The 69,071-nt window shown below is 47.1% G+C and overlaps 3 protein-coding genes across 6 annotated transcripts in view; 2 read left to right on the top strand and 1 right to left on the bottom strand.

Annotated features, from left to right (window-relative positions):
* The window catches only part of SKIL (SKI like proto-oncogene), a 15,641-nt gene extending 6,884 nt beyond the window's left edge, over positions 1–8,757 (top strand). For all 3 annotated transcript variants that reach the window (XM_027891321.1, XM_027891323.1, XM_027891322.1), the window contains 5 exons: positions 545–642; positions 1,981–2,219; positions 2,455–2,699; positions 3,713–3,937; positions 6,179–8,757. In XM_027891321.1, the coding sequence (XP_027747122.1) occupies positions 545–642; positions 1,981–2,219; positions 2,455–2,699; positions 3,713–3,937; positions 6,179–6,340 (969 nt within the window). In that variant the 3' untranslated portion in view covers positions 6,341–8,757. The remainder of the gene's footprint in view (positions 1–544; positions 643–1,980; positions 2,220–2,454; positions 2,700–3,712; positions 3,938–6,178) is intronic.
* Positions 8,758–14,640: 5,883 nt separating this feature from the next.
* CLDN11 (claudin 11) lies at positions 14,641–24,809 on the top strand. 2 transcript variants are annotated; one of them, XM_027891310.1, is made up of 4 exons: positions 14,641–15,100; positions 17,877–18,041; positions 23,606–23,770; positions 24,295–24,809. In XM_027891310.1, the coding sequence occupies exons 1-4, from the start codon at positions 14,875–14,877 to the stop codon at positions 24,327–24,329; spliced, it is 591 nt and encodes a 196-aa protein (XP_027747111.1). In that variant the 5' UTR covers positions 14,641–14,874; the 3' UTR covers positions 24,330–24,809. The 2 variants fall into 2 exon arrangements, with proteins under 2 accessions (XP_027747111.1, XP_027747110.1); XM_027891309.1 differs by having other exon boundaries at positions 14,643–15,100; positions 23,606–23,882.
* Positions 24,810–29,958: 5,149 nt separating this feature from the next.
* SLC7A14 (solute carrier family 7 member 14) lies at positions 29,959–57,537 on the bottom strand. Its single transcript, XM_027891308.1, has 8 exons — positions 57,521–57,537; positions 43,933–44,332; positions 38,693–38,929; positions 37,722–37,939; positions 35,698–35,844; positions 34,388–34,596; positions 32,962–33,839; positions 29,959–31,732 (listed from the first exon to the last, which is right to left on the bottom strand). The coding sequence occupies exons 2-8, from the start codon at positions 44,234–44,236 to the stop codon at positions 31,410–31,412; spliced, it is 2,316 nt and encodes a 771-aa protein (XP_027747109.1). The 5' UTR covers positions 44,237–44,332; positions 57,521–57,537; the 3' UTR covers positions 29,959–31,409.
* Positions 57,538–69,071: the final 11,534 nt, after the last annotated feature.

Genomic DNA, 69,071 nt, shown 5'->3' with positions numbered 1-69,071 from the left:
CCTGAGTTAATTTTGTTTGTTACTGCAAAGGGAATGGAGTTGTCACGTTACTGTGAGCAGCTCTGCCTGCTTCTCCAATAAAAATTCATGATGATTGAATAAAATTCTGTCCCTGGAACACCATCAAATTGTCCCTTTTTATTTTGTAATAAAGTATCTCACAGGTTCTTACTCTACGTAGAGATACTTTATTGCAAAAGGCTCCCACAACCTTTTGGGAATCCCAGTTTCTGCTTTCTGTTTCTCCCAAACTTGTTTAGCCTGCCTCTGGCAGAGTTCTGGGAACTCAGCAGAGCTTTTGGATAGGTTGGTAAAGAGATTTTCTTTTAATTTCGTCGCTATTTTGCCCATAATGGGAAATTTGAGATGGAAGAAACTTCTGTGGCTTGACCTCACCCTGAGGCTCTGCCAAAGACACCCCACTTCCCATACTCCAGTTTCTCTGGCGTGTCTGTATTCATGCTGTAAATGCCATTCCTCTGAGGAGTGTTTATGAAAATGTAAAGAACATGTTCCAGTTACCAATTTCTTTTCTTTTCTTTAGGCAGAGCCACAGCAGAACCTGGAATTATCGCAGTGGTATCCAGTTATAAAGCAAGAAGCAGAAACTGATCCTCAGCCACCCTCCTTTTTCCATCCCAGGTAGCTGAATTTCCTGGTTTAAAAGTATAAGCAGTGTCAAATATTTAAATATTTTTGGCTATTTAAGTGTAATTCAAACTGAAAAAAAAAAGGTATTTGCAACCTGGACTGTTAGAAAAACTCTAAAGGATCACACAGGGATAATTGAACCCTAACTTTTTATGCATTCCTTAATGTCAATACTAATGAACTGCTTGTGGTGCAGGACTCAAGCTGTGATCTGTGAGTGTTCTTTAGTAGGCAGTTCTATTGACACGTAATTAAAAATTTTGCTTTTCCGAGCGGAAATGACAGAAGATAATTTTTGACCTTCCTCACTGCAGTTACAATGCCCATTTACCATGAAGGCAACTTCATTTTCTTCCAGAAAAGACTTGCAAAAGGTGTTTGAAGTCTTTTCTTCCACAGTGGAGCAATGGCTGCAGCTGAGTTGTCTGCTGACTGGTTTCCTGGTTTGAGAAACCGAGTGCGTTTCCTCAACTTCTCACGCAGTTTGTCATCTGCTTCAGTGAGGGAAACAGTTTTTTTTGACCTCCCGTGTGCCCTCACCCCCTGTGGTTACTCAGAGGGGGGTTTGGGTCAGAGCAGAGCCTTTGGGTTAACAGCAGGCAGCAAAGCAGCAGAAAACCATCACGCTGGTTCCCACACAAGCACAGGAGTGGGGTCACTGCTGTGATGGTCCCTCACATTCCTGTTTCCATCAGTGCCTTCCTTCGCTCCAGCCTCAGGACTCTGATGGTCTTGGCACTGACCTGAACACATCTGGACTCTCTTCCCCTCTGTACTACACAAAAGCTGAGTGGTGAGGTCTGGGGGGTACACGGGGATGCTCCTGGGAGCCCAGGAAAATCCGAACAGGCTGCTCAGGGAAGAGAAGGTCCAGCACAGGCCTGGGACATCCCCCAGCACTGTCAGGATGCAGCTTTGCTGTTCAAGATGCTCATTCCCACTTCACTGATCACTTCCCCATCCTCCACTGCTAATATAAATATAAGGATTATGAAAATGCTAGAGAGTCTGGGTTCAGTGGCATTCTAATTTCACTCTTTGCATTTAAATGGAGACTTCATATGATTTTCTGTATGTTTTTTTTTCTTTTTTAATCAGCCATGTTTGGAAAATCCTTTCGTTTGATAGCCTCAAAACCTTATCTAGATTATCTACTCAGTGAAGATTAAGTGGATCGTTTGGATTTCCTTTTGCATAGGAAAAATTTAAAAAGGACGTGCTTATTTTTTACAGTTTGAACTCGTGGTAAATTAAATTTATTGCTCTGTACCAGCCATCATTTATTGTGTCTTACCTTTCACTATGGATTTTACTCTTCTTCTGTTTCAGTTACTACCTTTACATGTGTGATAAAGTGGTTGCCCCGAATGTCTCTCTTGCATCACAATACAAGGATGTTGCAAAAACAGCAGTCAAAGCTTCAGAAGTAATTAAATCCTCACCTGGGCAGTCGGAGAAGAAGCTCAGCAGTGGAAAGCACAAAAAACCTGCCTCCTATCCAGAGGTTTCTCTGGAAGAACAGGAAAAAATTGACTTGAGAAGCGGTGTGGAGCAGCACAAACCTTTAGGTGAGTGAGTGGTCACAATCACGTCGAAACCTTTGATTTTTGTCGCGTGGAATTTTGGAAAGCGCGACACCACCGAGCCAGAATTTCGCGACGTCACTTCGGGTTTCCAGAAATTCCTGGTGAATCTTGCTTTTCTTTGCCTTTTGGTTTGTTTGGGTTTTTTTTTTTTTCCCCCCCATTTTGAAGTTGAATTTCCTGTGGTTCTTAACGCCGTGTTCCCTTTTTCTCTGTGCAGATCCCCCCGCGGTGCCCACTCGTCCCGCCAGGGCTGGGAGAGCCGAGCGCGCTTTTTCCAAGCTCAGCAGGGACTGCGGCCGCGCCGAAGCCGGGGGTGACACACGGACCTTGTCCCCCACTCTCATGAAGGACATCAGCTGTGAGGACGACAAGGGCAAGATCATGGAAGAAGTCATGAAGACCTACGTCAAACAGCAGGAGAAGCTGAACACCATTCTGCGGAGGAAGCAGCAGCTTCAAATGGTACCGTGGCCGGTCTGAGAGCGTTTCACCTCTGCCACCAGAGAGCTGCTGGGAGCTGGCTGGGCCCAGAGGCAGCAGCACAGATCACAGTCATTTAGCAACAGCAAAACACACGGATCAGCTTTCCCCTCAGCTTGAATCCAGACACCGAATCTTTGGTATCCCTTACGCTCGGGAGGTTTGAGCCTGCTAATCATCGGTGTCTCTTTGGTTTGCAGCCGCTGGGTCCAAGCAGCTCCTGCTGCTGCTGTATCCTCTAAAATTGCTCGGTTTTCTGGATTTTAAAGAGGTGACATCAGTCCTCTGGGAATGGGCTTATCACTGCCCTGTAGAAAAAAAGAACACCACCCTCCTATTTCGGTTCGCTGAGGATTGTTTTTAGGGATTTTAGTTTTAGCCTTTTTGTAATAATGGCTGATTTTAGAGGCTGGTGTTCACTTGTGACATTTCTGCTTTCTGAATTAAGTTAAACACTATCTTTGCTTCTTACATTCATGGAACAGACCTAATATTTAATTTAATTTATTTTAGTTAAAGTGCTAGTCTCAGAATCTATGAGTTCGGGTAGGGCCTTAGAGTTACTCCTTTTAATTTGTTCTGCTCTTGGAGGTAAAGCTTGTAGCTAAGTTAAAAAAATTTAAGTCTTTAAGAATATAAAAATGCTAGTGGAAGAAGAAGCCAAACATGTTTATCCTTTTTTCTGATGATGCTCTTCTTACAACTTCAGAGTATACTTTAGTAAATCAGTGCTGGTGCTTTCTGAGGGTCACGGCTGGAAGTTGTGAATTTGTTTCTGGAAGCTTGGCTGCTTGGAAGTATAAAGAGTTTCTTGAAACTGAAATGCTTGCTACAGAATTCCAGGCTGTCATTGATAAGTAGATAAATACCATTATCAGTAGATAAATATGATCTTTTTTTGGTCTCATTGGTTCCAGACACACGTTTAAATTCAGGTTTTTTTACTTTTCTGGTCTTAGAGAAAAAGGTATATGTGATCTTGATTTTCTTTACAGGAAGTGGAAATGTTGAGTAACTCTAAAGCTATGAAGGAACTGACTGAAGAGCAGCAGAATTTACAGAAAGAACTCGAGTGTTTGCAAGCAGATCATGCTCAAAGAATGGAAGAGTTTTATTTTGAGCAGAGAGACTTGGAGAAGAAACTGGACCAAGTGATGAAGCAAAAGTGTAGCTGTGACTCCAATTTGGAAAAAGACAAAGAAGCTGAATATGCAGCCCAGGTGAGAAGGGAAGGTTTGTTTCCAACCAAACTGTGTTTAGTTATCAGGAAATGGTGAAGCTCTTGCTCAGGCACTTAAAGGTTTCATTTTCTCGCTGTGTTTTGACACCACAGACAAATACCAAAATAGGTCACAGTGACAGCAATATTTGTTTCCCTGTCCCTTGATTGAAACGGGGGTAGAACTTACAGAAACACATGATATTATTGGTGAAATATTAATCTTAAATGTGAGGTCTGTTATATCCTCATATAAAGCAAATTCTGTTCTGATTGTATACGGGCTTGCCAGTGGTAGAGAATTAACCAATCTCATTTTATTTCTAGAGATAAGCTATTCACCTTCTTCCTTTTATGTGAAAAAGAAAATCCAAACCTCTGAACCACGTTTTTGTCAGATCAGCAGCACAACTTGCTGCTCTTCCTGTTCCTGGGTGGTAGAATCTTCTGCACTGTCTGCTGAGCCCCCTCTGTGCTGCAGCAGAGCATCTGGCCAAGAGTTCTCTTGGAAATGGAAATTATATTTGTGTCTCTCATTCCTGCCCCTTGGATTCACATGTCAAAACCTGGGACATTGTTTTTTCTTTTCACTTTCCTTTCAGCTTTTAGTGTCGTTCCTTTATGTTGGAGGGTATTCATGTCACTGCAGTGGGACAGATTTACCCAGTGCCAAAGGGAATCTTGGAATACCCTTTTAAAGATCAGCTGCAGTTCTGATCAAATGTGTAGTGATGTGTTTTGTACCATGTCACAGAAAACTAATCTTAACAGACTCATTTTAAAAGTAAACAAAATCTAAAACTTAAGCTCAGCAAAGCTTTGTGGTCATGTATTTGTTCCTGACTGTAAATATATTTCCTGTTCTTACTGACTCAAAGTGAGAAACAGGCAGTACTTGAGAGACAGGTTTGGGTATTTTTGGTGAGCAGGGCAGAGAGACCCGCATCGTAAATCCTTCTCATGAATTTAATTTCATGACATCCCACTCCACTGATTCCTGGCCTTTGCTGCCAGAAATAATCCTCTCTGACTAAGGCCTGATTTACTAAACATCTGGTACAAGCCCTATTAGTGCAAGTAACAACGTGTTCTAATTCACGAAGATAATCATGCATAGCACGTTTTATGTGGCTCATGCAGCTTGGGTAAAAACCAGGGATTGTTCCCCAAGTGTTTCTTTTGAAGTTAGACTTTGAAAACTAAATACCTTCCTTGTGTAAAAGTTGAGTCTGTTATTACCTGTTGTGGTGCAGCTTTTCACAGCATGTAATTTGGGCTTTTTTCTCCACTTATCACATCCTGTAGTAGTTTTTGGTTCCAAGAAGTATCAGAGTTAAACAGAGGTCCTGGGAACAGGGAACTTGCCCAAGCCTTAATCCAGTGTCTTCCTGAAGCAGTTGCCCAGGCTGCCTTTTCTGTCAGAGGACTGTGGACTGGAAGGAACCCTCTGTGTGCATTAAACAGAATTAATAATTTGGGATTTGCTACTTGCTTAAAAGTCTCTTTTTAGGCCTGTCTGGGCACTGCCTTCTCCCCCTTTTTGGCTTCTTTATTGAACTGGCTTCCTTATTGTCTACTTTAGTTGTTGCTTCACCCTGTCAGTCATGGTAGGGCAGAATAACCAGTACTGGAACCTTTCCTTAGAGCTGGAAATCAAAACTCAGCCAGGGAAATGTGTGTGTGGGACGTGCTGCAACATGCAGGCAGTGGGCACTGTTGTGCTTCACTGAATGCAAGCCATTGAGTCAGAGGACTTGCATTAACAGCCTGTTACCGTATTCCAAAGATGGAGAAGGGACTTTATTTCTGTGTTTAAATGTAAAATATTTCACAGAAACGTTTGTGTGGACTCAGGTTTATGTTTAAACACTCACACGTGGTTATGGTCGAGATTTTCTAAATGCCATTTCTTGTAACTCTGTTTCCTTTATACTAAAGGGTATCAGAAAGCAGTGTTGGTGGGTTTGTTTGCTCTGGAAATGCTTTCAGGTATTGAAATAAAGAAGTAACATTTTGTCAGGTCGGAGAAATGAACCTGGGAAGTGAAAAGGTGCAGCTTATCCTGGGATTTGTGAAACATCTCATGCAGACACCATCCTAATCTTCCCAGCAGATTATGTGTGTCATCAACACGATCTGGTGTGACGGGTCCTATAACTACAATTTATATGTATCTAAAAACTGGATTTTCTCGTTTTTTTGCTAAAATGTGCTCTGCCTCTCTGTCTCTCCTGTTTCACAGCTGGCAGAACTGAGGCAGAGGTTGGATCATGCAGAGGCAGACAGACAAGAGCTTCAGGATGAACTGAGACAGGAACGAGAGGCACGGGAGAAGTTAGAGATGATGATAAAGGAGTTGAAGCTGCAGATCCTGAAATCTTCAAAAAGCGGGAAAGGAAAATAGGAATCGGAAGAGGAAGCACGACTGCCTCCTTCAGACAGGGTGTGTTGGTTTTTAATGAGTTGTGAACAATTTCTGTGTGCTGAGAAAAAGTGTTCTCTGCAGGTTTCTGCTTCCCAGGCGGGTCCAGATGAAGATATACATCGATATAAATAACTAGGGGTAGAGAGACATTTTTGGATTTTCCTAACCAATGAAAACCTGCATTGATTTGTACTGCTGTTTTTCTCAAACGATGACAAATATGAACCCCTTGGTTTAGAGTGACCATTTTTGTGTCTGTTTCTAACACAGTCTTAAGGACTCGACACCTTTTAACCCTGTCTGTTCAAACATGTGTGGGTATCTTTATTTTGCTATCAGTTGCACATCCACTTATACAAGTACATTAAGAACATTCTGAATTCTTCAGAGTCAAAAATAGTTCGGGTTTCAGTGAGAATTAAGTGTTCTTGAACTGAGGAAAGTCTTAAAGGCAGCTTTTCATCCTTTGGGTAATGCTCAAAATTGCCACAATGACTGATGATTGAGCCTCAAAAGTCATTTACCAGCATGAGTTTTCCCCATAATTTCATTGTGTGAAGTCAAGCTGATCTTTTCAGTATTGTCTATTTAACAGCTCGTTATCAATCTGAAGAGTGTTAGAGCCAGCACTCACCTGCTGTGCTGGAAGAAGAAAACATTGGGATTTTTTTAATTGACTAAAAAAATTACAATTACAGTGGATTCTTTGGAAGTTCAAAATTCACAAGTTTTCTTCTGTTTTCTTCCGTGTGGCAGGTGTGAAAGAAACATTAATAAAAGGCTTAAAGGTGGGGCTTTTCCTTCTGGAAACGGAGAAAGCTTGACTTGACTGCTTTTCAGATATTAATGCTTTCAAGAAAAATATTTATTAAGGAGTATGTGTTAATTTTTTTAGCACCCTAAGCCTCCACACTTTAAGCTTCGTGCCAACTTGTGGGTTTTTCTTCCATGACATAGAACAGGCCTTAACTGACATTGTGATCATAGCTTAAAAAAATTAAAATTCTGAGGTATGGCACTTTGAAAAATCCTTTTGATAGTCTCTGTATTTGACTGGCATGGTGAGGTTACCATGAGTTAAGAAATACAGCATGTTTGTGAAGCTATAACATTGGGAAATGTGTAATTGTACAGAATTACTGTTTTATGTGTATATATAATGTTTGAGTGCTTCTGAAGTCTGGTTCCTAGTGGATTAACTGCATGGCTACGGAGTTGGATGAAGAAATCCTTTATTTGCACTTCTCTCCAAAAAGTTGGGTGCAGCTGGCAGAGGTGTCAGCTGATCATGTCAGCGATAGGACTCTTTCAGTAATCCTAGTGTTTCACTACATAATTTTAACTCGTGCTTTAGCTCCTGGTTTTGAGGTACTTAGGTTTAATATCCTCATTAATTCAGTTAATTTTGGATGAAGCCACTAGTAAAAGCCTACACTGATTAATTTTTTTTTCCTCTGAACTTGTAAAACTGAAAACTTTTGAGCTCCTTTTTTGTTTCTGTGTTAGTGGCATAACAAGACTGAATATCACAGAGAAGGGTAAAATTGCACATATCTTTAAATGGAATGAGAAATGAGGTGGTAAATTAAATGTCATGGAGCCATAGGATGATTTTTTTATAGCTATGTACAATTTTGTTTATGAACTCTGTTTCATAGTTACACTGACAATTAAAGCAGGATGGATGAAAAATCATCAGTTATCTTTGTCAGTGTCGGTCAGAGTCACAGAATGGTTTGGGTTGGAAGGGACCTTAAAGATGAACTTGAACCACCCCCCTACCAGAAAAGGAAACCCAGATTATATTTTCCCCTTCTTCAGCTCCATCTCCAAATTTTTGCATTAAAAAAAAAAAAAAAAAAAAAGAAAAAGGCAAAGGAAAAGGAAAAGGCCTGTCTTTGCAGCGTGGTTTGGAGGGAAAGGTGCTGACTGAATAGCTCTGGCTGTGTGTGCAGCACTGGCTTTAAAAACACCGTGAATGTTTCATTGCAGCCACCACCAAACCCAGGGATGGCAGGAGAGGGGGCAGGAATATTGATAGGAGTGTGATGGGTGGGGAATGGAGCAAGATGTCCAACTTGCTTGGCAGATCCTGTGTTGGATTAGCTGGCTGGGCAAGGGAAAAAGGTGTCACTGAAGGATGGAGAGAGGCATTTCCAGTTGCTTTTCAGTGTCAGTGTTTGGACCCGGACTCGTCGGGCTGTCAGTGTAGATAACTAAGACCACCAGCTCGTTTCATACAGCTGCAGTGACTAATTCACCCAGTGTTAATAGCTTAGCTGTTGAATGTGTGGAATCCTCCTGGGATTCTGATATTGGAACACTGTATATTCCCTTTCCATGCAGGTCTTGTCTCTGTTCTGCTCACATCTCCCCTTCTGCCAGTGGTCGATGCCCAGCAGTGGCAGTGGAGGACTGGTAGAACCCAGGTTCCTGTGCCTCAGCCAGCACTTGGTAGACTGCTGGAGGCTCTTAAAATGCTGGTGGCTGTCCTTTGTACTAATATTTTCACCGCTGCAAGAATTCCAGCAGCTCTGGGGTGTTTTACCAATTCCAGCTGCAGACGAGGCCTCCGGATCGTTTCCAAACATCTGGCTGATAAAGCTAATGGGACATGTATTAAAATGACTTTAAAAGTAGCTTTGTAAATATTCCATTTAGTTGATCTAAAGATAGAATGCATTTTAAATTATTGTAATCCTCTTAAAATTCTTAAATACTACTTTCAGGCCCTTGGCGTAACACAATTTTCATACGTGTAGACTTAATTTTATACTGATTTTAAGTAATAATGTAAACATACATGTGCCATAGACTTTTGTGTGCTCACAGTCTTTGAAAGATAGTTTTTTAGGAAATTGTAAATAGCACTGTATAAGTTCTAGAACAAATATATGTTGACTATTTTTTGTTGTTTTTGCCCCTACCTTATGCTAGTTCTGTTGAAAGTTTTATTTTACAGCCTGATTTAGGAACTTGGAGTGCACATTGAGGGCCCTCACTTAAGTGCACACTTAATGGTAGAAGCTAATTCTGTCACCAGCTCCTTGCTTTTACTCACAGCATGCCCGTTTAGTGTATTGTTATTTGTTTGTCCTCCAGCTATTGCTTGCTGGTCTTTCAGGCAGGAAATCGTGTTCCCAGTTACTTGGGACATGAAACCTTTAGGAAAAAAAAAAATAATCCTAAAATTGCCCCTAATTTGAAAGCTGGATTATTGAACACCCAGGGCAAGATTGGAGCTGCTTAGTGCACCTTTTGGAACAAAGTCAGTAGGACTCAAGGTGAATACCTTGTTTGCTCCTACACATTTTGAAAAGAGAACTTTCACGTGCTTTGTGTCCTTTAATCCACAGAATAGAAGAGCTTAGAGAGTAAAACTCTTGTCATTTTGGCAGTCTAGAAACACCCTCAGTCTCAGCATAACCAGGAATCCCTCAACGAAAGAGATTTTTATCTGAATCTCCAGATTTAGGTTTTTATGAAAAGCATATCCTTCAGTTGGAGTATTTAGATGAATGTAGTTATGTTTCACCTTCTTAAACTAATTTTATTCTATATTTAATATATTGATAGCTTAGGTGTCAAACCATTTGTACATAGTAAAGGCAAAATGCAATTAGTGAAGTAGGAAAAGTGGGGTGGGAGCATAAAGCTACTGGTGGCCTGGGGGAAAAAAAAAAAAAAAAAAGTCTTGGCCCGTATTTTAGAAGTCACAATGTTTTATTCATACATCTTGTTTTATATTGGGGAGGGGATAGCTAGAATGTGTTATGAAATTTTTGGAAACCTTTCCTAGCGTTAGTCAGGGGGTTGGCCTTGCAGTGCTGTCACGGTCAGCTCCCTGGAATTCACTTGTTTGTAGAGTATATATTTTGATTGTCGGTAAAGATGACGACTTTGTATTTTTTCTGCACTTAATTTGTGTAATTAATCCACACAACAGAGTTTTCTATAACGTGGTGAAGTCGACAAAGGACGCAATTTCTCCTACCTGTTAATCTGTGCTTGCAATATTTTAGTAATTTTATTTAAGCCATCAATAGGAGGCAGCAGAAAGCTGCAAATTTCGATTTTTTCTTTTTTTTTTTTTTTTTGCTCATTACATTTGTAGTGGGAGTGTTCATCAGTTTTCTTTACAGAAAGCTTGTAGAATTTTCTGTTTGCTGCATATATCTATTTAAAAAAGTGCAGTCATTTTTTTAAGCTTTTGTGAAAGCAGTTATTGCTTACAAGTTGCACGAGATGGTTTTCTAGTGTGTCTCCACGACTTAGCAAATTGTTCTTTTCAGGGTTAGTGGTTCAGTTGGAAAACTCTTGAAAAACGAGTTTTAAGCACTTCACCAAGCACAGCAAACACGGTATAAAACTTTGCTCTTTGAAAATGGATTAAATGTAACAATATCGAAATTTTTTTTTTTAATTTTCTTCTAAGAGATACCTCACTTAAAGGAAAGCACAGCTGTACTGTATTTAAACTAATTCTAGGAAATAATAAAAAACAAGTTGGTCTGAAATATTTTTGTTGCCCTCGACGTTGCTTTCTGTGACAGACAAAACGTTTGGGGTTGTTTTTTTTTTTGTGTGTGTGTGTGTGTTTTCATCCTCGCTCTCCAAAGTATTTATTGCTGTTGACATGCCAGTAGAATTCTCTCAAATGACAGAAAGTAGCTGCAAAAACAACCGTGGGAGCTCGAGGCAACAGGTTGAATGACCGTCCTGGAACCGCAGGGAAAAACGATCCGTGAATTCCACCGTTTTTAATCCTTTGCCAATGATGTACAGTCTGCCTGTCAGCGTCGCTGTGGTTGCATTTACATGACACACAGAAACTGTCCTCTACCTCACGTGAGAATTTAACAAGAGATTTTATATGGTTTGAGTAAACGAGATGCATCTATCCTGGTCACTTAGTTTACAAAATTTTGAATTCTATTTATTGAAACATGACATAACTGTGCTCTTAGCTTATACCTCAATTGTATTTTGTGCTGTTATCCATTTCCATGCCTTGTAAATACCTGTATAGATCGTGGATTCGAAAGCAAATAAAGAACTGTAATGTCAGAACGCTTTGTCTCTGTCGTTATTTTTTGACTCCTAAACTTGACTCTTTGAAGGTGTTTGACACGAGGGCAGAGCCTTCCTTGCTCTGACTGCAGCAAATTAAAACCTGGTTACACTGAAATTTGTTAGCAGGACTTCCATGGCCTGCAGCAGGTCCCTGGTTCCCTGGAGGGTATTTTTAGCAAAATCTACAAGATCAAAGCTCTCCCTCCCCATGGCTCCACTTCCTAAAGCTCCTATGACTCTGTCCAGGCACTGACACTTAAGATTTCTGTGGGGAAATACATCCTAGAGTGACTCTCAGGAGTTCTTAGGTTTTGTAAACCACGTGATTGTGTTCCTTAACAGAAGTTTTGTGTGCTATCAGGGAGCTTAAATAGCAGAAAAATCAGAATAGGAGAGGGAAGGAGCAGTTGAGATGACGAGGGAGCTGTATATGAATGAGTCTTCCATTTACCTTGAGCTTCCACCACTTATAACAATAAACTGTATTCTGTTGCTCACTCAAAAATGCCCTGTATTGTAGTAAAAGAAAACTTCTTGGCACAAGTGATATTTTGGAGGTTTTCTGGGTGATTTTATTCATCCTGAGAGTTTTGCCTCTGGGCAGATAAGAAAGCACATTCATATACACACACTTTGGTATTTTTTCCTCTCCTGAAACCAGTGCAAAAATTGCTTTGTCCTTGTTTTAAGGAACTGTTTTTGCACATAGGAAATCCTGATGATGGTTCAGGTTATTGCAAACCCTTCATGCTTCCATGTGTTTTACAACTGAGGAGAGAAAGAGGTGGTATGAGCCAGGATACAGATTAAATTGATATTTTGATGAGCTCAGCCTTCAGTATAGCAGAAAATGAAAAACAAGCTGTACCACTTAAACCTGGTTTTTTTTTTTTTTTCTGCATCCCATCTTGCATTTTCAAACTGCTGTGTGTCTAAACGGGGAGAAGCTGCAGGGCTGAAGATGGAAAGAAAAAGTTCAAGGTGAGTCATCTGGATGAGAAAAGAGCCATGGGGTGTTGATAGCTTGGCTATGACTAATTGCAACTCCTGCCTTTTGTCACAGAGAACAATGAGGATCAAACAGCAACTGAGTGAGTGAAGGGAGAAAAGATTGATTTTTGAGGAGTTCACGCTGTTGCTGAAATAAATGCGCGTGCAGCAGCGGCTTTTGAAAGAGTAACTTTTCAAACTGTGGCCCGAAGTGATTCAGTTTATTTGGCATATTGCTGGGAAGCCTTTTCTTATTCTGTTGATCTTGTAAATCATTGTTCACTTGTCTCATTGTAAGTTATATTCACTTAACTACTGATGGGGTGATTTATAAGACAGATAAAATTCTGTCTCTATCGACATTAGCAAAATAATTCACACTGTGCCCTGTGGGCTCCAGCTCCACTACTGTTGATTAGCGTTAGTTAGCAAAGTGTAAAATTAACTCCTTGCCTGTTTAGCTGCTGCAGAGTCCCTGATAAATACATTTGTGAGGGAAAACGTGGAGTTCAAAAAGTTTTTGTGGTTAAGGAAGCCGTGACTGTAGGAGACTGAATTAAAGAAGGACGTGTTTGCAACCTGCAAATTAATACCTTGCAGCATGTCAAAAATACTTTTATTGTGCATTGGGATGCACCTGCACTATCAATGTGTAAAAAGCTTCTCACCCCAGCCTTGGGATGACATTTGTAATCTCATCTCCTTCCAAATTCAGTGATCCCTCCAAAGCAAATGTGCAGTCCAAGTGCAACAACACCGGTTTCACTACAGAGAAGGCAAGTTAATCTCCTGAATAACGGATAAGCAGGGATATTGTTTGGGGAAAGACTAAATCCATCTAGAATTGAACCCTAGGCAACATAAAAGTGGTGGCTGGATGTAAGAACAGCATGCTCCACCTGCAGTGGGTGCAGTGGAAGAATAAGTTACGTAGGCAGATGGAATAGCATCAGGAAAGTCAATTTTTCACACAAATACCCTAAACCAGGTATCACAAAAAAACAAGGATTAACCAACAATATAAACCAAATGTGAAAACAACTATTAAATTTGTATTTGTTGTAAAAATTTCGCTTTAAAGATAATTTCCAGCTATTTTTGTAGTAACTCCAGTGCTCAGATGAAGCTTTGTGACAAAACTGTGCCCTCGATGTCCTTGAATCTTGGATCTAAGGAACAGGTGACAGATGAAGCTTAGGATGCTCTAGTTCATGTTTTTCACTTCATTTGCTAAAAAAAATGGGAGAAAAAATACCTTTGGATGAAAGAAGATGAAGAGCGGGATATATACCTCATTCCCGACACCTTAATCTCAGAGTGGAGCTTCCAGTATTTCTCACCAACAGCTCTGGGAGCGAATCAAATCCATCGCAGCGTCATTTTCTTGCCTCTTTTCCCTCGCCGTGCACCACAGACAGCTCTCCACTAGTGGTCTCTCCAGGCACGCGGCATCTGCAGCGATCCAAACCTTCCCCTGGCAGACCCCGCAGCGCTGGAGGAGGATGCACAGCGAGGAGACGTCCTTAGGGGCTCGTTGGCACCCGATAACTCACTGGTGTGTTGTGAAAATACAAAGCAGCGTTAGGAAAATATCCTGCCTGCCTGTTTTGCCTGTGATGCAGAACGAGCTACAAAGTTTCCTTTTTTTTTTTTTTTTTTGTCATTTTGAAGTGGGCTGTTCCTGTTCTGTCAAAATACACTAAAATTCATGTAATAAGTTGACTCAGACTAAAAGTCTGAGTTAAAAGCTCCTCATTCTGTTTTGAGCATTCAAAAGGGGAAATAATATGCTGTTAAACACACATATTCAAGGCTGGGTGTTAATTAACACTTCTGAAAAGCCAGGCTCAGCAGAGAATGCAGTGATGGGTCTTTTACATTTTTACAATTACAGAAAACATCAGGAAAGACCGGAGAGTGATTTTGTCCCTTCACTGCAGCCTTTGGTGAGATGATAGTTCCACCTCTCCAGTAACTCTCTCCACCACGTTTCTTCCCTCATCATTCCTCGAGGAGGTACCAGTGTGACCATTTGTCTTCCCCTCGCAAACACTGCCTTAATTTTTCTCCCTCGATGCTGAATGTTGAACAGTCGGGCTGTTCGCATTTGAATAAACCCCTCTGGTTCGTTTCTCAAGCGCGGCTGGGTGTGATTGTGCATCTCCTCCTCCCCACACCCCCCTTCCCCCTCGGACGCTCGGGATGAACTGGCAGAAGTTGGGGCTCCCCGCTCGCTCCTCCCATGTGTTGTGGGGCTGGAGGCAGCTCTGACCCCTCCCAGGGAGGGAGCTGGGCAGAGGCAGCCGAGTCCTTTCAGCAGAGCCTGACCAGGGACCTCATCCTGCCCAACCCCATCCCTCCCGCTCCCACAGCAGCCGGGATCTCTCCGGGCGGCTTCGCTGACCCCCGCGGGCTCTGTCCTGTCCAGCTCGCCCCGCCAAGGGACAGAGATGGTGGCCACCTGCCTGCACCTGGCTGGATTTGTCTGCAGCTTCATAGGGTGGATCGGGGTGGTTGTGGCGACGGCCACCAACGACTGGGTGGTGACCTGCGGCTACACCATCACCACCTGCAGGAAGATGGACGAGCTGGGATCCAAGGGGCTGTGGGCAGACTGTGTCATGGCAACAGGTCTCTATCACTGCAAGCCCCTCGTGGACATCCTCATACTGCCAGGTACGTGTGTCCCGTCCTCCCCCTTCCCACCCGGAGTGAGGGGTGAAGCCTTGCCCGGAGAAGGGCAGGTCCTCCTGCCAGAGGAGTTGCTGGGGAAGCTCCTCCAGCTTCATCAGCACAGCAGATGGCCCATTAAATACCCTAAAGGATGTGAATGATAGCTCTTACCGGGATTCTGATTGTTTTACACCTGGTTTTAATCATACCCAGGTATTGCGTTATCCGTGGCTACTGAAATCCCGTTAATGTTTAATCACTGCTCTGAGTAAAAGCTCGCTGTTCCTCTCATATCTTGTCCCTACATTGCACTGCAAAACACACAGGGCACATAATAGAGTATTTCAAGAGGATGGTGAGCTATTACAAATGTTAAGGCTCGATTCCTTAAAGTGATTTGGAGCATAATGAATCTTTCAGCATCTATTATTAATGCTCCTATGGCTTTTAATCTTTCGAAAAAGTCATCATTAGTCTTGATGGTCTTGAGCTTCCCACAGGTTCTAAGGCAAGAAAGAACTTTTACACAGCAAACAGATGTAACTGTATTTAACTTGTCTCCATGGTTTTTAATGGTATAGCAATTTTCAACTAGTTTATTACAAAGCAAAAATTAAGCAAGGTGTTCAATTAGTATTAATGCACCTTTTGAGCTAATTAAAGCTGCCAAACTCTAGTGGGGTCTGGTCCCTGTAAGTTTAGTTTGTGATCTTGCCCGTTTCAATCACTGTTAACTCTGAAGTGCTTCGTTCTGCCGTGTTTTAGATTGCAATTCCTCTGCCGTGTCAGAGGTGCCTCTCCCAAAGCTTACAGAGTAGAAATTACTATTCCTTGTCTTTTTTTTTTTCATGTTTCTTGTTCTTGATTCATTTGTTTAAACTGATGTGAAAATTACTTTGCCAGAGGTAAAAGGGATTATTCCTGACTTTCTCTCTGTTACAGTTTGGTCTGTGTCACCCCCTGCTCAGCAATGTTGAGTCTCTCAGATTCACTCCTGTTCTCCCTTTCTCTGTGTGTGTGTATATTTTTATTTTAGAGGGTTTGCCTTCCTTGTTACTCCTGTTGTTAAATCTGATCCAGCAGAGAAGTCGGAGGAAGGGTTTGTCCCAAAGTAACACTGTTGAATGCAACTTAATAAATAGGTAAATGGATCTTGCAGCAGCAGAGGGCAAGGCTTCCCTCCAGCAGAAACAAATCACAAACCAAGGTGTTTCTGCTTGTAGCCTGTTTGATAGCCACAGCTTGCCATGAGAGGGAAATTTATCCTGGTGTGCCCAAGAGTCTTTCATGGTCTGAGTCAAGTCTTTAACATAAATTGTTTGTATTCTCGTTTAATTGGAATTGATTGCACAGCAACCACACTGGGCACTGCTCTCGCCTTTGTTTAGGGTCTTGTTTTATGTCCTGAATTCCTCAGGTAACTTCTTTTGTTAAGTTTCCTCTTGAAAAAAAAAGAAAACAAAAACAAAAAAAACCCAAACAAATATTCAATATATAGAGAGCCTGCACTTCCAGGAACAGTAAATCCTCATTCCTGGTGTCATAGCTGTGTGTCAGTGGGACAGGCTGGAGGCTCCAGTTTGCTGGTGTTGTTTGAGGCATCATGAAACCCTGTGGCTGTATCTGGCAGCTTTGTTTTGTTACTGAGAGGGTACAAGGAGCCAGCACACCCACTGAGACTGTCCCAGGAGCTCAGGGAGGTCACCAGAGACCGGGGCAAATCTGACACTGCTGCTTTTTCTTTTGCATGCAAGTGATGACCTGGTTTAATGTATTTATAAATACTTTTTATATAGTATATAAATTACATATAAAATACATAAAACGGATATATGCATTCTATGTATAAATATTTTTAAAATCATATGATACATAGACTCCCCCCCAAGAGTAGCAGAAATGCCACAGTCTTGCCCAGCACACCCACAAGCCCTGGTTCCCTGCTGTTTCTTGCTGCCCTGTGTGCAGGGACAGGCAGGAGAGGGGTGGGAGCTGATGAAATGCCAGGAGATCCTGTGATGTCTGTAGGGACCCCAAGGAGTAACGTGGCCCTCAGTTATGGCAACCCAGGCAGCTCTGCAAAGTGCAATGACTTCTCCCTAAGGAAGGGCTGTGCCAGTGGTCAGCTCGAGCCAGGGATCTCCTCTGGAACCCCACAGCCAGGCTGAGCTCCTGGGGTGCAGCGCTGGGATGTGGTTGAGGAATGTCCCTCCTCCTCCTCCTCCTCCTCCTCCTCCTCCTCCTCCCAGGCAAACAGTGCTCAGCACCTCGGGGCAGCTCCTCATAGAATTCCACAGACCTGAGAGTTTCAGTGGTGGGTCTTCCACTGTTCATCCCTCCGAATGATGGGGGAGTCTTTAAAACTGTAGATTCCTGTATTTAATCTTGAAGATTTCACATTCTTGTTACGTAATCGAAGCTCTCGCTACAAAAAGCCACAGGGAAACTCCTTCCTAGCCTTTTCTCCTACTTCCCCTTCCCATATTTTCCAGCTCCATGATTTCTCGGTGTCTCGCCGGGAAAGAGCTTGTGTTTTCCAGGCAGTGCTGTTCCTTTGTTGGAAAATTCTGAGCCAGCACATCCTGTACTCGTGCACTGCCCCCTGCCCCTCACCCTCCCTGCCTCACTCCTGGGGCAGGTTCAGTGTTTACACGAGGGGTGATCCCACCTCCCATACTCCATCCAGGTCTTGGGATCTAATCAAACAGGAGCCTTGGTCCAAAGTCCTCCTTCTCTTGTGCCAAATAACCAAAATCCCCTTTCCTTGCCTTGCCCACAGGGTATGTCCAAGCGTGTCGAGCGCTGATGATCGCCGCCTCCGTGCTGGGCCTTCCCGCCATCTTCCTGCTGATAACGGTCCTGCCCTGCATCCGGATGGGCCACGAGCCCGGAGCAGCCAAGTACCGGCGCTCCCAGCTGGGAGGGATCCTCATCATCCTCCTGGGTAAGGCGCCTGCTGCGTGTGGAGAGCCGGAGCTCTTCCCCTGCTCCAGGAGGGAATGGTGTGGGCTGGCTGAGCGTGTTCACCTGGAGGGATGTTTGTCCAGGCTGCGCGGACTCTGGAGCTCTCCGACATTCCTGCAGTCTGTGGGTTGGATAAAATGCATGGACGGGAGTGGAGGGGACAAAGACAGGAGGCAGGGAGTGAAGCAGGGTGAGGGAGGAGGGATGGGAATCCCACTGTCCTTGTCCTGTGAGTCCTCAGGCACAGCCTGCAGGCACTGGTTTTGCCGGTTCACTGTGGAAGCCACGTTATTTTTGGAAAAAGGTCTAAACTTCCAAGCTGCTTCCAGGGAACGGACAACCTCCACGTTTTCACAGGGCACTGCAAATGCAATGGGGTGAAATAAATGGAGGTGTGTGGGAAGGGAAAGCCCCTACTGAGCAGGGCCTGGTCCTATGGAAACAGCAGGGGAAGGAGCACGGAGCGGGCATGGACATGGGAAGAGGTCTGGTGTGTCCCCCCGTGTCTCCCAACCCCCTCTGACCTGCCCAGCCCTTGGCCTCCAAGTTCCCCTGGGAATTTCTTCCCGTCCTCAGCGCTTGTGGAGGAGATTGTTTTGAGCAGCACAGACTGTGGAGCTCATTGTCCCCCATGCAACACCTGCATGTTCTTGAAGCCTCGTCATCGCAGCAACAGCCTGCGGGGCCTTGTTTTCACCCGTCTGTGTGGCAGAGGAGGAGGGGGGAGGGAAAGTGGCCTCTTTGTGTGGCTCTGCTGGTCGCTGGCAGCCAGCACTGACATCATGCCCGTCTTCTTTCTTCTTCTTCTCTTCCTTATTTTTTTTTCAAGTGGGCACTGAATGTAGCTGCACACTCACAGAAGGGGCTGTCCCCTGGGTGCTCCTTCTGTGCGAGCAATCCCTTCTCCGGCCCCTTGTGGTTGGTACAAGTCCATCCATCCCAAAGCTATGGCATTGAGTCCAAGGGACCCTATCAGTACCTGTAGGGTTTAAGGGCGCATTATGATGGTTGCAAGTCCTAAAATCAGCTTTATAGGGCCTGTTTAGAACATGCTGATCATAAAGAGCCACATTAGACAGCTGTTGGAATGTCATCCCTGTCCCAAAACCTTGAGTCACAGATTTGGGCTCAGCAAAGGGAAAGAAAAAGTGGGCGTATTTTCTGCCTGTGAGTGAAACTTCAGTGCTGGAGGAGTCTGACCAGGTTGGGGAGGCCCAGCAGAGCTGCACTTTGTCGCAAAAGCCTGGAGTTTTTGGTTCCAGTCAAGGAGAACCGTGCTGCAGGCCAGCCCTACTTGTACGGCCGCAGACATGGAGGCAGGAGGGTTGTCCCTAAAAATCCCAGAGGGCAGTGGGATGACAGGACCAGCACACAGGTGGCAAATTGCAGTGGCAGTGTTGGATAATGCTGCATTAGAACAAGTGAAACCCCACATGCTGCAGTGTCACACCAGGGTTTGGGTCTGCTGTGCCACTATCCCATCCTGGTCACGCTGTGGTGGGACACCAGGGAGGAGAAAGGATGTGAGGGGACGATGGAGAGTTGTGGTGCTCCATAAGCCAGGCTCCCCTCTGCCTCTGAGCATGGTTTTCCCACTAGGTAGATCCTGTGAGGAAAGGAAATGTTTCTTTTTTTGAGAAAAAACAAACCAACCCACATTTACTTTTAGAAAGCCCAAGTTTTTCCAGGCTGATCAGCAAGACAGTCCCTTTGGAAGAAGAATAATGTACAGAGCTTTGGACTTTGACATTGTTTAAGTTGATGAATGATCTGTTACTTGCAAAATGAGGTGTTACCATTCCAGAGCATTTAAAAAACACGGATCAGGCCTTGAAAGATATCAAAGTGACTTAAAATCCATTATATTCAAGAAGTAACATGCCCTGGACTGCTCTTATTTCCCCTTGGCCACTGAACTCTCATTTGTGGTTTCCAGAACCTCACAGGCTCCAACCTTTTCCTCTTAGGAGAGAGCAACTCCCAGAGCTCTGGCTAAAAGAAAACAACCCCTAAAACCCTCCTTAACACAGCAGAAATAGGGAGTGGGGATGCAATCAGCAGAACTGGCCCCATGGCAAACTTCACTTGCTCGGGGAAGGGATGGCAGTTTGTCACTGACATTTATTACAAGGGAAAACAGGGGTTGAAACACAGCATGGAGCAAAAAAAAAAAAAAATTATATATATATAAGAAGTTGAAAACTTGCCAGGAAAACAATGGGCTCAGATATTCCATTGATTTTTCTGTCCACTGATAATCACAGGCTGCAGAGTGTAACCTGTGTGCACGCCCTCCTATCCTGCTGCTGATGTGTTTATGGCTTGGCTTGATCCTATCTGACTGAGAGAATTGATTTATTGCTGAAAACAACCATCAGCAGAGGTTCACTCTGAGCTGGTTTGAAAACATTTCATACGCTGGTGTTGATGGAAAAACCCTGGCCCGGCCCGTGTTGTCCCACTAATCTGGGGGACCCCTTGCTGGTAACCCAAGGGGCATCTTCCTAATGGAGGAGAGAGACTGAGACACTGGAAAACACAGATGAAGTATATGTGAGTTAGTGGGAATTGCTACTAGAAAATGACCCATCAGCTATTGTGTACTAAACAAAGGACTTTAATGAGTTTTTCTGGACACTGCATGAGTTTTACTCGCAAAACCATAGGTATCAAGAGAAAAAGATTGCCTTGAGCATAGAACAAAAAATTGTGGGTATCTATTGTTTCAAGCAAGTGCTTTGAAAGAGAAATCTGTGTGACTTTGAGTCAGCAACTCAGAGTAGTTAAATTTAGCTGTGAAAGGAAAGTATTCTTTCTTCTGCAGAAAGCCTTTAACTTACTGTTAAGGAATTTGGCAGGGACTCACTGTCCCTTGGGTTAGAGTAATCCTGCTCCCTCTCCCCCAGCTCCCCAAGTACCTTCTGTGCTTCTTGTTTCTGTGCACTTCCATCTGACTCAAATATTCCTGTAATGTAGAGTATTAAGAGTTCCAGCTCAACTGACTGAGCTACTGCAAGTGGATTCACAGCAATCTGGTAGAGCAAGGACGTTCATGCCATGCAGAGCTGAGATGTTCTAGGTAGAGGCAGTGGCTTTTACAGGATTGCCTGCTCTAGCTGCAGAAAAGCAGGCAAGCTTTCCATCTGTGTGTGCTCCAAAACATACCTGTTTTTCCAACTAACCTGGTTGTTCTAATAGGAAATATTCCTTCTGTTTGCCAAAGGACTTCCTTTCTGCCTGGGCTATACTGGCAGCTCTACTGTCTAAAGAATTTCTTATTTAGAGAGAGGCAAAGGGTCTCTCAGCATTAGCACAAGAGAAGGGGTAATAACTTCCCTCTGCACTCCTTTTCCATGTGGGCAGCTGTTTTAGAACTTGAAATTTGCCCTAAAATGCCTTTTCCAATCCCTTTGGGTTCCTCGTCAAATCACCTGGGTTTATTTCAGGCTTTCCCTGTGATAAAACTAGACCGAAATCTGAGTCCACGGGGAGATACTGCAATTGCTGACTGTCCCTTTTCCCATCTCCTGGGAGGATTTACAGCCCAACTTCATCTGTGCAGGGCGATGAAACCCCGTCCTGTTCCAGGGCATTCCCCTTGCTCAGCAGTGGGGTCACTGGTGACTGACGGCAGCTGGTGGCCTCCAAAGGCAGGGAGGTCAAAAGGACCCATGCAAAGTCCTTGGCTTGTGTTTCACAGCTCTCTGGTATTGTCAGCACTAAAATAAGGTGGTTTCACATGTAGTGGAGCCACACACACAAGAGATGCCATTGTGTGAGCATCCCTGAGAGCTCTTCTCACCCCAGTGCAAGTGTTTTCCTTGCTCCTGTGTTGTGGGGGAGGGTCTGGATACATAAGGCTCTTATAGTCTATAGACAAAAATATATATATTTATATATATTTACTGCTGACAGCAAAAGAAAAGATGATTGTGTTTTTCCGGACAACAAAGCAGCTTTGTTTCCAGAGCCCATTAGAATGCTTTGTGGATTCCCAACTGATACATTTTTGTTTTAAGGCACTGGAAGCTCATGAGCTGTTTGCAGGACTGCTCCACACACGCGGGAGAAATGCTCTTTCCCCTCCCTGCCTTCTCCAAAAATTCCTTCCAAAGCTGCGGGGCCCTTGCTTTGAGGAGGTCCAAAATTATTACTGGCTTTATTAGCATCCTTCAAATGTTCTTCTCTCTTCCATAAGAAAATATTTTCTCTCACAATAGCTGCAGCTTCGGGGATGGGTTTTCTGCTGTACTGGCCAGGAGCTACGGTTTGTTCTCTGCTTTAACCAAACAATTTTATTTTTAATCTCGCCCCTTTCTTTTTCCTTCTTGCAACCTTAACTTTCTGACACTGCCTCCAGATACCTTTTAACACGGTCGGTGGAAATCTGTAACGCTGCCACGGACCTGTTATTGTTTTGCTCTGATTCTCTGATAGCCACAAGGATGGAGTCCTGCACAGCTTGTCCCGGAGGCAAGTAAATATTGACACATTAATTCTTCTCAGATGTACAGGCCATCAAGGAGTATTGTTTTAGGACCTGCTCCTGGGAGGTGATTAACACCATCAACTCCCGTTGCCCTCGGTGCATGCAGGAACTCTGCAGGGACTGTCTCTGTCTCCCTCAAATGTCACCTCACAGCGCCACTGCACCAGCATTCCTGCTTTCTGTGGGAAAAAAAGATGGAATTTCAAGTAAAATGCAAATCCTGCAGTCATTTTCTAGGGGAAATTTCCACTGTAGATTCTAGGTAGAGTCCTGTTCTCCCTCCTGCAGACCCTCCAGGTCCCACTTCTATTCAACTCAGTAAGTTTCTGGAGAGCCTTGCCGAGTTTGTCCCCATCAATTGATAGAAAGTTTCCACATGGAAGCAGAATCTGCTTTCCAGAGTTTTGAGATGTTTCCTTCTCCATAAAAAAATCCTGATAGTGCTGAACTGCTGCTCATTTTTTCTCAGCCCATTTCCTGCTCGTATTTCACAAGGCCCTGCTCTGCCTTGCTGTGATATTTTGGTGACATTTGTGTGACCATTCAGTAGAGCCATTATAATGATGTGGATTGACATGGGCTGAGGACATAGCACATGAATCTGTGCAAAAATAGTGATTTAAATCAGGTGATTCTGGGCCACTGATTTCACATTCTCACTAATGCACACAGCTTTCATGGTCTTGCCTCGTATTTAATCTGTTCCCAATTCTGCAGCTCTCCAGAGCCTCGGTTGCAGGGATGACTCTCATTCTTCCCCCTTAAAGACAATTCTAGGTAACAAACCTGTTCCCCTTCTCATAAACATATCAGATTGTGTCAGGCAGCAGTTGTTTATCCTTCTTGTTGGTGCCTGAGAGCGATGGCTGTTCTGTCTTGCTCCGTCCCATGTTGCCTCCTGCTCGGAGACCTCTCAGAGGGATGGGCTTCCTCTCTGTCCCCTGTCCTGCTGAGCCTTCCTTCCCTTTTGGCATGCTGTGTGTCCCCTGGTGGGGTTTTGTGCTGGAGCCCCTCCTGTTTGGAACCCTGACTCTTTCCTCCCCCTCTCTCCCCAGCCATGTGCGGCGTCGTCGCGACCATCTGGTTCCCGGTGTGCGCCCACCGCGAGACCACCATCATGAGCTTCGGCTACTCCCTGTACACGGGCTGGATCGGCTCTGCCCTCTGCCTCTTCGGTGGCTGCGTCATCGTCTGCTGCTCGGGGGATGCCCAGACGTTCGGTGAGAACCGCTTCTACTACGGCTCGGGGTCCAGCTCCCCCACCCACGCCAAGAGCGCCCACGTGTAACCGCCCCGGGGACGCCCCACGGCTGCTGTCGGATGCTTTGGCTGGTGGGTTTGTGTGCCCTGGGTTTGCTTCTACTGACACACACACGGCTGTCAGGCTCCCAGGGGGAGATTTAGAAAAAGCAGCACAAATGTCTGGTAGTTTGAAGCATTATTCCCCACCCCTCTCTTCCCCATCTCTTCACCCCCTTCTCTAAACAGACAGCTCCAGCCAGCCCTACCTCTTGGTCCCTCCCCGGTTTGTCCCGACCGCCTGCCCTGTCTTCTTGCAGCCAGGATGACTCAGATGGTTTGGGGTTGTCATGTGGGTTTCAGGGTTTTTAGTTTATTTTCTAGCTCCCCTGATTATAGGAGAGTTCGCAGCAATAAAACAGAAATGAGAGAGACACTTTCCCATTGTTAGAAGGACTCTGACAGCTTCTGCCCCCACCTCACTGTTTGCTTTCCCCTGCTCAAGGTCTCGGCTCTGGCACAGTTGGGGAGAGAGGATAGGGAGGAAGGCTGTCCTCTCCCACCGGGCGAATGTTTCTCTTTTGGAACAAGAGGAGGGGACTTTTCTGCCTTTCTCTGTAAATACTTTTGTACGAGTTTCATCATTTTAGTAACAGTATTTCCCCCACCCCCACAGTCATCAGTATGAAGGAAACCGAACCCAAAGGTCCTAATGACGCGGTAGATAACAGTGCCTCTTCAAATAGTTATAAATGACTTTGGGGGCTCTTATCCCCACCCTCTGGTTCAGTTTCTTCTCTTCCTTTTGTACAGATCAGTTACTAAAAATGTATTTTTACATTTTTTTTAAAAAACTTCCTTGCTTTCTTCCTCTAAGTTTGTGTTCTGTCTTGCCTCGTTAAAGCACCACATTTTAACACGCAGTATAATGTACCTGTTACAATACAATTCTGGTGAGTACTGATGATGCCTTTGTACTTTCAGTGAAATACTGTACAATAAATAACAGAGTACCTGCAACCTCTGACTTCATTTTTTTTCCTTCCTTCCTGTGTGTTTCCATAGCTAGTTTTTCCATGACAGGAGTTTCCCAATGACTTTGAAGTTGTTTGGTTTTGTTTTTGGTTTTGTTTTTTTTTTTTTTAATAGCAGTTCAGGATGAAAAATTCTGCTCTGCTGTGGCATTAAGTGGGGAATATTTAAAATATGAGTAATCTTCCTGCATGGGACTGACCCTTATCTTATCCACTGGCTCTTTCAGTGTTCCCAGTAGCAACTTGTACCAGTAGTATCCACTTGTGGGATTCTTTATTATGAAGAAGACTTAGAAACTCCCCAAGGGGGTGGAGATGCACCCCCAGCACTGCCAAGTTGTGACCTTGTGTTGCTGGAAGTGCTCTCAACTAAAAGAAGAGTCTGATCTGGGGTCATTGCTCTGATTAAAGCTGTGTAAGATCAAGATCTGACTCTGTCCTTACCAGAGGCTGTAGGAATTTAATTATGTTGATACAAAATCCCATCTGTTCCCAGAGATGTTAACTCAGTTCAAATAATTTGTGTAAGCCAGGAGAAGGGAAAGAGGAATAGCTGATGTTCAGGGGTGGGCATGGGAAGAGCCCCAGTGGAAAGGCGAGGGGAGGAACAGGGTCTGAGCAAGCAAATTGTTTGGGGTGACAAAGAACAATTTGAAAACAAGGCTGTGGATTTGGGACTGCTTCAGTAGAAGCCAAACTGGGCAACACAGCCACGTAGCTCCCACCTCTCCCCACTCCCCCCGCTGTGGGAAGCAGAGGCTGAAGCATTTCAAAGGAGCCAAAGGGAGGCTGATTGCGCTCCACAGCTCCCCTTGGCCTGCCCGGGCCAGGGACGGGCAGCAGCCCCAGCATCTGCCTGCAGCGCGGGGCAGCCTTGAAGGCGGCTCTGTTGTGCGCGCTGTGCCTCGCCCGCCGTGCCGGACGATGTCCCCAGGGCGGGCAGGGCCGGTGGCAGGACACTTGTGCCCATGACATCACAGGCAGGGCACAGGCAGTTGTTGTGCGCGCCGGGCGCTGTCAGTGCTGCCATTGATGTGCGGGGTGCCACGGGCGAGGGGGCGGCGCACAGACGTGCCAGCTTGTGCGGGCTGCCCGGGGATTGTGGATTGTGCCCCGCGGATGGAGCCCCGGGATTTAACCCCGGGACTGACGGCGGCGGCGTGGGAGCAGGAAAACCGCCCGAATGCTGCCCCGCAAGCAGCCCTGGAGCAAAGCCGGAGGGGAAAGCGCAGGAATACCCCTCTCTGGTGCTTGAACGGGGTCTCTTTGGCAAGGTGTTGGTGCTGCTGGAGGTGCGTGGCCTGATGGGGAACGAGCCCTGCCAGGCAGCACAGGTTTTTGTTTTTTTTTTTTCCTGTCCGCATCCTTGGGCTGCACCTTGTCCCGTCCAACTTTACCCGTTCTGTGATTCCATGATCTTCAGGCAGGTGGGGCTGAGGGCCCTTGGCAGGGGGTGGTGCCGGGGTCACAGCTTACCCGCGTCCGACCGCAAACGCAACCCTTAAAAAGCCCTGGGCAAGCTGCTGAGAAGGAAGAGGCTTTATTTCGGGGAAGTAAAAAATCAAACTAAACAAAACAACCCCACAGCAGTTGCGGGAAACACTTACTGTCTGCAACTGTGGGGTGCGAGGAGAAGGGGCCAAGAATGTGACAGGATATTAGTGCTGGCACTGCAGAGGGGAAGCGTTCAAAGGAAGCACAAAGAACACTAAACTATTCAAGTTTTTCAAGGATCAAAGCTGAAACACCTGCTTTGTGCCCTCCCCAGACACGCTGCTCTCCTGTGGGATCTCACAGGCAGGGATGGCCATGGCGTTGTCGACTCTTGAAGGCTTTTTGGTGCTTGTTTGCTGACTCAAAGCCTCAAAATAGGGTCAAATAGAATTGTCTTGAATGGAAAAACTGCTCCACACCGTGTCTGCCATCAAGTCTGGGGCGGTGGGTGTGAGCTGTGGTGGTCACCCCGGTGCGGTGGTGGTGGTGATCCCCGATCCACCAGGAGCAGCTGGAGCTGGTGATCCCATCCCCACGATGGGGAATGCACACAGCAGCCTCCCCACACCCCAGATAGCAGGGATAGAAGGAAAAGGACCATGAGGGGACACTGGTGGCCCTGAGCACCCTAAAGGGGACAGGCAGCTGTGTTTTCACAAGCAAAGCCTGGCTCCCCAACAGCCCCGGTGCTTGTGCAGGGAGGGGACAGTGCTGTGACACCCCAGTTCCTCCAGGGAAAGGTGGGTGTCAGGAGCAACACACACAGATGGGAAGACCAGGTGCAGTAACCTGGTCATTGGCTTTAGGCTTTTTCTTTCTTTTTTTTTTTTTTTTTTTTTTTTTTTTTTTTTTTTTTTTTTTTTTTTTTTTTTTTTTTTTTTTTTTTTTTTTTATTACTGTGTAAATGGATAACCATTTTCTCTCACAACAGTGCAAGTCAATACCAAAGTCAGCTCACTGAAATGGATATTCTACAATGGAAATTTTGAAGCACCTAAGGCAAGATTTTTTTATCCCTAGCTTCAATTGAGCACTGAAAAAGTATCAGACCTTCAGGTACTGATTGGCTTAACAAAATTTACATGGGAAATTTTATTTTATTTTTTTTTGTTTAGTCTTTCATTTAAAAGATTTACATTACTATGGAAACTGATACTAAGACACATTTGTCTCTGGCTTTCTTTACAAATCCCTTAGTTCTTCTTTGATTTTTAAATGTAAAGGCACACAATAAAGCTTTATGCATTTATTAAAATATACAGATTTTGGTAAATTTAGATTTTTTTTTCTTAGTATCTTGATTATATATATGTATTATATGTATAGTTGTCAACAACACAATCATTTGAAAATAAAAATCACTCCATAACATATCTGCATAAATTTTTTTCTTTCTCATGACACACTACAAGATCCCATTGTACAATGCACCAATGGGCTTCTGGAAACCACAATAAAAAAAAAAAAAAAAAAAAAAAAAAAAAAAAAAAAAAAAAAAAAAAAAAAAAAAAAAAAAAAAAAAAAAAAAAAAAAAAAAAAAAAAAAAAAAAAAAAAAAAAAAAAAAAAAAAAAAAAAAAAAAAAAAAAAAAAAAAAAAAAAAAAAAAAAAAAAAAAAAGGATAGAACAAACTGCTTTTAACAAATACACCAACTTCATACCAGAACTGCAGAGAATTGTTACACCAGAAAGTACCACCTGCAAAAAAAAAAAAAGCAAGATATACATCAGAGAGACCAAACAAAACAAAGTGAAGGTCATTTACAAGCTGGATTTACAACATCCCATGTTGTTCGGGGTGTGATTTCGCTGCCACGTGGAGGATGCCAGCGGGCTGGGCCTCGGACAGAGGGGCTGTGATGGTGCAGAGTGAATTTGTGGAGGGGGCTGAGATCTTACAGAGTTGGTCTGGAAGGTCTGAGGTATTTATGCTCAATCTGTACCATGCATTGGGCCCCTCAGGAGGGGTGGTCAGGCGTGGAGGGGCTGTGTGCCTCTCACCGGTGGTGGGAGCGGGACGGTACCGCTCTGCCTGTACCCTCCCGATGGGCAGGGATGTGAGAACATCCCTCTGGGCACCCAGGGAGAAAGGCTGGATTTGGGCTTACAGCAAAACCAGCACTTGTACCTCTTTGCAGCACCCAAGAGCTGTGCCAGAGGCGATGGACACACCTGGACATTTCGCCTTGGCAGCTCTTGCTCGTGCCCACTGATGACCCCAACGCTGCTACAAGAGAGCACACGAGCTCCTAAATGGAGACTGAACCTGCATGTCCCACAGGAACTGCCCCCTGGAGCAGGGGCAGGGATCCTGCTGTGAACCAGGCCTGACCCAGCCTGTGGCTTGGCCGCTTCTCCTTAAGCAGCTCTGCTGGGTGGGATGTGGTGGCCTTGGGAAGAGGGTACAGCTCCCAGCCCTGACACGGCGGGAGCTGATGGCAACCCATCCTCACCAGGCAGCGCCGTGCCATCAAACGCTGTTTCCTGGCAGTCCCAGGATGTGGCACAGCCACCCTGCCCCGGCACTTCCTCAGGAAGGGGAAGGAAGATGGGGTGAACGGGAACAAGAGCAGCCAAAGGGCTTCACTCGATGCTGGGATCCAATGGAGAGGTTCCTACAGACACCAAAGAGCAAGGGATCAAGCCCCCACCAAATTATACGGCATAACTAGAGCAGACACGACGACAGACACTGAAACTGGTAACTGCTCTGTAGCAAGAGATTAAGGCTGCAAGAAGAATAACGGGCTTTGATTCAACGGGGTACTTGGGCTTGAGTTTGTGGCTCAGCAGACGCCTAAATACCGTGCGGAAGCAGGACCAAAACGACTACCTCGGATACGGTACAGTACAAGAGCTGGTAGGAAAATAGCATCAGTCTTTCTCCCTGAAAACGTTAACGCCAGACCTGCGAGGTGCCATCTCTCTCTGGGGAACTTCTAAGGCATCGAGGAGGAGAGCAGCCAAGCGTGGGTGAGTGGTGACTGTTGCAAGAGGAGCTCAGCACCACCGGGAAGGTTTCCCGAGCTGGCCCGTGCAGTGAGCGGCGCACACTTTGCAAACAGCTTTTCGGTGGGACGCACTCTGGTTTTCTGCTGTAGAAGCGTGGTGGGCGGCACGAGGTGATGCCAGAGCAAAGCTTACAAGTCCATCAGCCAAATCTTCACGCCCAATCTGAAGCCCCCACAGAAGTCAAACGTCCCTCGGCTCGCCCGGAGCGCTCCAGATTAATATCTGCAGAATCAGATGCTCTCCTCCACTGGGGAAAGGACTGTAGTTTGTCACTGTTTGGGACAGGAGCTGCAGGGAAACTTTTGTGGCCCCAGGCAGAGCCTCTCCATTGAACTCTCGAGCTCTGGGAACAATGAGGGTGTGCAAACATTCAGACACCCTCTGCACCCAGCAGCCACTTATCCCCAGAGGGTGCCAGGCAGGTGTTTTGGGGACTGAGCCTCATTCAGTGAACCAAAGTGTTAATGGTTCTCATTATCCATGAGGACATTTCCATGTTGGAAATTCTGCCCCCACTGATATTAAACTGTCCCCTGGAATGCCAGCAGCAGCACCTGATACCGGGGATTGGTCTGGGCTGTGCTGAGGAGCCCCAGGGATGGATTCATCTGTGGCCTTCAGCAGGCAGGAGGAGGATGAGTGTTGCTGTCTGATGGGGTGCTTTTTTTTGGTTATTATTCATTCAAAAAGATGCTCCTCCATCACAGTGTTTTACACTAAGCTCGATGGGCTTCAGCACTGGACCTGCTGCTAATCAGTGACCAAACCCCATCACTGCCAGTGGTTCTGTGGGGACACCGGCAGCAGGGAGTCTGATGGCACTGCTAGGGGCCATGGCCATGCCCAGGGGGTTTAACATCCACCTGCTGACCACCTCTGCCCCACGAGCCGCCAGCTCTGTTTGGTTTCAGACTGAAATATGGACACTTAAGGAACGAGCAGCATTTCAGTGTTTTTCATACAGCACCCACCAAGCCAAAGTCAGAAACAGAGGGAATGGTACAAGTTGGAGATGGCAGCAGGGAGACAGATTTCAGCTGCCGAGTCCTCTCTGCTCACCACGTGTGGCCCAGCCCTGTCAAGGCGTGGCTGACCCAGGGACGCTGCTGTTTTGAGAGGGCATGGATGCATCCCTGAAGCACTGAGGCCAGAGCGAGCACTGAAATGTGCCCAGCACGGTGAGGGAATGATGGTGCAGTTGTTTCTGGAAAGGACACAAGGTGCTGGAAGCAGTGCTCAGCCTCAGACAGGTGATGTTCAGAGGAGCAGCGTGTGGTCCTTGTCGACCATTCGTACAAGGTGGGTTAGCCAAGAGTGGTTCACAGCCCTCGCTGTGACCCGAAACGGGACCAGGGTCCCAACTGCAGATTAGGGATGTTGGGCCGTGCTGGGACTTCAAGGTTGGACTAAGACATGGATTACTTTTGAATCCCTGTATTTGGGGTACTTGGGTTCGGGGTGTGGGGGTGGACTTCGGGGTAGCACTGCTGTGTGCACTGGGTGCCTTTGCCCCAGAAGGGGCCATGGAAACACTGTGTGATGGAAACAACCATCGACCTCTGAGCTACTCCCTGGAAAGAGCTTGTCCATCTCCATTTTGTACCCACCCACCCACCCGTGCCTCTGGCTCAGCTGTCACTTTAGGTGATTCAAAGGAGAAAAAACACACATGCCAAGAAAGTGCCAAAAATGTAAGAGTGGCATCCCACCGCTGTGGCCTTCAGGTGGACATTCCCCGGGGACAACTTGTCTCGTCCCCTCGTGCGGCTCCTTCCACCTCTCAACACCCTCCCAGTTTGGCACGTCTCCCACTCCAGTGCCTCCACTGGTGCAGCTGGTGCCAGGAGATCAACCGGTGCTGGGGGATCAGCCAGCGTTCACCGGGGCGAGACCCGACTGGTGGAGCTGGGACGGGCCACGAGTGATTTTGGTTCGGGGTCGACGGCAATCGCAGAGCGTGTCCCGAGGACCGGAGGTGAGCAGGGCGGTGGTGGAGGACCCGGGGAGGATGGGACAGGATGGGGGAGCCACAGGGACCCTTCCTCGTGGTCTGAGTGGCGTGGTGCCCCGCTGCCCATCCCCCTACTCGGGCGAATAGTCCAACTCGTCGTTGGCGATGAGAGCCTCTGACGGCGCTTTGTGCCTGCCTTTGCTTTTCGACCTGCTACTTGTCCGATGGCTTTCCTTGGCGCCCGCCATTTGCTGGTACGAGAAGCCCTTGTCCTCGGGAGGATCCCAGCCCGGGTAGCTCTCGCCCTCGGGGGCGAAGGAGAAGCCGTCGTCCACGGAGAAGGGGTCGACATCCACGTCGTAGCGCTGGTAGGTGCTCTGGTGCAGGGCCTCCTCCCGGGCGCTGATCTCCAGAGTGCTGTTCCACATCCCGTAGCCGAAGTAGATGAGCAGACCTGCAGTGGGTGAGAGGGAGAGGGTTGGACCCCAGCTAGCTGCTGCCCCTGCCTGATCTCACCTTCCTGCACCAGTGCTTTCCCTGAGCGCAAATGCATCCAGAGATCTCATTTCCAGTTGATCCTGGGATTAACCTACACCAGACGTGTGCACGGAGAAACCCCGGATTCCTCCACATGCTGTGGACTGACCACAGGGGACTGACTGCTTGTGAGGTTAAATCAGGACCACACGCCTCTGCCAGAGAAACCAATGGGATGTGCCTCTCCCAGCACACAAACAGCTGTGGATGGGCTGCTGGAGCCCATAACACCTAATGCAGGGGCTTAACTCACTTATTGCCAGTGCTGGCAGCTGAGGAGGTATTAGATGTACCCGCAGGGGAAAGTACTTAATCACAGCAGATTAAATTGATGCTTTGGAGTCATCTTTGCTTACAGGTAGAAGGGCTTTCCCTGGGTTTGCAGCTTCACCTATTGCCTTCAAGGCACAAAAAAGCCCTGAGTATGGCTTCTCCATGCTGCAGGTGGCAGCTCCTGCTCAATGGCTCAGCATGGAGGAGGTATGAGAGTTGCCTATTTCTCTTGGGTTTGTGGAGTAAGTGGGTTGCAATGTGAAGCAAGGGAAACTGTGGATATGCTGGACTCCTGGCTATGCGTCAGAAAGCCTAAATTTGGGGGGAAAAGGGGTCCACAACACAGCCTGTGAGCCCTAAGGTGCTCCTGCCACATAGTTAAGAATTTAGACCAAGGAGACACATTCTACTGGTCCCTTGGTTCTGTCTTCCCCAGGGCTGTTGGAGTTGGGCAGCTCCAGGCTTTGGAAACAGTGCTGAGATATTGGTGTGGGCTGCTGAAGAGCTCAAGTGGGTGAAATAGCAAGAAAGCAGGCTGATTTCTGTACGAAACCTGCCTGCCAGGCAATTTCCAGAACCCGCCTACCTTGCATCACAAAAGCCATCAAAATAGTCACCTTTGCATGCAGCAGTTTGCTTCCATCAAACTGACATTTCCTGGAGGTGTAATTTTCCATTTAGGTGTGGTTCAGGGGCTTGAGAAAATGAGATCTCTAAGAACTCGAGGATGACACGGGGCAGACAAAGAGGACTGGGCATGTCCCAGCTGAAGAAGCCTCAGCCTAAGCACTCCAAGTAGGGAAGTTGTTATTATTACCAACCTTTCAAAAAAGTGTCAGTTAAAAAATGACGATAAATGGATCTGGGACTCACCCACAAAACACCAGACGGCAAATCGGATCCACGTGACCGTGGAGAGCTTGAGCATGAGATAGATATTCACCAGCATAGCGAAGGCAGGGACGAAGGGCAGACACGGTGCCATGTAGGGCAGCTTCTTGGGGTTTTCTGGCTGCTGCAAGATGACGAACACCAGTACAGCGATGAGCAGGACCATCAGCACGACCAGGAGGACAGCCCACCAGCTCTGCTCGGAGATGTAGTCTGCCCCGAAAATGATGAAGGAGCAGAAGATGAACATCAGGACGAAGAGCAGGAGCACGCAGGTGGTGACAGTGTGGCCGGTGGCCGCCGTCGGACGGTCCATCTTCCCCGGCAGCCCCAGGTGGATCCGCATCGTGTAGTATCGAGGGCCAATCAGCTTCTTCAGCTTGATGAGGTAGATGTTCTCAGACTCATCTGCCTCTATCCCCGAGGTCATGTCGACCGTGCCGTAATTGGGGTGATTCACATTGTAGGCGGATTTGTCGGATTTCCCAATCAGCATCTCGTTGTCCCCCAGCGACGGCAGATTCTTCGCCCCGCACGTGTTGGTCGGTGGGCCGGAGAACTCCTCTCCCTCGCTCCCTGGGGAGCAAGCTTCCTTCTCACAGTCAGCCAGGATGCCCTCCTTCTTCTTGGTGTGCTCCTCGGAGAGGAATTTGACAAAGCCGTCGATGTCGCTCTCGGGCTGGTAGCGGAGGAGCAGGACGCAGACGGACACCAGCGTGTAGGCGAGCAGGGTGCCGATGGACATCATTTCTATCAGGTCCCGCAGGCTGACCAGCAAGGACAGCAGCGCCGCGAGGAACCCGGAGACGATACAAGCCACGACGGGAGTTTCCGTGTAAGAGCTGACGTGGGACAAAAACCTGGAGCACAAAAGAGTCGCAGAAGGTTAAAATTGCGTGTTCACAGCAGTTCTCTGCTGCAATAACCCATCCCCAGCTGGAAGGGACAGACTCAGGGCTGGGATCCCTTCAGGTCTTGTTGCTTTTTGGAGCTTAGGCTCCAGACAGCTGGTGACTGGCAGTACTGCTGAGGCTGGATCTAGAGTTAGATCTGGGTCTGAACAGCTCTGAAATGGGCGCTGGAACACTTGCAAATAAGCACCTAGATTTTATGTGTATAAGTTGATCTCCTTTGCAAGTAACTGTGGAATTAAACCCTCATCCTCACATACGAGGAATCTCCACGTACCAGCACCAAATGAGAAACTTCTGGATAGACCACTCCCGATATTCCCCCCCCAGGATATTGTTTTGGTGTGTGCCCTGCTCTGCAAGCGGTGTGTCACTGCGTGCCCATTGCTCCCTGCACTGCAAGGGTGCTGGGGCACAGCACAGCCCCCACCCCCCTGCACAATTCCCCTCCAGGTCCCAAGGGGCCAAAAACAAATGCCAGTGTGGGCATGACTGACCTGAAGAGCAGCCCATCACCAGCCATGGCGTAAATGACTCTGGGCATCGGGAAGAGGGAGCCCAGCAAGCTGACGGTCAGTCCAGCCACGGACCCGATGGCAACGATGAATTTGGCTGCGTAGAAGCCGTGGACCACAAACATTTCCATCAGAGGGGACTCGGTGTCGATGGCATCGTAGGGCACCATCAGCGTGAGGATCATGCTCACCTGGGGAAGGGCAGAGGAGCAGGACAGGGGTGTCAGCAGCAGCTCCAGCAGCTGCTGGGGACTCTCAGGGTGTGGGGGCTGCTTGTCAAAGGTGGAAACCCAAAAGATTTCAAGTCTGGTTTGGATTGTACTCCTATGTCCCCTGTGGAGGGGATGTAAAATGCTGGAGGCTGGGTCTGTACGTGCGTTGCTGTGGGGTGGTTAATCCAGAAAACTGGGGGAACTTGGTCCCTGCTATTCAAAGGCAAGAAAGGGACACTTGAACCTTGCTGTAGTGCTAACACAGGAGTCAAATGGGACTGGTGTGATTGGTGGGGCTGGTGGGACTGGCAGGGTCAGTAACATTCCCACTGACCACGTCGTGCTGCTGGGACAGCGCTACCTGAGACTTGCATTCCTGATGGGACAGACCCCAAATCCCGATTGTATTCCTTTGGGAAACACTATGATCCTATTTGAGCCAAAGAATTTGGTTTTGCGAGAAGCTTTCTTTGAAATGATCAGAACAACGTTTTTTCTCCCCCATGGCTCAATTTTGCTCCCTTACAGGGAAAATCCCTGAGCACATACATGCATTTGTTGGGTTGCAGAGCAGCAGAATCTCTCACATGGCCATCCCTGCCCATCCCTCCCCTCACTTGGACCCTCTCCCATATCTCCAGCAGAGGCAGTGCTGCTTTTCCCAGAAACACAGAGAAAGGATGCTGCAATGCTTTTCCTTCTGCTTTCCTGCAATCCTGGATGCAAAAATAGCTGTGGGTGGGGATGAGGAAAAAAAAACTCTGCCACCATGTCCCTGCAGCTGGAAGAGGGGTCTTGTCAGGTGACAGGAGCCTGGGGACAAACCAGGCTGTGACCAAGGGGAGCCTTGGCAGGTACTGCAGGCACGTGGAAACAAAATTGATGTCATTTCCTACCAAGGAAAGGGACCTTGTCCAAGGGTCAGACTGGCACCTTGGCTCACCTCACCTCAGACTGGGGAGGGGAGCTGTGCAGATGACCAGAAGGGACTCACACTATACTTATGTATATGTATTAAAAAAAAAAATATCTGCTTACATGCATATTTCTGTACATTTACCCTGTAGAGATGGTACTTACAGACACATATGCTGTCAAGCACGTGACCAGTGAGGCTGTGATGGCGTAGGGGATGGAGGTGTTGGGATTCTTGGCTTCTTCCCCCGTGGTAGCGATGATGTCGAAGCCGATGAAGGCATAGAAACAGGTCGCAGCCCCTTTGAGCACCTGCATGGAGGATCAACCTTCTGGGTGCCAGGAGGGTGGCTGGCACCCAGCCAGGGAGAGGGAGCTGAGCAAAAACTGAAGGAGGCCAGTTCTGCCTTGTCTAAGCTAAGGGGTGAGCGGGGGCAGATCAGGGGATGCACACAAAGCTAAAGACTGACCCCAGGAGCACCCCTAACCCAGTGATCCAGTCTGGGGGAAAGATTTCTGTGTGTGTCCTGAGCCACTCGAGGCACCTGCAACTCAGGGCACACCACAGAACCTGTGCCCACTCAGGGCCCCAGTGGCAGGGGAAAACAATCCACCGATTTCAGGTTTGCTTTCGCAGTCCTCCACCCCAAATCCGTTTACATTAGCAGGGATTTGGAACATGTTTACACGTCCTGTGTTAGCAAGATGTCTCATGGGGCAGCGAGAGCCGCTAGCAGAGGAAGCAGGAGAGAGCAGCAGCAGTCAGATGTGTGCCGCTCTCCAAACAACCCCTGTTTGGCTTGGAAGCTGCAGACAGGTTAGGAGCACACGTTGGAGCCCTTGGATGAAGAATTATTTGTACTGTTTGGTTATTTTTTTTTGATGTGATTTTTAAAAATATACAATACTAGCGAGGACATTTGTAGGAAAGAGATGCTGAAGCAGGGTAAAGACTGCCTGGTTGTGAGTGAGCTGATCTGGAGCTGTGAAACTCTTCCATACATCTTGATTGCTTGCTGGGCACCACCTGTCCATCACAGCTCTGTCATCTCAGTCACTGGCAATAGGGAACACAGTAAAACTCACCTTTTTTAGGGACTATCTGTAATTACCTTTTAAAGTATACCCTTTACTGCTTTTACACCTCACTCTTGTGCTTGGTGGATTTACTTTTACAAACAACTTGTGGGACAACCAACCAGCTGAACATGCTGGGACCACCCTGTTGGGTTTGATGTGTTTTGGACATGTACCTTTTCAAACTGAGGGGTTTTGCTCTCAGCTTGGTGAGTTGAATTTGAGCAAAACAGGTATTTTCTATTCCCTCTTTTTCACTCCTGCTGTATGGCATAAAAAGCCAAGCACAACCCGAAGGTAAAGATGACCTCTGCCCTCAAGTGAGCCTCAGTGCTCTTCTCCTCACTGTTGTTCTCTGGCAGAGAGGTATTGATTTACTGAAGGGAGGTACAGGGACTGTATGGCAGCTTGGGATCCTTTCAATTATCAAGATTCTTGGTTTACTTTACTTTCTTGCTTGTTTTTCTGCACAAAACCCCAATGGAGTCGAGCAGTGTAAATCTGAGAAATTATCTTGGGTTCAGGCCAGCTGAGATATTTTCAGTCTCTGTTCATCCTTGGATAAAAACCAGTGCAAGCAAGCTAAAAAAGCCAAATATGTCCAAATTCTCAGTAAGCTATGAGGGAACATCCATAAAATAAGTACTGGCAGGTGACATTATGAAGTGCTCAAAACAAATGCTTGAGAACATTGTTGTTGAAAACCAGCCAACACAAGTATCTCCCCACTCCACAGAGGCTGAGCCAGCTCCTCCAGAGCTCCCTGCCTCGGATGGCCACAGCATTTTGCTCCGTGGCCTGGTAATTAGTGGCATTTCCTGGGGGATACTTCCATGTGAGGTTTGGCTCTCCAGGAGGGCATTTTGGAGAAGTTCTGGGTTTATGCTAAGAGGTATCAGGAGACAAAAGCAAAGCACTGCTGTACTCTTTGAGCAGGTCTGGATCCAAGCCTGCGGTCCTGGGATTTGGAGGTCCCTGGCCAAAGCACAGGTGGGTTTGGCAGGGTTGGGGTTTGGAGGGTGCAGTGGAAGCAGGGTGTGCACCCCGTGGGCAAAGCTGAGTGTGTGGCACCATTTAGGTGCTGCGTGTCCCTCCACGTGCCCAGGACTTACCCCTGGCCATCCAAACGGCAGGAATTGCCCTTCAGCCCAGTTGTCACTTTTGATGTAGAAGAGCCCAGCAATCATGATGAAGATCCAGACTGCCAAGTTAATGACATTGAGCACGTTGTTCAGCCCCACCGAGTTCTTCACCCCCATGGCCACGATGATGGTGACAATGACAGCAATGACCAGAGCAAGAAGGTCGGGGTATGACTCCTCTCCCTTCCCTAGGTGAGAGAAAAGAGGTGTGTTACTCTCCATCCACAGCATCACCAGGAGCTCTGTGGGGGAGTTTTAAACACTTTCCAGACCTTGAAGCTTTGCAGAACCCACTGGTCTCATTGCAAAGGCGGTCTCTAGATAGCCCCAACTCCACCAGCTAAAGTTGTTTAATTAAGGTGGTAAATAGTGACGCCTCAAGACACTGTTCAGAGTTTTGGGAGAGCAGCAAACAAATGATCAGGTCCCAGTTTGCATAACACGTATCTGACAAATACTCATTAAAAATCCATCAGCCATGAAGTTTTCATGACACAGGTACAGGACATCTGGCTGGTTTACTTACTGATAGGACCCATGGGAGTGTTGCTGGAAATGATGGTCATACAGGATCACCACAGCCCCGAGTTTGTCCGTGGCAGTGCCGCAGACACCAGCCTGTGCTCTCTACCAAAATTCCGTGTGTGCCTCAGTGGGACTGAGCAGGGTGTTTGCACTGGGTGAAGTGTTTCTGTGCTGTCACTACCCTTTGACATTTGACTGTTTCTGTGCATTTACTCTAAATTCCAGCGCATCCCGAAGGGGCTCAACTTACCCCGTAACCCACCCCCTCAACCCCTGCCCGCAAACCCGCCTGCCGAGGCAGAGCAGCAGGGCCAGACAGACGGTAAATACTGAAAGAAGCCTAATATCCATGTCTGACTTCTGACGGAGCTTCCAATTTGCTTTCCAGACCCCCACTACTCGGAGGCGCGGCGCACCCAGCCCGTTCAGCGTCCCAACGCTGCTGATCATCCAGCGGCTGATGGTGTGGTTGGCCAGCGAGTCGAACATGCTGCTGAGGGCGCTGGCCCCCGCGGCCGTGCCGATCAGGTACTCCAGGATGAGGTTCCAGCCGATGAAGAACGCCACGAACTCCCCCACGGTCACGTAGCTGTAGGTGTAGGCGGAGCCCGTGGTCTTGGGGACGCGCACGCCGAACTCGGCGTAGCAAACGCCTGCGTGGGGAAATGCGAGGAGACATAAGGAAGATGTGCTTGGAAGAGGAGGTAAGCGAAACTGCCCTGGTGGCACCTCCCAGGAGGTGCCGGGAGGTGTCAGGGCAGCAGCCAGCATCAGGAGCCCAGAGACATCGCAGGGGGCCACGGTGACCCTCCATCCCCGGTTTCCTGGCTTGAAAACCAGACAAATTTCCACTAAAATCAGGTTGTGATGGATTTTCCTTTTTGAGGAGACACAGTTCAAACTAGCTAAATGTTTACATGGCATCCTGGACTGCTGTTGCCCAGATCAAGATGCCACTGAAGGGCTCACACAAGGCTACGCCTCTCCCTGCCCCAACCTTCCCATCTCCAAACAACTGTTATTGTGTTATTGCCAGGTCCAGGCACAAGCATCCCTGCTCATCCCTGATCATCCCTGCTCTTGTTCATACCCATGCAAGAGTAGTTTGAAGACATCTCACATAGAGAACATTAGTTATTTTAACACTTGAAAAATGTTATATTTAAATCTTCCAAAGAATAATTGCAAAACTAACTGTGCAGAAGGAGAAAAGAAAAGCAAAAACTGGAATAACTGGAACTGTTTGGGAGAAGAATTCAGCGGACATTAATACCTTCTGAACTCCTTGTGTGCTTACTATGTCAGGATAATTTTTAATAAAAACTTGACCCTGACACATTGATGCCTTAAAACAATCATTAGCTTTTATTTAAAAGGAATGGATGGACTTACTTATAAATTCCCCAAATATTAGTCAGGACCAGAGCCAGAAGGGCACACAGTGTCTTGCATGTTTAACACTGATTAAACCCCAAAACCACTGCCCCAAAGACCCCAGCACAGCTCATATGGGTGAACTGGTTAAGGCTGTTACTATCATTGTGTAAACACTTAGTAATTATTGAATTCTTTACCATATACTATTCTCTATTTAAAAGATAATAATTGCTTCAAATTTGCAATCACTTCAGTATAGAGAGGGGAATGAATAATTTATAAAAACATTATGAGGTGGCTGCTCTCACTCTAAGTGCAGTTTTTATACAGTACAAACACAGATTTTTTGAATCTCTTAAACTGAATTTGGTGGCGCTTCTTTTCTCGGTGTTGGATGACTTTTATATTCCATTCACTCTTCAACCTGCATGTGTGTTGCTTTGCAATGGGGCTGTTCAAAACTTGATTTCTGTAAAGCAGCCCAACAGGAGCTGCAAAACATCCCCATCATCCATCCAGCCCTACTGACAGTCATTATTCAAAGCTGATGAAAAATGCATGTGCTCTGCAAAGGTACGACGTTCACAGATAACTACAGGCCTGAATGATTTATGAAACTGGTGCTCTGATGGGGACAGGTATCTAGTGTCACACTCTGATGGCCCTAAAAATCATACACACTTTCTTGGAGGCAGCTCTGCTTTTGGCCAACGACAAGATAACAAGTTAAAGACAACTGTGATCGATACACGGAGCAAGGACATTAATATGTAAAAAATGTTTGAGTTTTCAATTGTTCTGCTAGGAGCCCAAAATAGAAGGGAAGTCTCTCACTAGGCATTGGTTACAGCAATACATTATGGTTATCAGCATTAGGTATCAGCATATTATATGCATATCTATAAAATACATATTATATATAGTAATCTGCTGCATCTGCAGTGTAGAATAATACTACTAAAATTATTATTATTACTATTACTACTACTACTGCTGCTACTACGATTACTACTACAATATAACTACACAACAACACTGTGAGTTACTCCTTGGCAGCCTGAGCTGTTCAGCACCTTGACCCTCTGTATCCAGAGGGATGCAGCTCTCCCAGTACTCCTGCACAGTCCAGCTTGGAGGCTGCAGGAAGAGACTAGGCACATCCTCTGTGCCACAGCTCTTTGAATTTGGAGACAGATTTCTCTTTCCCCCCCAGTCAAGAGTGTTTGCAAGCTTCTGAAGGAAACAAGCCAACACCGTGGCTGTTTGGAAGGGCAAACATTCTACAGAGGACACCATTTCTTGTCCAAAAATGTCTGCTACACTTGTGCAGTTGGTGTGGCAGTCATAACACTGGTGTCATTACACAGTGGTTGACATTATTCAGCAGGACATAAACACAGCTGAGGGGTTTGGTCCACGGCATCGGCCCTTCTAAGATCCCATCTACAGAAGAGCTGCTGGGCAGCACAACTGGTGGAATGAGGAACTGGTGCTTTTGGTGTGCTGGGATGGTGGTGGCCACAGTGTGGATTCTGACCCTCCCAATACTGCCTGGCACAGGAACTATGAGACACCTCACAGGGCACTGGCATGATGGGAGTGACGTTTCAGGTGAAAAAAATAAACCTTCAGAAAGAGGCCTTTCAGATGCGCTGGAGGTAACACCAAATAATTCATGTTACCATGCAAAAAACCCAGAAGGGTCACCCTTTGTTAATGAACAGCATCCAATTAATTGAGGCAGTCACATTATTTGCAGCAAGCCACTGAGCCTGCCCATTCTGTTTCATGATCACTGTGTGCTGATATATAAGAGGCAGCTTCGTAAAGAAAGATTCCTTAGAACAAGGACTCTCATCTCTCCAGCTCCACCCAAGCAGCTGCAGCTGGATCCCCTCAACCCAGCCCTCATCCTGCAGCCAGGCAGCACCTGAGGCACATGCTCAGCTCCCTCCTGCTCCATGGAGCGTCCTGCCTGCTGGTGAGCTGTTCCCACATGGGTACCAGGTAAGACCATGGCACTGTGCTCCCTACAAGGCTGTATTACTTCAGGAGAGGAGATCACCAAGCAAGAGCTGGTGAAAAAGGCTGCAGAGAGGGTGGTGAGGTTGGGTGAGATGCAAACTGTTGACTTTTTGCCAAGAAGGGGGCTTGGTTAGACATGGGTGTGTGAGTGGGAAATCCTGGTGGTCAGAGGAGCCTGCAGAGGCTTTGTGGAGGGAAGCTTCTACTTGAGAGCTAAATAAAAGGCCTTCCAATGAGAGGATAATTGATTTAATTTAGTTTATCAGGTTAATGGATTGTAGTGCGTGTGTAAGTACCCTGATAGGGTACGTGTTGCTTAAACCTTGGGGCAGGAATTTGTTGAGTAGATGAAATTGGAAAAATCCCCATCTGAAACTGGGCTGAACAGTGCAGAGGGGTTTCCCACTGTCAGAGATCCCAAGTGAGCTGGATGACTATCTGGATGGTATTGGTCTTGTTTGTTTGCTTTTTGTTGTTGGAAATTTTTTTAATCCAAGCCCCTCCTGGGCTCACTGCGCACCCCGTGGGGTTTGACTTGGTGATCTGTGATGGATGAAGGGAGAGTGGGTGATCCAGTGGTCCCACCTGGCCTTAAAACTTTGAAAAGCTCCTTAAAATCTGTCTGTGCACACTTGCCTAAACTCTGTGCCTGGCACACCAGGAGCAACCACGATGTGAGAGCTGAAATCACATCCCCAGTGAGTCCAACAGCCCGTCCAGCTCCCGAATTCTTGCTTGGTTTTACTTGCCAAGAAAGTGTTGCTGTTACAAACAACAGCAGTGTCAAGGATGAAGCGAGGAAGCGGCCAAGGAGACTATCAAAATACACTGCATCCTTCACAAAACACTTTCCCAGGGCTACAAAAGCAAGGGGAGATGAAAGCAGAGTGGGAAGCGGCGCGGGCTCCCGTGGGCAAAGGCGGGAGGAGCTCCTGCTGCGGGGCAGGGCTCATGTCTGGGGTGAAACAGCCCCTTCTGGAGGACAGCATGTTTTTGTTAGCACAGACCCACCCAAGCTCCATTTGCTCTTGGTTTGCATCCCAGCCAGCCAAACCCTCACAGAGGAGAGAAAGCAGGCGGTAAGAAAGGAGAGGCACTGATGTTATCTACTGCCTCTGTTAAAAAGTGGACGTTTGGGGTTATTTGTTCTGTTGGGATCTCAAATAAGCATCAGATCTCACTGCAAGCTCTCTGCTCTTTTTGTGGGCTTTGGAGAGAATGTGGTGCTCACTCCTGTGCTGTGCCAGGGCTGTGCCTCTGGGCTGCAGGATGTCAGGGGTTCAAACTCGCACGCACTTTGGTGGGATCTCCATGGAGCAGCACTGCAACCTCCCCGGGAAAGAGCACGGTGTGTTTCCACCTCCACCTACAAAAATCTGGAGGCTTGAAAAGCTGAGCTGGCTCCTTTTGCTGTGTTTGCTTCTATCAAAGCCCTTTGCCATTTACTCAGGTTTCCTTATCCAACCCAAGCAGACAAAAGCTGGATACCAGACTGACACAGCATGCAAAGTCCTCTGAGCGGGGGAGAGCAGGAACATCACATCATCATGTTAGCACTGATCTGGAAAGGACAAATGCCAGCAGTACTGGCTTCATGTGGAAACCGCAGCTCGAGCCATATGCTCAGCTGGGTTCCTACAGAGGAGATGGAATTCACAGGGTTTTCGCTAAAATACGTAATTCCTCTCTCCCTGCACATTTGTTTGTTGTGTTTTTTGTTTGAAAATTCAAAGAGTGACCCTGCGTGAATAGGAACCAGTAAAATCAACCCCAGAACTAATTTCTTAATTCCGGGAATTTCTTAACTGTTAGCCGTGTCAACAAAAGGAAGCTGGCCCTGGTGCTGCCCAAGCCGCTGATATCCTCCCTGCTGGAACTGAGTTTCCCACAAGCCCCGTTTTGCTCTCGCTCCAGTGCTGTGGCTTGGCCAAGCTCTCAGCCCGGTACACACACTGCAAAACTCTCCAGTGTCTCAAATTCCACAGGCTCCATCCGTGTGGAAGGCATTGGCAGTCCACTGGGATAATTGTGCTTGGGCTGCTGGCTCCCAGTACAAGGTTTGGTCTGATATTTGGGCAGTGAGGGACAGTGCACCCCACGAGTTGGGTGAACCAGGGAAATGGTTTTTTAGTGTCTGTGGGGAAGGTGCTGCCTCCTTGTAGCTTGTTCTGCCAGGCATCCGCCCTGTGAGTGGAGAGGATGCACGAGGTGGCACGAGATGGCAACACTACCCAAAATCCCACACACGACTCACCCGACAAGATGGAGGCGACGGCGGCGATGATGAAGGACACGATGACCCCAGGCCCCGCCATCTCCTTGGCCACCAGGCCGGACACCACGTACATGCCGGTGCCCACGCAGCTCCCGACGCCCAGGGAGATGAGGTCGAGGGTGGTGAGGACCTTGGCCAGCCTGGCGCCCTGGGTGGCCGCGGCGCCCGTGCCCTCCAGCATGGACTCCACGGGCTTGGTGCGCAGGACACGGGCGCGCAGGGCACGGCCCGCAGCCCCCCACGGCACCCGCCGTGGGTCCAGCCGAGAGAGGAACCCACTCATGGCCGGGGTTGGGCTCCCCACAGAGGGGTCACAGACGGTTCTGGCAGTGCCCGCTCAGGGCTGTGGGTGCATCTCCCTCCCGCGCTGGCGGCCCGGCTGCAAGAGAGAGGAACAGAGTTTTTGACTGAAATAGCAAAGGAGAGAGGGTTGTGCTCCAAAAGGGCCCCCTGAGCTGTTTTCTGACTGGATTCCAGTGCTGGGAGAGCTTTGGTTTCACCTTTGCTGCTGCTGTGGAGAAATCTCCTCCCTCCATCCCAGTGGTTTTGTACAGCAGGGATGCACTGCCCTCCTTCCTGCCTGCTTGGCTGTAACCCTGGTCATTGCTGGAGTGCTACAAGCAGCAGGAACCTGATTTCCTCCAAGTGCTCATTACATGGCTTGATTGCTACCAAAAGCAACGATGGCTACATGCAACTGTGAGGTGCTGGTGCCGCTGTGGCACACTGGGAACTGGTCAGGACACAGCGTGACTCCAAGCCTGACAGCATCGCACTTGCACCATCACCATGGCAGACTATGAGGGGACCATCTCTGGGACACCTCTTCTGGAGGCAGGCTGAGAGACTTGGGGGTTGCTCAGCTTGGAGAAGAGAAGGCTCCAGGGAGACCTCAGAGCCCCTTCCAGTATATAAATGGGCTCCAAGAGAGCAGGAGAGGGACTTGGACAAGGACATGGAGCGACTGGACAAGGGGGAATGGGCCTTCAAACTGACAGGGGGCAGGTTTAGACTAGATAAAGGAAGAAATTCTTCCCTGTGAGAGTGGGGAGGCCCTGGCACGGGTTGCCCAGAGAAGCTGTGGATTTCACATCCCTGGAAGTGTCCAAGGCCAGGTTGGACAGGGCTTGGAGCAACCTGGTCTAGTGGAAGGTGTCCCTGGTCGTGGCAGGGAGGCTGGAATGAGATGATCTTGAAGGTCCCTTCCAACCCAAACCATTTTGTAAACATCCACTTGTACTGCAAAAAATTAAGGAAGTCTGTAGCTTAGCTCCTGTCTCTGGTGTGTCGAGACCACTGCTCAGCTGTGCCAGGCCGGGGCTGGATCACCACAAACTGGTCCTTACAAGGACAGGTGATTTATTTTTTTATTCTGGTGCTATAGAAGTTCAATGTTACAGCTCTTTGGCTGCACTGGTTGGTTGTGGGTGTTTTGCGTGCTACTGCCATCCTGGTGAAACCTGAGGGGGGAAGTTTTAAAAGGTACTGGTTGTTCAGGCCCCCGTGAATCATAAAGTTGAAAAGACTCCTTTGTGTGGTTCCTTCATTCAATTTATCACTTTGTTCTTGTAGTTATTTAAATATGGCTTAAGGAATGCTTTTTTAAATTGAGATACGTGTTCTTGCTGGTGTAACTGAAACATATTTTGGGATCTGGCTTCTGTGTAGTTAAGGCAAGCTGGGTGGGAAACTCAGTAAGAGCAGTGCCAGCTTCACTGGCCACTGAAAAGCAAGCCATTTTTAAATACTTTTGAATTATCCTGCCTGAACCCATCTGTTCTAGGATTGTCTTAAAAATCATGACATTATCTTGTTTTTCTCTTTCTCTGTGCTTTTTCATCCCCAGTCATATTTTCAAGAACTATTCAGCAACTGCCATTCCCACTTCCTTTTCTGCTGTTCTTCACAAACTGTGTAGTTCTCATAATACTAGCAGCAGTGACTTCCTAGTGACACATGATGACTTAGCTTTGAGCAGAACAACAAGAACTGACAATTTGCAAGTTAATACAAAGGAACAGGAAAAACAGTTTATGAAATATGAATTTTAACCTGGCAGCTTCTTTCCTGTTAATACAGAAATCTTTCTCATTCTCTAATTGCCTTGGAGACAAAACAATTATTTTTTTTCCATCTTTACATCCAAAACAAATTACATTGTGTCCACCAGGCAGCCTTGTGTTGCTGGAGTTTATTAAATGAAACACAGCATTCATTTCGTGTTTCGGTTGATCACAATTCAAATTGTGCTGATTTTTTTTTTTTTTTTTTTTTTTTTTTTACCTCAAGCAACCACAAGCTGAAAGGCTGGATGTTCTAGCTGGGAATAATAATAAGGAAAAATTGTTACTGCTCCCAAGTAGATGTGCATCTGTGGTTTCAACCACAGGGGAAAAAAACTTCTCCAAGAATAGTGCTCATCACTACCCAAAATTCAGCCTCCTGTTACCCAAAGCACAGCATGTCTGAAGCATGGGCTGGCAAAGAGGTCTTACAGTGCTTCCCACTTCCCAAGCTTTGCATAATTATTTACCTTGGACTTTATGGGTGCTCCTAGTTGAGTTTGAGAGGCTCAGGTTGCTATGTTAAGGTTTGCACCAAACTGACTTAAAGCAGCCAAGAAGGGTCATCAGAAGAGGTAGGACGGTGTGGGATGGAGGTGCTGAGGCCATGGGCTGGTCCTTGGTCCCATCACCAGGTTGTGCTTTGACATGGGAAGACCTGCCCTGTGTTTTTAAGAGGGATTGGGAATATGATTTGAGATCAGCAATTTTTCATCATCTTGTCTGGCGTGTCTGTAAGAGGCTGATGAAGGCTTTGGGAAGGGTAGTAAATGGTCAGGTCTTGCTGGAGAGATTCACATCCACACTGGAAAAATCAGTGCATTCCCCCAGCTGAAGAGAGATGGACATGACTGATTTGGACTGCCCAGTTGACTCCCCAGCCACATCATGGTATAGAAATTACTTTCTCACCACCATTGCAAAGAGCTCCAAGAGAAGACATAGCAGACTTGCTCTGGAATAATCTCAACTGCTAAAACAATGAAAAAAGCCTTAAATATTTTAAATGCTTTAAATTTAAAGCAGGAACTGGCTGGTGGATTGGTGATGCACCCAGATTTAGGCTGCTGAGCAGTTCCAGCTACCCGGGGCTGGGCTGTGACCAAATCCTCCTGCATGGCAGCCCAACACAACCCTGCAATTCATATGGCTCCCCCTAAGTGACCAAGAAAAAGAAAAAGAACCTTTCAAAACATCTGAAATGAAATAACTTGATAATTGCTGCTATATTCAATTAAAGCAGTCAGTCAAAACTATTCCAGATGTTTAAATGAGATCAGCATATTGCTGCTCTGTAGCTTGGAAAACATCCTTTCACTCCATTTGAAACAATGAAAAAATATGTCATGGATGGCAACCCTTTCCATGGGGCAGAGGCAGCTCCCTTCTGCTCTGCTCCACTCACCCTGGCTGACTAAAAGCACTCAGTGGGAAGGAAAGGGAATTTATACTTGTGTTTGTTGTTGGTTTTTTTTTTTTTAAGCTGCTCTCCTCATCATAAAGCCAGGAAGATGCAGGGAGCTGTGGCTCAGAGGGGATAAGCTGCAGCCGGGTTTTGGAGCTGCTCAGCTCTCCATCATCAGGCTGTTGGGGTTGGTTTTCCTTGCTGGCTGCCACCACGTGCTTGTCAGTGACTGCTGTTTGTACTGAAACCCTCTTCCTCATCAGGGTGAATTAACTAAAATGCAATCAAGTCAGAAGGAGAGGTGTAGGTATTTACAGGCACGGATCTTCCTTAGTGTCTGGGTCAGTGCTGAATAATTCCCGATGTAAAACTCGTTCTGCTGGTGAGATGCAGCTCGGTGCCCCACAGCACCACCCATCCTCATCACCCCCACAGCTCCAGCTTCCCCAGACAACCTTCCCCAAACCACATCTTGGGACTGGCTTACTTGATTTGTCTGCTAATGACAGAAGAATCTGTCCAGGAGGCCATAGGAGTATTCTTGAGCAAAGATCTCTGTTATAAAGCTGTTGAGGATGTAAAATAAACAGAATATCGATCGTGGCAAATGAAAAAAGAGAGCTCCTGTTGGTATATTGATGGAAAGCCAGACCGGGGCCCTCATTAAGAGGAAAAGGTTGGATTTTTCTCTGCTTTTCCATGGCTCCCAGAGTAATTATTACAGAGGGAAACTGGAGGATGCACCCAGCAGCTGGGTCAGCAGCACGCAGTTTGCTGCAGGATTTTCTAGGGGGAAAGCACCTTCCTCCTTGCCCAGGGGAGATGAGCTCCAGAAATGCGGGATTGAAGCAGGTTCCTCCCAATCCCCAAGGCAGTGCCTGCAGTAGACCCCGGGAATGGAAACACGCGTGTTTATGATGTAGGAGCAGCATCCCTCAAACCCCCTCCTCGTAGGGGCGGCGCGCCGAGCTGGGCTAAAGCATTTCCCTGGGGAAAAGGAGCCCCAAAGGCTCAAAGGGATGCGAGAGGTGGCTCGAGATGATGGAAAAGGCGGTTCCAGGCAGCAAACCCGCTGCAATCCCAGAAAAAAAAAAAGGACAAGCGGAACAATGTGCCGCTCTGACCTCCCCGTTTTGCTTTGACTGTGAGCTCGGTAGCGGCGTCTGAAGAGGCACTGGATCCTGAATTTCATTACAGCTCCTCAGCAGGGACAGGACTGACGTCAGCGGGGCGATGCGGGAGCCGGGCAGCAGCTCGGAGCGGAGCCTTGTGCCGGGGGCTGTTCGTCACCGCGGTGTTTTCATTACGAGCACCATCTCATTTGGAGTTTTACGTGCTTGTTTTTACAGTGCGGAGCCCCAGCTGGGCTGCCACTGTAAAAGCTGGCTCTGTCTCCACCGTCAGCCCTCCTTAAAGGGATTTAAAAGCAGGCACAGAGCCGAGAGTGAGGGCTGGTCCCCGCCGGTCCCGGCGCCGCCCACGTGGGTCCAGCTTCGGCAATCTGGCCTTCTGCCTTTGCTGGTAATTTTGGGCTCTTCTTATTTTTAATCTTTCCATTTTTACCTCCGCTGGAGCGATTCGAGTGGAGCTGTGGTTAATTTAAACTAAAACTATAGCTAAATCAAACCAGTGATAATATCTCAGGTTTAAGACTAACTTTCTACGTTGCATCAACTTAAAAAAAACGGGTTCAGGGATTTTTTGTGTGTGTCTTCCCCAGCAAAATGGAAGTGGAGAGGCTGAATGGCTGTTTTCTATGTTATTTCCATCTGTATTATTTTTAGTGCTTCACCAATGTTAGCACCGCTCCAAGCTGGCTAAACATCATTAACTTCTTTTAAAAAAATAAAAGAGGAAATATCTAATTGGACCAAAGACACAAGGCAAGGGTGCCATGCATCCAGAGCTAGCCCCCAAGGAGCTCCTAAACTTTGCATTCTGGTCTCTAGTGCAAGAGTTAAAGAGCATAGACAGTAATCCAGTGATATAATTAGAATGTACACAGAAATCAGCCTTTTTTGCCTCCTTCCAGCCTTCAGGGGGGATACAGTGTGATGGTTTAACTGCTGTCCTTGGTGGGGAGAGACTGGACTGCCTGAATTATCAGGGAAAAGGCAAAGGGAAGCAGGGGGGAGATGTTAAAGCTTCTTTCTGTCTTGCGGCTGGTGGTTCCTATGTCCCAAGCAAATAGCTAATCGCTATTTTAAGCGCTGCTCTGGGGCAGCCTGTCCATGCAGGAAAGCAATGAGGAGGTTTTGGTGGCTGAGGGCTCATCTTCCTACCTGGATGAGATGGGAGATAAGTGATGTATTCAGAGGTGAAATTAGAGCTGGTCATGATGAAGGCCAGCAGATCCCTCGATACTGAGTTGTTCTATGCTCTGCAAGGGTTAATCACACGCCAAGCAGTCGGTCCAGGCTGTCAGGGACCCTCTGGAGCACCAGGCTAGTGGGAAACAGCTCTGGGACTGGAGGAATGAGTGTTTTCCTCCTTCCTAAGGCCTGGAGGCATTCGGAGGCAGCACCTACAGTTCTTAGAGCCTGCATGGCACAGAAGCCAAAATGCACTGTTCACCCTTTTGTAGATGCTCATGTGCATCCCTGAAAGCACATCCCTTCCCCTTAGTAAATCCACCTGTCCAAGACATCAGATTTTCTCCCCTCCCTCTCCCTTGTGTCTGTAGAAGGCAGTCCACTACCAGGAATTCTGGTTTTCCACTTGTTTTCTGCCGTTTTTGTACAGGTAGGCATGATTTCCACGGTGCAGAGCAGCATAGGAATGAGCTCAGGGTATGACAGACGAGAGTCTGTGTGTGCTGAGCTGTAGGTAATGCAATATGCATGAAGAGCTCCATTTGGGTTTGCAAAAAAAGCTATTTAACCACCAAAAGGGGGAAAAAAAAAAAAAAAAAAGAGAGAGAACTGCAGAGAAAGAGGCACAATCAATTTACACATTCGCTAAAAGGTTTAGTTCGTCATTGTTGACTTGAGATGGGAAAGTAAAAGCCTTAAAGGGTGTAACGATATGGTTAATGCAGGGAAATGATAAATCAATAGATGGGTGAGCTGAGCAGAAAGTGGGGAACCAGGAACTTCTTGGGGCTGTTCTGACAGGATCCCTCTAGGTGAGTAGTGAAACCACACGAGGTTAGTAAATTTGTTCCTCTCTCAGTAAAATGGAGAAAGCCACTGCCTTACAGAAGTGTGTGGTGATTAACTTAGTTGGGTTTTCTATGGAAGCAGAAGAGAAACCATGCTAAAAATGATTCACGCTCCTCTAGATGTGCCTTGCTGAGGTCTAACAGTATGACTGCTGATGGCATCAGTGGAGTGGTTGCAGCCTCGTGTTTGCAGCTCTGAGCTTTTCCCTGCTTTTGGTTGGTAGATTATACTTTCAGTAATTACCACTTTGATGATATAGCACATTTTCTGTATCAAATCCCACTGCTGGAGTGGGAAAGGGCTGCCTTTGTGTCTCTGAAACACTTAGTCCTGGGTTACCAGACGGTCTCTTCTAGAATTATACTCATTTCAAAACTGTCTTTGCTTTAACAACACACAGGAGGAAATCTCTCTAATTACTGGGCTGTGTTTTCTTTTTCTTCCCTCAGTGGATCCATACTTTTATACCACAGAATGAAAGTCATTATGGTTTGCTGCAAGCCAGACAGGAGAGCTTTTTTCATTTGACATAATTCACAGAATGGGTTATTTATTAATGTGTGAGTCTCTCTAAACAAAATGGATTTTTACTGTTGCAAGAGTCTGGCTGATGCATCATTGTGACAACTTATTTCATTTCTGGGTAGCATTTTAAATTCAGAGGCTTCATCACTGAACCAGAGAAAGATTTACCTGTATATCAAACACAGGACCTGAAAATCCACTGGTTTTAAACCTCTACTTTTATTTTGAAGATTGCTGGGTTTATAGAGATTCCTTTGTTCCCCACTAAGAAACTGCTGGGTTTTTTTTCCTCTCACTGCTGACTCTCACTCGCCAGCAATCCTTCCAGCTTTCTGTAATAATTTAGTAGGAGTCCTGAACTGGCCCTTTACACAGTAAACACATCAGGCTTTACAAACACAAATCAGCTCTTGCCAGGTTTCAGATGCGTTTTTCTTTTGTACGTGCACGCCGTCTCTCATTAATTAGTGATCGTGTTCCATCAGCAATTATACAAATGTCATTGATTATGCCTCGCTGCCCCGCTTCCACTTATTTTGGCTATCAGCAAATTAACGTAGGAGAGGTTCTCAAACAACTGCTTTCCCCAGAAGGAGCTGGAAAGACACATTTTTCAACCCCAAGCCCGCTAAGGGTTCCAGAAGGAGCAGTAGTAACATATGCAAATCAACGGGAGCTTTTTGCGTATGCAAATGGGAGCTTTGAGCTGAGGGGGGGTGTAATTTGGCTGCTTGTCACCTGTGTCGCTAAATTCCTCAGCAGAAGCCTGAGGTAGATTCACTACACTTCCAAAGAAGTGAATAGCAGCTCCTGCTGCTTTTTATTACATTTTGCTGCTTATTCTTACTCTTCACTAGGACAAAACATCCTTGCTTTACACGAGTAATCCTCCTGCTTTTCAACACAACCCATTATATGAGTAATGTGAGCACAGGTTGATCAAAGATGATGATTTAGAACAGGGTTCCTGTGTTTAGTCACTTATCATCATCAGTCAGGCAAAGGCAACGTAACACCTAAGCAGTGTGTAGCGTGAGTAATACCTGGAGCTTCAGCATGAGGGCTTTTTGACATTTCCCAGTGAGTTAAAAATGCACATCTAAGACTAAATCAGTATTTGGGGTGGTAGTAGAGAAGCAGAATTAAATGAAGAATGATGTGTCTTTAAAATGTTTAAGTTCAGGTATTATAACATCCCTGAGTGGTGAACGTGCACTGCCCAGAGATGTTCTTATGGAGCAAGGGAATCAGCGTGAGCCAACACGATTACCTCCAGCTTGAACTACCTAATTGCTCACTTGCTCTCAGCCTCCCTTAGCGGCAAGACCCCAAAACCCCAACCTCTTTCATTGAGACAACAGAGCTACAGCCAGTGGAGTCTCCTCAGGGGGTGCTGCCCTGCCTGGCAAGTGTAACAACTCCACTGGTGTGCCCACTCACAAACAACTAACAGTAGAGCTGCTGGAATATTATTGCCATAGTTCTTGCTTGTGCCAGAGCCCTCAGCCAAAGGAACTTGGCATATTGCTTCCTTCTGTCTTAATTTACTTTGTGCAGAGCTGGTGCCCCTGGTTATTCATTGCACAGCTCCTGGTCCCTGTTGATTCCTCAGCTGGTTAACGAGTGGAACACTCCTGCTGCTGCCCAGGTGTCTTAGACAAGGCGCTGGCATATCCGGATGCTTCCCCAGCTCCTTGCCTCAGGGCTGGAGTGGTGCAACGCCTGTCACCAGTCAGGCTTTCTGCCTGGTCCCAGCTGAGAATGCAGGACAGGCAGGAGAAGCACACATTTCCTTCTCTACCAGACTAGAGTGTCCAAATCCTACCTGGAGCCACCCTGGCATTTTTGAGCACTGTGGAGCAGTGGCTCAGTAGAATGGCTCGATAGGTCCAGCATCAAGACCTGGTTCAATAATCCTCAAGCACAAATTAATGCTAAGTTTTAATCAGGCTGCTGTGGGTGAAACATGCCCAGGTGTGGAAGTGATGTCTAGCATGAAGGGAGGTCTCCATCCTCAGCTTTAAAAACTTTTGTTGGGGAAGTCCCAGCCTACACTCAGGGAGCTGAGGGACCTGCAGGAGGAAGGGACCAAACCACTAATTGAGGTCATGGTCACCAACAAGCAAGAGTCAGTTACTGCTGAGAGAGACTAAATGCACACATGTGGTTTTACAGACATCACCCTGAAGTTCTGACACAGTTTTGTCACCCCCATAGGCACTTGCAGCACGGCAGCAGTAACCCATTTCCCCATGGGCAGCAAACCACTTGGTCCTGTAACACTGTCTTCTGAGAATTAGCTTGTGGTGCTTGAAAAACCCGTGCTGCAAAAGCTCTTCTTCTTTTCACCTGCCAGGTAGATTTAATTTATGGTATCATGACTTTCGGTGAATTATTGATACAGTCACTGTGCTGAGGAACAAAAACAACGGAGTCACGTGCTGTGTGGTGGCTCCACCTCGCTGGTTTTGTTTCATAAGTGCCAGAGCTTCACTCTGACAGTTTTACTGTGGGGAAAAAATAGTTTTCCCTTAGAGATGTTCCTGCCTGGTGACAGAAAGGAATGGGCTCTGGTGGCAGCATCAGTGGTCAGGACATCCAGTGCCATGCAGATGACCACAGGGTCTATCTGCTATTCGATGAGCCAAGGAAACATATAAAAGAAAAACATTTCCCTGTAGTAGGGAGCAGTTTCCTGTTGGTAACCGCAGCTTAACTCTGTCTCATCCCTTGTAATTGAAAAATGTTTTAGGAATCTCTGTGGATCTAAGTTAGAGCCTGCTCCCATTTACACCTTGGGTGGTTTAATGAGTTCAGCAGACTCACCCTGAACTGAGGTGAGACTCTGGCCAGGTTTTCACATCCATATGAAGTAGCTTAAAAATGCCTGCTATATTTCTGGTCTCGGGATGCTTTGCATCCCTAAATCTTCTATCTCCCACAAGAGTGACAAGTTCAGCCCAACCATGGCTTTATATTTTATAGAGGAGTGATTTATATATATATATAATTTTTTATTCTGGGAGTGATTTGGGGGTTTTAATTATTTTTAAACAATGTGAAAGACACAAATAGTGCCCACCCGCCAGCATTGTTTTTGAGTGACATACTGATCCCACTACCACTCATGGATGAAGAAGTATTTGCTTTCTTTTTATATTCTTATTTTTAAAATGTCTTAATAATCCAAACAATGACATGTTGCTTACACATAAATATTATGATGATGTTAATAGCTCAGGTGCTCTGAAAGCAAAATTCTGATTACCTGGAGGCTAAATGTTTGTTACAGGCTGCTCTGTTGTCCTCTTTGTTTACTGGTTTGTTTGTTTTCATGAGGAGTCCAGGATGGTGTTTATGTTTGTGTAAGTTCTTGCCCTCCTATTTGCTTGAGTGCTGAAGGGCTTCACAGGAAAACCATTAATTTAGCCAGTAGGAGGTTTTCACTGTTCTCTCTGAATTTTCTAGAAAAACTCCTGTTGCCTTCAAGGGAAGATGGATGAAATCCTATTATATGTGCGTGATTTCAGAACTGAGAAAACAGACTGTCTTGTGCTTGAGAAGGAAGTAGTGTCAAATCAGCCTACAAATATACCCTTTAAAATAATTTTGGCTGGAATCCTTTCTGATACGATCCCATCTGAGACTCTGAATTTACACAAAGAATGAATTTTCATCATTTTCATGTAATCCTAAAAAAAGAAAATCGGAGAAGGATAAGATACGTCTTGACTTGAGAGTCATAACTGACTCCCTGAGGAGAATGATTTTTAAATGCTTCACTGCAATAGGCACAAAGAAATAGATTATTTTTAGGGAGAGTTAATTAATGAAACCAGTTGGAAAAATGGGGGATTCAAAATAGAATTCTGGCCAGTCATTTGTTCTGCTCCTGGCACGCAGTTAAAATCCCACCCACTGGGAACGTTGTACTTGCCTAGAGGGGAGGCTGGGATACCTCTACCTTCCTGTGCCTTACTTGGAGAATTAAGAATCAAAGGTACCATTAAGTCCTCCGAGTTAATTCTGTCTGAATTGCAGGCCATTAGTTTCCAGGCAATTACTCCTGCAGGGAGCCCAATGACTTGTTTTGGCTGAGTTACATATTTTGGGAGGACATCAAGTCTTGACATAAACAGATGGAGAATCCAGCAGGTTTTCTGATGGCTCCTTCATCAGGTCATCAGCCCTCCACTGTTCAAAAATGTGATCCCTCACTTAAATTGGAATGTTTGGGCTTCAGCACCTCGGCACTAGCTCATGTTGAGTCTCTCCTTGGCAGATGGAGGAATAACTCAGTGCCTAATAATCAGTGCCTAATAGTTTCTTTCTGTAGAGGCAAGATTCACATCACCTTTCTTTTTAATGAAGTGAATTCTCAGGTGCCATGGTTCCTCTTTTGCAAGGGCCTTTCTCCAGTCCTTGACAGGCTTTGGCTCTTCTTTCCTTTTTTTTTTTTTTTTTTTTTTTTTTTTTTTTTTTTTTTTTTTTTTTTTTTTTTTTTTTTTTTTTTTTTTTTTTTTTTTTTTTTTTTTTTTTTTTTTTTTTTTTTTTTTTTTTTTTTTTTTTTTTTTTTTTTTTTTTTTTTTTTTTTTTTGCTCCTCACTTACAGTTTTATTGTCATTTTTGTTGATGTCTACTGTATTCTAGCAGTCTGTCTCTAAGGGCTGAGATAAAATTTCCTTCCTCCATCGCCACTTACTGAGCAGCAACTGAACAAGATGTTTTTTCCCTCATTCTTGTTCAACAGCTTGTCCTATCTCAGCTCTTGCCTCTGTGCTGTCTTCTCAGATATGTGCTGCACATTTGACTTTACTTTGAGAGGATCCAATATTCCTTGTTGGTATTATTTACTACTCATCAGTCTCTGTTTTGCTGGCAAAGTTTAGCACCTTCGACAGATGAAAAAGGGAAATCAGGCCTTGGATCTTTGCCTTAATTCTCTGCTCTCATGCAACAATGATTCCTCATGGAGAGCACGTTTAAGAACAGATTGTCACTTTAATCTAGGTTACTTTTCTCTCTAGTGTCATTTTTGGCTTATTATTTCAGTTTTTTGTTTGTTTACAATGTGTTGTTCAACTCCAGTAAATCACATGCCTTAAGTACGTGTACCGCTAAAACAAACACACGTAAATATCTTTAGCAACCAGACTTTGAGTCTCATGACAGTTCTTGGGCAGTTAAACAAATGCCTTGGCATGCTAAAATGTACTTGCCTGCTACTCAGGGACACTGGGAGAATTAATTAGCTAATAGGCTAGATTAAATCAGACTTGGTCCTTTTCAGACAAAAAAAAATCTTCTCTGGGGTCGACCAGAGTGATACAGCTTCCTACTCCTCCCCAGAGTCGGGTGTTGATTTTGTAAGCCCTGTAACAGAGCACTTTCAGCACAGCCTGTGACAGGAAGGCACTAAGTCCATCTGCCTAAACTATTGTTTAATAAGCAACAAAACCTGGGCTGGAAAGCAATTTGAGGGGCGAAATTAGGCTGCTGGAGCACACCTACCCGGGGCCGAGGCGGGCAGACGGCTGGTACCAGTCAGCTCCAAAATACCCGTGTGGAATCAATAAACAGCACCGAGCCGGGGTGACGTAAAGAGGAAGCCAACTCCATTACCGGCCTCCAAGTCGCGGGGAGTTTTGCCGGCGCCGGGGGGAGGACGGAGCCGCGAACGGGGCCCGTGTGCGTGGGTCTCCCCCGACCGCGGGGGAGTCTCGCCGGGGCCGGGGCCGCCCCGTCGGGGCTTCAGCACCGCGGACAGCGCCCGCCCGGCGCCGCCGGCCCCACGCGCGACCCACCCCGCATCGCCCCGGGCCGCCCCGCCGGGCGACACCGGCCTCACGAGTGTCACCTGCCCCGCGGGTCTCATCTGTCCGCGCCCGCCTCCCTCGCGGTTTTCCATCTCCTCCGATTCTGTTCCCCAAATCTCCCCTTCCCGCAGCTTCCCGACCTTCCCCCCCGCGCGGTCACCTGTAGCGAGAGCTGTCGCTCTGCTCAGACCACCCGGTGTCCCTCCTCTCACTCTGTTTTTCCCCCGTTTTCCATCAATCCCGCGCTGTCAGCGCCGGCGCCTCCGCCTCCTCCTCCCCGCCGGCGAGTGCCCCGACACTCCGTAAACACGGGGCCGCGCCGGGCCGGGACGAGGGGATGCTCAGGCGGGCTGAGGTCCCTCGGGGCCGGTCCCCCGTGTCCCAGAGGAGCCGGGGCGCTGCCCTTGCCGAGCGGGGCACGAAACCGGCCCCGTGTGCGCGGCGGGGGGGGCCGCGGCCGCGCTCCCTCGCGGGGCTCCGGACAGACCTTTCCCGGGTTCGCCGCCTCTTTCCCCCCACCCCCGCTCCCAGAGGGGCTCCGAGGGGCTCCCACCTCCCCGCACGCCTTCCCTCCCTCCCCGCGGCGCGGGCACTCACCGCGGGCGCGGAGCGCGGCGGGCGGGCGATGCTGCGGGGCCGCCACGGGCGCGCTCCCCGCGGGGGCGGCTGCGCTGCTGCAGCCGGAGGGGCGGGGGGGGCTGAGCCGGCACCGCCGACCCCGGCTCCCGGCAGCGCACGCAGGGAGGAGGGAGTGTGGAGGGAGGGGGGAGGGAGGGAGAGATGGAGGGAGAGAGGGATGGAGGGAGGAGGGAGGGAGGAGGGCGCTGCAGCTCCTCAATTATTCAGCGCTTCCCCTCCCCGCCTCTGCCGCATGTGACCGCCGGCAATACCCACGGGCCGTGCCGGGCCCGGGAGACCTCCCTGCAGGGGGCTGCCGCCTCCCCTCCCACCGAGTCCTTTCTGCCTGCCCCAAGTGTCCTGGGGGCTGCAGACGGCATCCCCCAAACTGTCTGGCTGCTGGAAAATAACTCTTCTGGCTGCCTCCCCCAGAGCAGAGCTTCCCTCACCCCAGGGACAAAACGTGGGGAGCCTGCTTTTTGTTTTCTCCTTGAACTGCACTGTGAGATTTGGGTGCTAATGCCGTAATCCCGGAACAGACAGAATTAGGGCTAAAATAATGCCTCATGCACTGCAGCATGCCGTGTTGTCCAGCCCTCGGCACGGCACGGCTGGGAGGAGTTAGGTGTCAGGTGCAGGATGTGTTTAATATTTTATAGCCAGAGCTGCTTTTCAGGAGAGCTGGAATTCATGTTCAAGATTATTTCTTTTTGCATTTTTATTTCTTGATTCTCGGAGTTTGGTTCACTCTAGATACGCTCCCTGACCGTATCTCTGTTGCACCATTTTGACATCAAATCCAAACTGGTTTCATCTCCAGTGATGCCTGGTGAGGATCAAATTTCAGTCTCTGTTACAGTTTCATGCTAGAACTTCTAACAGGACCTATTCCCAGTGTGGGCTGTGTCTCGAGTGGAGAGAAACTTTTCATTCTCTAAACACTGAAATGAATGTCTGCTTGTAAACATGAGAGATGGCATCCTCCAGCGGGATCAGTTCGGTTCTGAAGTCAGTGTTTGCCCAGTGTGAATGACTCTGACAGGAGCTGCATCAATGGCAGTGACCTTCTGGGGACATACAGACAGTGGCATTGCACAGATAAACCCAGCCAGGGTGGGGGTTGGATTAGGTGACCTTTAAAGGTCCCTTCCAGCCCAAACTATTCTATGATTCTATGTCCATGATCTTGTCTTTGGCCAGGATAGCAGACCACATGCCATCTCTGATATCCTTTGTAGCCTTGATTTCTGTGGCAGTTTTTGTGGCTTTCCAGATGAGTGCCGTCATTTTCCCAGTTTCTTACCAGACTCTCTCCAGTTTAGCTTTACCTTGCTCTTTTCCCCCCTCACTGCAGTCTCTTTGCAGCCCCTCTCTTCCCAGACAGGAACAGAAAAGACCTCTCCCAGGTTACTGCTGGTCAGCAGAGGTGTCATCACAGGATGACAGGATGCTCCATTCCCTTCCTGTCTCTGTGGCCAGCACTCATCCTGTCGTACAGCACACAGCAGAAAAAACCTTGTTGGAGCTAAAGTACAGCCAGCTGATTACCCTCTTCACAACCAGCAGTTTTTAAACCCTTTTTTATTATTATCCTTATTCTTTGATTGCCTGAAAGCAACACTGAGAGCTGCAGCTGCTCTCCTGTCCCTCTCTGTCCCTCCCCAGGCTTCCTGTTTGGTTGTTGTTTCTCTTCTCATTCACTGGCTTCCCCACCTGCTTTTGCTCAGTCCATGGACACTGGATACAGCTGATAGCAGGAGCTTTCCTTGGACTAAATCTGTGCAAAAGTGAAAACCTTCCCCATTTGTTATTGAGCCTCATTTTGCAGCACTTCTAAGACCACGGTGAACTCCATCTGACAGCACCACCAGCCTGTTGTGCTCAAATCCAACTCCTCAGTGCTCGTAGAGTGTGTGAGTAAAGGACATGGGATGGTTTGTTTGTGACAGGATTGTCAGTCTGGCCAAGTTTCAATGGGACTTATCTATGCATTTGGGTTCAGAATCAATTGAGTCATATTTACTACTTGGGGCTTGCATATCAGAGCACGTGAAGTTTGGGGGCAGTTTCATTGGTAGCAGCAGAGAGAGGCTTTTGTGTCCTCTTAGGAAACCCTTGTAGCACCCACGTTGGTACAAATCACTGTGCAGTACCACGATGCCACCCCCACCTTCCACCTTCTACTGCTCAGAGCTGCTGCTCTGGTAGACTTTGCTGTGTAATAGCTTCACAGATCCTGTTTTGGTCCAGCCTTGGTCTATTTTGTGTGAGTTTGTCTCTGTTCTATCCAGTGGTACCTGCTGTTTGCTCCACAAAACAACCTGCCACCACTTTGAGTGATGAATGTTGCAAGCGTTTTGTCAGAGGCTCACTTAGGGCCTTTCTCATTAATCTTTACCCCGTTCTCATGAGTTTTGTAACGTCCAATCTTGCAGAAAGATAAATTTCTACACCTGCCCCTCTAATGGTTCCCTTCAAGGTGATTAAATGTGGATAAAGAACCGAGTGGGGACAAGTTACCCTCTCAACAAGTCCCATCAGTGAGGTCGCCCTCAGATTAAGGTGAAATTTTCCACAGCAGCCAAGCACACGATGATACTTTCACAGCAGAATCTCTTCTGTTCCCAGGCACTGCCCACTTTCTAGACCAAACTAATTTCTGCCTATTTTTCCCTAACAGCAAGTGGCCGTCTGACTAGTAATTTAAATACTTAATCCTATTTTGAATTTGACCAAGGCTTTGGCCTCAATAACACCTTGTAGCAGGGATCTCCACCAGCTGCTATCTCATTATCTCAGCTGTTTTGCTTATCAGTGTTTAATATGGCCTTTCCAATTTCGTGGGACATAGGTTTCTTTTTTTTCTTTTTTTTTTTTTGTGACTCTGAATATAGAGAGAGGAGAAGCCAGCAGAATCCATCCAATTGATTTCCTTTCTTCCTTTTATTAAAATGTTTGTTTGCCTCCTTCATAATCCCCTCATACTTGTCTCATCGGTGACTAATTAATCGTGCCATTTAAATACCATTTAAATGGTTCCTGCAGTTTTCTGGGTTATTTCTCTGCCTGCAGAGCTTTCTAATAGGACAGTCAACATCTTTTGGCCTGCTGACCTCCATCTTCTTCCAGGGCTTCCAGCATCCTCACCTCATGAGCCCTCTTTCTCTCCATGCAACCTCCCCAGGGTGGAAATCTCTAATCCCTTTAGTTTGATGGGGTTTCCTCAGTGCTGCTCCTCAAAATGTTTTGACATTATCAAAACTGACTAATGGGATGCTCAAGTGTGGGTTTGCATCAAGGTCCCAAAGTGTGTCCTTGGTCACGCCATGCCATTTTTGTTGGTTTTACAAAGGTGCATTCGTTTGGGTTATGTTTCCAAGCAAAAAATCATTTCAAACTGTTTGAAAGAACCCAGAGCACCTTTCCCTTTCTCTTTCCATTTCTGTGTCCGTGTGTGCTGCCTGCCGTTCCTCCAGCAGCTCCTGTTAGGCAAGCAGGGCACAGCCTCTATCATACACTCATCATTTAGCAAAGGTGGTTGCAGAGTGTCAGCTGGCTCTTAGGAACAATTGATATTTCATAGAAAAGCTCTTCTGTCTGCAAACACCAGGTTGCACAGGGACATTGTATTCAGCAGCCACTGGGATGTAGGGGTGGGAGCCTGTTAGCCCTGCACCTGCTTGCTCTGCATGCCTGGGAGCTCATGTCCACGGCTTTGGCAAGTGTTCCCTTTCTGGTTTGGTCTGTACCATCACAAGATACCTCACTGAACAGCAGGATATCCCAGACATTCACTGCAAAATTCAGCTGACAGTGTCTCCGAGCCCATACCAGGTGGATCCCTGCAGAAGTGCCAGTATTTTTAGAAACAGAGCCAGAATGCACAGCCACTCTTTTTCTTCCTTTTGCTTCAGTTGGAACCTCAGTGAGTACCTGTAGGGGTCAGAGTGATGGAGGCACTAATGTAGGAGGATAAAAGAAGGATTAATCTTGCTGTTTCATCTCCTGTGGGTGACTGGTGCCATGATGAAAACCAGCATGAGGAAGGATGGTCCTGTAATTAAAGCCCTGACCTGAGACTTAGAAAACCTCACTTGGGTTACTGGCTCTACTACAGGTTTCCTGGTTGAGCTTCAGTGTTCTTTGTGTCCCAGTGCTTTGAAACGACAGTGGAAGTATTGCCTGGTCTCAGGGAGTGTGTTGACTGTAATTTCTATGGGTGAGGGATGGTCTCGACATGTTTTATGGGATCTTGACCTCACTGGGACACTTCAGCTGGGCAGATGCAATTAGCTGAGCAGCTGGAGGAAAGCGCCTGGAGTGCTGAGCTGTGCCTGCCTCTTCCCTGACCCTATGAGCTCTTACCCTGATGCACAGGGACTGCAGCCCCGACACTGCTGGGCAGGGGACAAGCCCAGCACTCACAGGGCACCCTCTTCATTGTTTAAATTACTTATCTGTAGTGGAACTGGCCATGGGATTAATTTATGCTTAGGACAATGGAAAAGGTTTATTCTGCATTGCTAAGTGGCATCTTGGACAGGTTGAAAGGAAAAACATCCATATGGATATTTTTTGTAAACCCATATGAGGTGCTTCCCTCTGCAGGGGAGGGAAACCTCGGTTGTGCCTGGATTTAAACAGAAACTGGGGTAATCCCAGCAGGTCAAAACCTGGGGTTGTTCTGCCATTTGATGTTGTACAGCTAAGGTTTCTCACAGCCTCTTTCTTTCTTGCTCCATATCATCCATGCCAGGTTGAGCAGAGAAGATGGATGATACATCCATCAGACACGTTCGCTGTTCAGAGGCACAAGGGGAGGTGGAGAATTAAAGAAATCCCTTTCAAATCCAAATGTGACCATACAGTGCAAGTCCAGTTCCAAGCCTGCAAAAGAAGTGACGCCCTTTGGTCGTGCTGTCCCTGTCCCCAGCAGGGAGCTCCCACTGGCACTGAGACAGCTGTGCTCACCTTGGCCATGGGTGCATAAAGAGCCATGTGATGGGGCTGGAGGCTGCACGGGGTGGGGATACCTGTGGGGACAACCCACCTTGGGGAGCTTGGGACACCCCCCTGCCCCCACTGGAGCTCCCCTTCCTGCACTGGGACAGGGGCTGCAGATGTGCCTCTGGGGGAGGCTGGGATAAAGCAGCTGCCAGTGAGAAGGGATTAAATGATTCACTGTTTGGAGGCTGCTGTCTTATTTAAAGGACCACACACTGTTTTTTCCTTATCCAGGGAAGACTGCTTTTAACAACCAAACCAGGCAGAAACTTGATTTTTGTTGCCTTCTCATCTTCTTCATCCCACAGTTTAACATTAGTGCTTTGGGCCACTGTGTAGCTTCTAAGTGCTACCTGTCCATCCAGGTCACACCAGGTATGCTGTGATGATTATGGCTTAATCAAGTGAGACTTGATACCCTGCTGAGTATCAGTTCCCGCTGTCTTGCAGGTGGGTTCAGCTCTTCTGGATTTCAGTTAAAGTCACAGGGGTGCAGCTGGTGGAAGGATTTTGTCTTAGTTGTCTCTTCTGGGAGTAAGAGGTGAAGTACCATAGCACAAAGATGGTACCAGTGCAGGGACATTGGGTGGATTTGTTGACAGATCATACATGGGATGTGCCTCTGGATATCGAGACGCCACAGGATGTCAGCTCTGTGTTAGGTGAGAGTGTGACTCCCGTGGGTGCTCCCCGGAAGATCAGCACCTACTTGATGCCTTTAAGCCCTCCAAAGTCTGCCAGGTACCTTGGGTTTGAAGTGATGCACCACCTGTAACCCTTATCTGTCGGCACTGACTTGTCTGGTGTTGAGTGCTTAGTCCAGAGCAGAGAGTTGTGGTGTTTGCCACCTGTCTCATGCCCTGGAAAGACGAGCCTCTGAAGCTGAGAGGATTGCTTGGCTTAGCCAGCTACTCATCTCAGTAAAGCTGGTTCTAGCAGGACCCATGCTGGTCAAAAAATTTTAGACAGAAACTCGCTCTATCAGCAAAGAGCTTGGAGAGAACCTTTTCTTCTTTGCTATAGGAGCAAGTGCTGCAAATGGTTTCAGTGTGGGAATGCTTTGAGGGGAATGCTTTCAGAGCAAGGCTTTGACAAGGGGACACATGACCTGGTTCACCCATGATGAACAGGGGGCAGGAAAGATGTTCTGCTGCAGGACATCTTCCACTAGACCAGGTTGCTCAAAGCCCCATCCATCCTGGCCTTTAACACTTCCAGGTATGTTCTGGGAGGCTTTTGAGGGGTGACTTGCTCTGCTGTGGTGCTGCACACACCAGGTTGTGTCTCCATGGCTTTCCTGTGTTGCCTCCCATGCTCCTTACCCTAGACTCATTTCAGCTCCCCATCTTTTGTTGTATCTGGCTGCCTCACACAGGGCTGGGGAGATCCAGGAGTTGTTTGTCCCTGCTGTGACACACTGTGGTGACAGGTCCAGCTTAGTCTCTGCTGGGCTGTCCATGCCCAGAAGGAGCTGTTTATGTTGTGCTCAGTAAAAGCAGTGTTAGGCCAGAGTATTTGCTTTGGGTTCATACACAAATAGCTCACTCGCTACTGCTGAGAGTGCCAGGTTACATTATTGGTCTTCAGAGTATTTTAGCATTTACTTGCCAAATTTTACCCAAGGACTGAACTATTTGTGCTTGAACAAAAAAACAAAACAGAACGAATTTTTTTTTTTTCTCTGGGGGAGGAAAACAGAAAGATATGTGAATGCTTCCTGGGCACTGTAACTGGCTGTGTGATTTATCCATCCTGCTGCTAACCATGGACAGGGCTTTGCCCATCCCGGGATTTGCCGAGAGGCTGTTGTTTGCATGAGTGCATTTGCTTTGCATGTAAATAAGAAGGTCTATTGTCTGCTGTTTGTTTTTCACAAAAGTGCAGTTTTTTGCGTGTCCAGAATAAAGGCTGTTGTCCCAGAAGTAGGCCTTCCAGGAAAGGAAAGGTTTATAAACATCCCAGGGATTGGAGATAAGTAGCATCAGCTATTCAGCAGGAGAGCACTGCACATCTGCTCTGAAACCAACAGCACTGCAGAAAAAAAGAGGACAATATTGATCTGATAGTTTGTTGTCACTGACATTTCTATTGATCTACTATTCCCTGATGATTTCTTACTGCTGAAGTCAAAGGCCAGTGCTGGCAAGGGCCAGCGCTGAAGGCAAAAGCGTTTATCCAGATGTGCACCACAGTGCAGTTTTCCTTGGACTAAACACAGTTTCTCAGTTGAAGCTCAGCCAAGATACTTCATCTGGGTCATTCCAGGTCTGTTCAACCTGATTTTGCATGTCAGCTGAAGGACAGTGAGCCAAAGCCTACACCTCTGAAGTCACCGTGGATTTAATATCGTAATGCAGCCCTGGCCGAGTGCAGTTTGAAAGAGCAGAGCAGCACAGATTGAATTACCTGCAGCATATTAGTTGAAATCTCCTATTCAAGACCCACAGGGCCTGAAGCAGCTCAGCTTTCGGGGGAGGCTGATAAGATCTAGCCTGGGGTAGCATAGTTTTAGGTTTAAATTTGGCATTCATTATGTCATTATCAGCGGTCAGGGGCCCAGCTCGCTTATGAGCTGCTAATGGGATCTCAGCCAGGTGGCTGCCACATCCACCGGCTCTGGTGAAATAAATTGCCATGTGTTGAGTCTCTGGTGTAGGTCCCATGGCTTTAATAATCATACTTTAGCGACTCTCTGGTACGTGGGGGTGTGCTGTCCATGGGAGTACCCCAAAGAAGCTTCAGAACTAATTCAAAAGAAGGAACATGAACCAGATGGCTCCTCCAGAAAATGAAGATTGGATTTTCAGTAGTTTGTGTATCTCCTACTAACTTAAAATAGCTCCTTTCTGTTTGGTGAGGCAAATAAGACAAGACATTAATATGCACATGCCAGCAGTAAATAGGTTTCAAGAAAGCTTCTGCAGGGCTGGGGGAGGATATTAGGGCAGCGTGTTTTTCATCACTGATGTGCCAGCTAGTATGCAAAATACTTGCAGTGCAGGGAAAGGACTGGAAAACTGGGGGAAAAAATTTTTTCCCACTAGTCTGTGGACAGGAAAAAAAAAAAAAGTTGATCCAGAATGGAGACCAAATACTAGTATTGAGTCTGATCCAGTGAGATCTAATTCTAAAAGTACCTGTTTTGATGAATCAGTTCTGGAGTGGGCCAGGTACAGGCATGATATAGTCCTTGAAATCAGATGGAACATACATAAATGAAATGCTGCTTACATTGATCCCTTTTGTTTGTTGTTTTTTGTGGGTTTTTTTTCCCTAATTTATTGTTATTTTCCTGGCCCTTGACGTTGCACATTTATAAAGACGGGCTTTTAGAAATTGCATCTCATGGAAAAATCCACTGGGCTTTTCCACAGAGGAGTTAATGGCTTTTATGAAAAGATTTACCTAATCTGAGGTGATGTTTTCAGTCTCATGAAACCACTGCTGAACAGAGCTGGAAACAAGTGCTGAAGCAAGAGCTGGAGCCATCTCTTCTGTGCGGGGCACAGGGGAAAAAGAAGGGCTTTGCTTTTTTTCCTGCTTTTGGGCAAAATAAAGTAGATTTCCATTAAAAACCCGGAGGAATGAATGAGCAATTTCTTAATGTACCCAGTCAGCAAAAGAGAAATGACCACATCAATTAGACAAACCAGATTAATGGCCGGGGTGCGTCCTGGCTGTCCACATAAAGCATCGACAGCCCAGCTACTGCTCAAATACACATACACCCTGATGAACCCAGGCAGGGACTGATCTATATTTACCTTCTTGATTTACCAGAACAGAAACCAGCAGGGACTCTGAAGCATATGATTCAATCATGTTTATACAACTCCTGGTTAGGAAACGCTGCCTGTTGCAGGCAGGAGAGAGGGTGAGGGAAAGCCCCCGCCTTTTCATCCCCTCTCTATCCCCTTGATGTGAGTCTTCAGTGGTCCCCATCATGCAGTGCTGGAGACAGCATTTGCATCCTGGATCCATCCTCGTCTCGTTCGGATGTTGTGTTTGACTTGCTGTGTGAAAACCACAATATTTGAACTGCATTTTGATGACTTGCATCGAACCACGAGCCAGGGCTGCGGGTTCACTGTTGTGCTGCAGGGCAAGGGGGTGTGTCACAGCTCAGTGGCCTCCTTGGGGACAGCAGGGACCCCAGGTGCCTCAGCCAGGTGCAGAGGAATCATGTTGCACTACAAAGGGAGGGAGGAGAAGCCCTCCGTTAGAGTTGATTGTCATCTTTTACATTCTCAGCACCACAAGTAATTAAAAAATGCTAATGCTCCATTGTTCTCCCACCAGCATAAAAACAAATGGGTTTAATCCCCATTTCTTATTGCCATTCCCTTTGCACTGGTGCTGAGCTGATGGGGGCAGTGCTGATAACTGGGACTGGCCACTGCGTCTTTCCCACTGGGAATTATCAAGCAGAGGCACTGGGAAAAGAGCTGCTCTGTGGAAAAGTGCTTCATGGAGATGGTAACCAGTGGCTGCTGACTCGGAAGCTGCCCCTGTGTGGTGGCACTGGTCACCCCAGGGGACAGTGGGGACCTGCCTGCACAGGAACAGCCCCACAGCGGGGCTGAGCTCAGGCAGGAGGAGCAGGAGCACGGATGGCAGTGGATGGGATCAAACTCAGCATCTGTGCTTTAAGGAGAAATTTAAATTGGTCTTTCTATTAACAACCTTATTGTGCTGATACAGGATTATATCTAGATCGGGTTCTGAACTGCTAATTTTAGCACTACGGAATTTCCTGAGGTGTTTTTGTTACACAGGAAGGAGTGAGGAGAGTTACACATAATGCAGTTTTGCAGTAGGATAGCACATATTGTAGCGTGTGACAGTCATTTAACCACCCCCCCACACACACACACACACTTCTGTATGTATAAACAGGTTTCACCCAGCTTGAATTCCCACTTTCCCATTCACCAGGGAGCACGAGCTGCCTGCTGCTTTGTGCCACACACAGTGCCCAACGCCACCAGTTCCTTAAATACATTATAGAGGTACATTCCTGCAGGCAATTTTTATCCTCTTGTGCCCACACCCAATCACAGAGTCAGATTACCCTGGGGCTTTTTAGGAAGTTTCTGGTGTTGAGGCATACAGGAGGAGACACGGGAAAATGTGGTTTGTTTCACTCTTTCCACTGTCCACTCTGGAAATAGCTGTTTGGGAGAGTAATTCCCCTTCTCCTGCTGGGCACTGGTCTGGAAGTGTGCTGTGCTTCAACACAGTTGCTGTAGAGCATCACTGGCCACTGCTGAGTGACTGATCCCATATCACTCTCCACCAGCTGGTCTTTGCAAAGGTGAATGGTGAGCAAGGAACACTGGCTTGACAAGATGTGTGTTTTCCTTTCTTTCTTTTCTTTTTTTTTTTTTTTAAGCAAGAAACCCCAGTGTTTTGTTGACACAGAACAACTAACAGTTCATTTGCAACTTCCCAAATGAAGCTAAATTATTCTGAATAAATTAAACATTAAAGCAACATCTAAGCAAACCCAGGCTCCTGGTGGAGCTTAGTTCTACTTGGAAATGCAGATGTTCAGCCTAATGGGTTCCTCCAAGATAACCAGTGACAGCCCCTATCCAGCCTCACAATTCCCTCACAATATCCAACTCTATCCTTCATTTTTTTTCTGGCTTTTCCATGACTGATATTATTTCCTGCTGTCAGTGGATTGTCTTTGTGTTTCCCAGTCAAGGCATGCTCACAAATGGAATGCTACCAGTCGGGCTCCTCGTACAGCAGTTTGGCTCTGGACTGATGAAAACAGACGAGCACTTAAATTGAGGAGTCATTTGACATTGTGCAGTTAAAGGAAATGTTCTTCCTAATAATAATTAATGATTCTTGAAGGCAGGGAGCAGGGAGTGGGCAGCCCAGGTTGCTGCTGGTCAGGGAGAGGAGAAGGAGGGGAGTTGGCAGGGAAACATATTGCCAGCTCCTCTCCGCAGGAAAAGGGGTGGGTATCTGTGGGGAGGGCAGAAATGCATACTCAAAACTAAAGCAGAAATCTAGAGTAATCTTAGCAATCTCCAAAGAAATTTGTGATTTTGCCTCTGGTAGGAAAGACCACTGGGTAATCCACAGCTGTCAGAGGATGCCAAGTGGCCAAATCTGGCAGCAGAGACACACGTGCTTAAATCAGAGCCGAATTTGCCTGCTTATTCTGCTCTACTGGCTCCCTTTCCCAACTTTTTCCCCAGTTAAGGTCATCATTTCTGTCAAAATTTAACTACAGAGCTGTGCATTTTAATTCCATGTAATTACAGTCTTTGGGAACTCGGTCTCTCCCTGCATCAGACATCACCCCTGTCCCCTCTGTCCCGGCAGAAGAAGATTGAAGTGCTATTACAGAAGGTGGCTGGAAGCCACTCTTGTTCTCAGAGAGGCCTTTCTTGTCCCTCTGCTGTTATTTTCAGAGCACTGACTCGAGCTTCACTGCCACATGGGCAACCTCCTCCCCAGCACCCCCTCCCGAGGCGGGGAGAGAGCGACACAAAAGCCACTCCACTCC

Source organism: Empidonax traillii, unplaced genomic scaffold, assembly GCF_003031625.1.
Source record: "Empidonax traillii isolate 1590-97213 ecotype Southwest subspecies unplaced genomic scaffold, ASM303162v1 scaffold319:size813200, whole genome shotgun sequence".
NCBI lineage: Eukaryota > Metazoa > Chordata > Aves > Passeriformes > Tyrannidae > Empidonax > Empidonax traillii.
Note: the sequence above shows the minus strand (reverse complement) of the source record. Positions and strands in the feature narration are given on the sequence as shown.

What these genes read in the sequence shown, in the direction of transcription:
- SLC7A14 (XM_027891308.1), bottom strand. Translation starts at nt 44,236, where the DNA reads ATGAGTGGGTTCCTCTCTCGGCTGGACCCACGGCGGGTGCCGTGGGGG. An exon ending in TGCCGTTTGGATGGCCAGGG is followed by an intron (nt 35,845 to 37,721) that starts GTAAGTCCTGGG and finishes TCCTCCATGCAG; the next exon opens with GTGCTCAAAGGGGCTGCGAC. An exon ending in GCTTGACAGCATATGTGTCT is followed by an intron (nt 34,597 to 35,697) that starts GTAAGTACCATC and finishes GCCCTTCCCCAG; the next exon opens with GTGAGCATGATCCTCACGCT.
- CLDN11 (XM_027891309.1), top strand. Translation starts at nt 14,875, where the DNA reads ATGGTGGCCACCTGCCTGCACCTGGCTGGATTTGTCTGCAGCTTCATA. An exon ending in GGACATCCTCATACTGCCAG is followed by an intron (nt 15,101 to 17,876) that starts GTACGTGTGTCC and finishes CCTTGCCCACAG; the next exon opens with GGTATGTCCAAGCGTGTCGA. An exon ending in GATCCTCATCATCCTCCTGG is followed by an intron (nt 18,042 to 23,605) that starts GTAAGGCGCCTG and finishes CTCTCTCCCCAG; the next exon opens with CCATGTGCGGCGTCGTCGCG.